Below are 72,089 nucleotides of genomic sequence, written 5' to 3'. Positions count from 1 at the left end.
TTGCGTCGGATTCGAAAATCTAGGCTCACAGGAGATCGACCATAAGGTGCTCGAGGCAGCAATAGACCCTTGGAGACAGGTCGGCCGGAGGACGATGTATTGAATCGCGACGCGATTTGTGTGTTCCATCGTCATTAACAGGCTCTGAACCTTACAATTAACTGTCAGTTTTACGTCGGATTCGAAAATCTAAACTCACAGGAGATCGACCATAAGGTGCCCGAGGCAGCAATAGACTCTTGGAGACAGGTCGGGCGCAGGACGATGTATTGAATCGCGACGCGATTTGTGTGTTCCATCGTCATTAACAGGCTCTGAACGTTACAATTAACTGTCAGTTTTGCGTCGGATTCGAAAATCTAGACTCACAGGAGATCGACCAAAAGGTACCCGAGGCAGCAATAGACCCTTGGAGACAGGTCGGCCGGAGGACGATGTATTGAATCGCGACGGGATTTGTGTGTTCCATCGTCATTAACAGGCTCTGAACGTTACAATTAACTGTCAGTTTTGCGTCGGATTCGAAAATCTAGACTCACAGGAGATCGACCATAAGGTGCCCGAGGCAGCAATAGACCCTTGGAGACAGGTCGGCCGGAGGACGATGTATTGAATCTCGACGCGATTTGTGTGTTCCATTGTCATTAATTGGCTCTGAATGTTACAATTAACTGTCAGTTTTGCGTCGGATTCGAAAATCTAGACTCACAGGAGAACGACCATAAGGTGTCCGAGGCAGCACTAGACCGTTGGAGACAAGTCGGCTGGAGGACGATGTATTGAATCGCGACGCAATTTGTGTGTTCCATCGTCATTAACAGGCTCTGAACGTTACAATTAACTGCGTCGGATTCGAAATTCTAGACTCACAGGAGATCGGCCATAAGGTGCCCGAGGCAGCAATAGACCCTTGGAGACAGGTCGGCCGGAGGACGATGTATTGAATTGCGACGCGATTTGTGTGTTCCATTGTCATTAAGAGGCTCTGAACCTTACGATTAACTGTCAGTTTTTCGTCGGATTCGAAAATCTAGACTCACAGGAGAACGACCATGCGGTGTCCGAGGCAGCACTAGACCCTTGGAGACAAGACGGCTGGAGGACGATGTATTGAATCGCGACGCAATTTGTGTGTTCCATCGTCATTAACAGGCTCTGATCGTTACAATTAACTGTCAGTTTTGCGTCGGATTCGAAAATCTAGACTCACAGGAGATCGACCATAAGGTGCCCGAGGCAGCAATAGACCCTTGGAGACAGGTCGGCCGGAGGACGATGTATTGAATCGCGACGCGATTTGTGTGTTCCATTGTCATTAAGAGGCTCTGAACGTTACAATTAACTGTCAGTTATGCGTCGGATTCGAAAATCTAGACTCACAGGAGATCGGCCATAAGGTGCCCGAGGCAGCAATAGACCCTTGGAGACAGGTCGGCCGGAGGACGATGTATTGAATCGCGACGCGATTTGTGTGTTCCATTGTCATTAAGAGGATCTGAACCTTACAATTAACTGTCAGTTTTGCGTCGGATTCGAAAATCTAGACTCACAGGAGAACGACCATACGGTGTCCGAGGCAGCACTAGACCCTTGGAGACAAGACGGCTGGAGGACGATGTATTGAATCGCGACGCAGTTTGTGTGTTCCATCGTCATTAACAGGCTCTGATCGTTACAATTAACTGTCAGTTTTGCGTCGGATTCGAAAATCTAGACTCACAGGAGATCGACCATAAGGTTCCCGAGGCAGCAATAGACCCTTGGAGACAGGTCGGCCGGAGGACGATGTATTGAATCACGACGGGATTTGTGTGTTCCATCGTCATTAACAGGCTCTGAACGTTACAATTAACTGTCAGTTTTGCGTCGGATTCGAAAATCTAGACTCACAGGAGAACGACCATAAGGTGCCCGAGGCAGCAATAGACCCTTGGAGACAGGTCGGCCGGAGGACGATGTATTGAATCGCGACGCGATTTGTGTGTTCCATTGTCATTAAGAGGCTCTGAACGTTACAATTAACTGTCAGTTTTGCGTCGGATTCGAAAATCTAGACTCACAGGAGAACGACCATAAGGTGTCCGAGGCAGCACTAGACCCTTGGAGACAAGTCGGCTGGAGGACGATGTATTGAATCGCGACGCAGTTTGTGTGTTCCATCGTCATTAACAGGCTCTGAACGTTACAATTAACTGCGTCGGATTCGAAATTCTAGACTCACAGGAGATCGACCATAAGGTGCCCGAGGCAGCAATAGACCCTTGGAGACAGGTCGGCCGGAGGACGATGTATTGAATCGCGACGCAATTTGTGTGTTCCATCGTCATTAAGAGGCTCTGAACGTTACAATTAACTGTCAGTTTTGCGTCGGATTCGAAAATGTAGACTCTCAAGAGAACGACCATAAGGTGCCCGAGGGAGCAATAGACCCTTGGAGACAGGTCGGCCGGAGGACGATGTATTGAATCGCGACGCAATTTGTGTGTTCCATCGTCATGAACAGGCTCTGAACCTTACTATTAACTGTCAGTTTTGCGTCGGATTCGAAAATCTAGAGTCACAGGAGATCGACCATAAGATGCCCGAGGCAGCAATAGACCCTTGGAGACAGGTCGGCCGGAGGACGATGTATTGAATCGCGACGCGATTTGTGTGTTCCATCGCATTAACAGGCTCTGAACGTTACAATTAACTGTCAGTTTAGCGTCGGATTCGAAAATCTAGACTCACAGGAGATCGACCATAAGGTGCCCGAGGCAGCAATAGACCCTTGGAGACAGGTCGGCTGGAGGACGATGTATTGAATCGCGACGCAATTTGTGTGTTCCATCGTCATTAACAGGCTCTGAACGTTACAATTAACTGCGTCGGATTCGAAATTCTAGACTCACAGGAGATCGACCATAAGGTGTCCGAGGCAGCACTAGACCCTTGGAGACAAGTCGGCTGGAGGACGATGTATTGAATCGCGACGCAATTTGTGTGTTCCATCGTCATTAACAGGCTCTGAACGTTACAATTAACTGTCAGTTTTGCGTCGGATTCGAAAATCTAGACTCACAGGAGATCGACCATAAGGTGCCCGAGGCAGCAATAGACCCTTGGAGACAGGTCGGCCGGAGGACGATGTATTGAATCGCGACGCGATTTGTTTGTTCCATTGTCATTAAGAGGCTCTGAACGTTACAATTAACTGTCAGTTTTGCGTCGGATTCGAAAATCTAGACTCACAGGAGAACGACCATAAGGTGTCCGAGGCAGCACTAGACCCTTGGAGACAAGTCGGCTGGAGGACGATGTATTGAATCGCGACGCAATTTGTGTGTTCCATCGTCATTAACAGGCTCTGAACGTTACAATTAACTGTCAGTTTTGCGTCGGATTCGAAAATCTAGACTCACAGGAGATCGACCATAAGGTGCCCGAGGCAGCAATAGACCCTTGGAGACAGGTCGGCCGGAGGACGATGTATTGAATCGCGACGCGATTTGTGTGTTCCATTGTCATTAAGAGGCTCTGAACATTACAATTAACTGTCAGTTTTGCGTCGGATTCGAAAATCTAGACTCACAGGAGAACGACCATAAGGTGCCCGAGGCAGCTCTAGACCCTTGGAGACAAATCGGCTGGAGGACGATGTATTGAATCGCGACGCGATTTGTGTGTTCCATCGTCATTAACAGGCTCTGAACCTTACAATTAACTGTCAGTTTTGCGTCGGATTCGAAAATCTAGACTCACAGGACATCGACCATAAGGTGCCCGAGGCAGCAATAGACCCTTGAAGACAGGTCGGCCGGAGGACGATGTATTGAATCGCGACACGATTTCTGTGTTCCATCGTCATTTTCAGGCTCTGAACGTTACAATTAACTGTCAGTTTTGCGTCGGATTCAAAAATCTAGACTCACAGGAGATCGACCATAAGGTGCCCGAGGCAGCAATAGACCCTTGGAGACAGGTCGGCTGGAGTACGATGTATTGAATCGCGACGCAGTTTGTGTGTTCCATCGTCATTAACAGGCTCTGAACGTTACAATTAACTGCGTCGGATTCGAAATTCTAGACTCACAGGAGATCGACCATAAGGTGCCCGAGGCAGCAATAGACCCTTGCAGACAGGTCGGCCGGAGGACAACGTATTGAATCGCGACGCGATTTGTGTGTTCCATTGTCATTTACAGGCTCTGAACGTTACAATTAACTGTCAGTTATGCGTCGGATTCGAAAATCTAGACTCACAGGAGAACGACCATAAGGTGCCCGGGGCAGCTCTAGACCCTTGGAGACAAATCGGCTGGAGGACGATGTATTGAATCGCGACGCGATTTGTGTGTTCCATCATCTTTAACAGGTTCTGAACCTTACAAACTGTCAGTTTTGCGTCGGATTCGAAAATCTAGACTCACAGGAGATCGGCCATAAGGTGCCCGAGGCAGCAATAGACCCTTGGAGACAGGTCGGCCGGAGGACGATGTATTGAATCGCGACGCGATTTATGTGTTCCATTGTCATTAAGAGAATCTGAACCTTACAATTAACTGTCAGTTTTGCGTCGGATACGAAAATCTAGACTCACAGGAAATCGACCAAAAGGTGCCCGAGGCAGCAATAGACCCTTGGAGACAGGTCGGCCGGAGGACGATGTATTGAATAGCGACGGGATTTGTGTGTTCCATCGTCATTAACAGGCTCTGAACGTTACAATTAACTGTCAGGTTTGCGTCGGATTCGAAAATCTAGACTCACAGGAGATCGACCATAAGGTGCCCGAGGCAGCAATAAACCCTTGGAGACAGGTCGGCCGGAGGACGATGTATTGAATCGCGACGCGATTTGTGTGTTCCATCGTCATTAACCGGCTCTGAACGTTACAATTAACTGTCAGTTTTGCGTCGGATTCGAAAATCTAGACTCACAGGAGATCGACCACAAGGTGCAAGAGGCAGAAATAGACCCTTGGAGAGAGGTCGGCTGGAGGACGATGTATTGAATCGCGACGCAATTTGTGTGTTCCATCGTCATTAACAGGCTCTGAACGTTACAATTAACTGCGTCGGATTCGAAATTCTAGTCTCACAGGAGATCGACCATAAGGTGCCCGAGGCAGCAATAGACCCTTGAAGACAGGTCGGCCGGAGGACGATGTATTGAATCGCGACGCGATTTGTGTGTTCCATAGTCATTTTCAGGCTCTGAACGTTACAATTAACTGTCAGTTTTGCGTCGGATTCGAAAATCTAGACTCACAGGAGAACGACCATAAGGTGTCCGAGGCAGCACTAGACCCTTGGAGACAAGTCGGCTGGAGGACGATGTATTGAATCGCGACGCAATTTGTGTGTTCGATCGTCATTAAAAGGCTCTGAACGTTACAATTAACTGTCAGTTTTGCGTCGGATTCGAAAATCTAGACTCACAGGAGATCGACCATAAGGTGCCCGAGGCAGCAATAAACCCTTGGAGACAGGTCGGCCGGAGGACGATGTATTGAATCGCGACGCGATTAGTGTGTTCCATTGTCATTAAGAGGCTCTGAACGTTACAATTAACTGTCAGTTTTGCGTCGGATTCGGAAATCTAGACTCACAGGAGAACGACCATAAGGTGCCCGAGGCAGCTCTAGACCCTTGGAGACAAATCGGCTGGAGGACGATGTATTGAATCGCGACGCGATTTGTGTGTTCCATCGTCATTAACAGGCTCTGAACCTTACAATTAACTGTCAGTTTTGCGTCGGATTCGAAAATCTAGACTCACAGGACATCGACCATAAGGTGCCCGAGGCAGCAATAGACCCTTGAAGACAGGTCGGCCGGAGGACGATGTATTGAATCGCGACACGATTTGTGTGTTCCATCGTCATTTTCAGGCTCTGAACGTTACAATTAACTGTCAGTTTTGCGTCGGATTCGAAAATCTAGACTCACAATAGATCGACCATAAGGTGCAAGAGGCAGCAATAGACCCTTGGAGACAAGTCGGCTGGAGTACGATGTATTGAATCGCGACGCAGTTTGTGTGTTCCATCGTCATTAACAGGCTCTGAACGTTACAATTAACTGCGTCGGATTCGAAATTCTAGACTCACAGGAGATCGACCATAAGGTGCCCGAGGCAGCAATAGACCCTTGGAGACAGGTCGGCCGGAGGACAACGTATTGAATCGCGACGCGATTTGTGTGTTCCATTGTCATTTACAGGCTCTGAACCTTACAATTAACTGTCAGGTTTGCGTCGGATTCGAAAATCTAGACTCACAGGAGAACGACCATACGGTGTCCGAGGCAGCACTAGACCCTTGGAGCCAATCGGCTGGAGGACGATGCATTGAATCGCGACGCGATTTGTGTGTTCCATCGTCATTAACAGGCTCTGAACCTTACAATTAACTGTCAGTTTTGCGTCGGATTCGAAAATCTAGACTCACAGGAGATCGACCATAAGGTGCCCGAGGCAGCAATAGACCCGTGGAGACAGGTCGGCCGGAGGACGATGTATTGAATCGCGACGCAATTTGTGTGTTCCATCGTCATTAACAGGCTCTGAACCTTACAATTAACTGTCAGTTTTGCGTCGGATTCGAAAATCTAGACTCACAAGAGAACGACCATAAGGTGCCCGAGGCAGCACTAGACCCTTGGAGACAAGTCGGCTGGAGGACGATGTATTGAATCGCGACGCGATTTGTGTGTTCCATCGTCATTAACATGCTCTGAACGTTACAATCAACTGTCAGTTTTGCGTCGGATTCGAAAATCTAGACTCACAGAAGAACGACCATAAGGTGCCCGAGGCAGCAATAGACCCTTGGAGACAGGTCGGCCGGAGGACGATGTATTGAATCGCGACGCAATTTGTGTGTTCCATCGTCATTAACAGGCTCTGAACGTTACAATTAACTGTCAGTTTTGCGTCGGATTCGAAAATCTAGACTCACAGGAGAACGACCATAAGGTGCCCGAGGGAGCAATAGACCCTTGGAGACAGGTCGGCCGGAGGACGATGTATTGAATCGCGACGCAATTTGTGTGTTCCATCGTCATGAACAGGCTCTGAACCTTACAATTAACTGTCAGTTTTGCGTCGGATTCGAAAATCTAAACTCACAGGAGATCGACCATAAGGTGCCCGAGGCAGCAATAGACCCTTGGAGACAGGTCGGCTGGTGGACGATGTATTGAATCGCGACGCAATTTGTGTGTTCCATCGTCATTAACAGGCTCTGAACGTTACAATTAACTGGGTCGGATTCGAAATTCTAGACTCACAGGAGATCGACCATAAGGTGCCCGAGGCAGCAATAGACCCTTGAAGACAGGTCGGCCGGAGGACGATGTATTGAATCGCGACGCGATTTGTGTGTTCCATAGTCATTTTCAGGCTCTTAACGTTACAATTAACTGTCAGTTATGCGTCGGATTCGAAAATCTAGACTCACAGGAGAACGACCATAAGGTGTCCGAGGCAGCACTAGACCCTTGGAGACAAGTCGGCTGGAGGACGATGTATTGAATCGCGACGCAATTTGTGTGTTCTATCGCCATTAAAAGGCTCTGAACGTTAAAATTAACTGTCAGTTTTGCGTCGGAATCGAAAATCTAGACTCACAGGAGATCGACCATAAGGTGCCCGAGGCAGCCAAAGACCCTTGGAGACAGGTCGGCCGGAGGACGATGTATTGAATCGCGACGCGATTTGTGTGTTCCATTGTCATTAAGAGGCTCTGAACGTTACAATTAACTGTCAGTTTTGCGTCGGATTCGAAAATCTAGACTCACAGGAGAACGACCATAAGGTGCCCGATGCAGCTCTAGACCCTTGGAGACAAATCGGCTGGAGGACGATGTATTGAATCGCGACGCGATTTGTGTGTTCCATCGTCATTAACAGGCTCTGAACCTTACAATTAACTGTCAGTTTTGCGTCGGATTCGAAAATCTAGACTCACAGGTCATCGACCATAAGGTGCCCGAGGCAGCAATAGACCCTTGAAGACAGGTCGGCCGGAGGACGATGTATTGAATCGCGACACGATTTGTGTGTTCCATCGTCATTTTCAGGCACTGAACGATACAATTAACTGTCAGTTTCGCGTCGGATTCGAAAATCTAGACTCACAGGAGATCGACCATAAGGTGCAAGAGGCAGCAATAGACCCTTGGAGACAGGTCGGCTGGAGGACGATGTATTGAATCGCGACGGGATTTGTGTGTTCCATCGTCATTAACAGGCTCTGAACCTTACAATTAACTGTCAGTTTTGCGTCGGATTCGAAAATCTAGACTCACAGGAGATCGACCATAAGGTGCCCGACTTAGCAATAGACCCTTGGAGACAGGTCGGCCGGAGGACGATGTATTGAATCGCGACGCGATTTGTGTATTCCATTGTCATTAAGAGGCTCTGAACCTTACAATTAACTGTCAGTTTTGCGTCGGATTCGAAAATCTAGACTCACAGGAGAACGACCATAAGGTGTCCGAGGCAGCACTAGACCCTTGGAGACAAGTCGGCTGGAGTACGATGTATTGAATCGCGACGCAGTTTGTGTGTTCCATCGTCATTAACAGGCTCTGAACGTTACAATTAACTGCGTCGGATTCGAAATTCTAGACTCACAGGAGATCGACCATAAGGTGCCCGAGGCAGCAATAGACCCTTGGAGACAGGTCGGCCGGAGGACAACGTATTGAATCGCGACGCGATTTGTGTGTTCCATTGTCATTTACATGCTCTGAACGTTACAATTAACTGTCAGGTTTGCGTCGGATTCGAAAATCTAGACTCACAGAAAAACGACCATACGGTGTCCGAGGCAGCACTAGACCCGTGGAGACAAGTCGGCTGGAGGACGATGTATTGAATCGCGACGCAATTTGTGTGTTCCATCGTCATTAACAGGCTCTGAACGTTACAATTAACTGCGTCGGATTCGAAATTCTAGACTCACAGGAGATCGGCCATAAGGTGCCCGAGGCAGCAATAGACCCTTGGAGACAGGTCGGCCGGAGGACGATGTATTGAATCGCGACGCGATTTGTGTGTTCCATTGTCATTAAGAGGCTCTGAACCTTACAATTAACTGTCAGTTTTTCGTCGGATTCGAAAATCTAGACTCACAGGAGAACGACCATACGGTGTCCGAGGCAGCACTAGACCCTTGGAGACAAGACGGCTGGAGGACGATGTATTGAATCGCGACGCAATTTGTGTGTTCCATCGTCATTAACAGGCTCTGATCGTTACAATTAACTGTCAGTTTTGCGTCGGATTCGAAAATCTAGACTCACAGGAGATCGACCATAAGGTGCCCGAGGCAGCAATAGACCCTTGGAGACAGGTCGGCCGGAGGACGATGTATTGAATCTTGACGCGATTTGTGTGTTCCATTGTCATTAAGAGGCTCTGAACGTTACAATTAACTGTCAGTTATGCGTCGGATTCGAAAATCTAGACTCACAGGAGAACGACCATAAGGTGCCCGAGGCAGCTCTAGACCCTTGGAGACAAATCGGCTGGAGGACGATGTATTGAATCGCGACGCGATTTGTGTGTTCCAACGTCATTAACAGGCTCTGAACCTTACAATTAACTGTCAGTTTTGCGTCGGATTCGAAAATCTAGACTCACAGGAGATCGGCCATAAGGTGCCCGGGGCAGCAATAGACCCTTGGAGACAGGTCGGTCGGAGGACGATGTATTGAATCGCGACGCGATTTGTGTGTTCCATTGTCATTAAGAGGCTCTGAACCTTACAATTAACTGTCAGTTTTGCGTCGGATTCGAAAATCTAGACTCACAGGAGAACGACCATACGGTGTCCGAGGCAGCACTAGACCCTTGGAGACAAGACGGCTGGAGGACGATGTATTGAATCGCGACGCAGTTTGTGTGTTCCATCGTCATTAACAGGCTCTGATCGTTACAATTAACTGTCAGTTTTGCGTCGGATTCGAAAATCTAGACTCACAGGAGATCGACCATAAGGTGCCCGAGGCAGCAATAGACCCTTGGAGACAGCTCGGCCGGAGGACGATGTATTGAATCACGACGGGATTTGTGTGTTCCATCGTCATTAACAGGCTCTGAACGTTACAATTAACTGCCAGTTTTGCGTCGGATTCGAAAATCTAGACTCACAGGAGAACGACCATAAGGTGCCCGAGGCAGCAATAGACCCTTGGAGACAGGTCGGCCGGAGGACGATGTATTGAATCGCGACGCGATTTGTGTGTTCCATTGTCATTAAGAGGCTCTGAACGTTACAATTAACTGTCAGTTTTGCGTCGGATTCGAAAATCTAGACTCACAGGAGAACGACCATAAGGTGTCCGAGGCAGCACTAGACCCTTGGAGACAAGTCGGCTGGAGGACGATGTATTGAATCGCGACGCAGTTTGTGTGTCCCATCGTCATTAACAGGCTCTGAACGTTACAATTAACTGCGTCGGATTCGAAATTCTAGACTCACAGGAGATCGACCATAAGGTGCCCGAGGCAGCAATAGACCCTTGGAGACAGGTCGGCCGGAGGACGATGTATTGAATCGCGACGCAATTTGTGTGTTCCATCGTCATTAAGAGGCTCTGAACGTTACAATTAACTGTCAGTTTTGCGTCGGATTCGAAAATCTAGACTCACAGGAGATCGACCATAAGGTGCCCGAGGCAGCAATAGACCCTTGGAGACAGGTCGGCCGGAGGACGATGTATTGAATCGCGACGCAATTTGTGTGTTCCATTGTCATTAAGAGGCTCTGAACGTTACAATTAACTGTCAGTTTTGCGTCGGATTCGAAAATCTAGACTCACAGGAGAACGACCATAAGGTGCCCGAGCCAGCAATAGACCCTTGGAGACAGGTCGGCCGGAGGACAACGTATTGAATCGCGACGCGATTTGTGTGTTCCATTGTCATTTACAGGCTCTGAACCTTACAATTAACTGTCAGGTTTGCGTCGGATTCGAAAATCTAGACTCACAGGAGAACGACCATACGGTGTCCGAGGCAGCTCTAGACCCTTGGAGCCAATCGGCTGGAGGACGATGTATTGAATCGCGACGCGATTTGTGTGTTCCATCGTCATTAACAGGCTCTGAACCTTACAATTAACTGTCAGTTTTGCGTCGGATTCGAAAATCTAGACTCACAGGAGATCGACCATAAGTTGCCCGAGGCAGCAATAGACCCGTGGAGACAGGTCGGCCGGAGGACGATGTATTGAATCGCGACGCAATTTGTGTGTTCCATCGTCATTAACAGGCTCTGAACCTTACAATTAACTGTCAGTTTTGCGTCGGATTCGAAAATCTAGACTCACAAGAGAACGACCATAAGGTGCCCGAGGCAGCACTAGACCCTTGGAGACAAGTCGGCTGGAGGACGATGTATTGAATCGCGACGCGATTTGTGTGTTCCATCGTCATTAACAGGCTCTGAACGTTACAATCAACTGTCAGTTTTGCGTCGGATTCGAAAATCTAGACTCACAGGAGAACGACCATAAGGTGCCCGAGGCAGCAATAGACCCTTGGAGACAGGTCGGCCGGAGGACGATGTATTGAATCGCGACGCAATTTGTGTGTTCCATCGTCATTAACAGGCTCTGAACGTTACAATTAACTGTCAGTTTTGCGTCGGATTCGAAAATCTAGACTCACAGGAGAACGACCATAAGGTGCCCGAGGGAGCAATAGACCCTTGGAGACAGGTCGGCCGGAGGACGATGTATTGAATCGCGACGCAATTTGTGTGTTCCATCGTCATGAACAGGCACTGAACCTTACAATTAACTGTCAGTTTTGCGTCGGATTCGAAAATCTAGACTCACAGGAGATCGACCATAAGGTGCCCGAAGCAGCAATAGACCCTTGGAGACAGGTCGGCTGGTGGACGATGTATTGAATCGCGACGCAATTTGTGTGTTCCATCGTCATTAACAGGCTCTGAACGTTACAATTAACTGGGTCGGATTCGAAAATCTAGACTCACAGGAGATCGACCATAAGGTGCCCGAGGCAGCAATAGACCCTTGAAGACAGGTCGGCCGGAGGACGATGTATTGAATCGCGACGCGATTTGTGTGTTCCATAGTCATTTTCAGGCTCTTAACGTTACAATTAACTGTCAGTTTTGCGTCGGATTCGAAAATCTAGACTCACAGGAGAACGACCATAAGGTGTCCGAGGCTGCACTAGACCCTTGGAGACAAGTCGGCTGGAGGACGATGTATTGAATCGCGACGCAATTTGTGTGTTCTATCGCCATTAAAAGGCTCTGAACGTTAAAATTAACTGTCAGTTTTGCGTCGGATTCGAAAATCTAGACTCACAGGAGATCGACCATAAGGTGCCCGAGGCAGCAATAGACCCTTGGAGACAGGTCGGCCGGAGGACGATGTATTGAATCGCGACGCGATTTGTGTGTTCCATTGTCATTAAGAGGCTCTGAACGTTACAATTAACTGTCAGTTTTGCGTCGGATTCGAAAATCTAGACTCACAGGAGAACGACCATAAGGTGCCCGAGGCAGCTCTAGACCCTTGGAGACAAATCGGCTGGAGGACGATGTATTGAATCGCGATGCGATTTGTGTGTTCCATCGTCATTAACAGGCTCTGAACCTTACAATTAACTGTCAGTTTTGCGTCGGATTCGAAAATCTAGACTCACAGGAGAACGACCATAAGGTGTCCGAGGCAGCACTAGACCCTTGGACACAAGTCGGCTGGAGGACGATGTATTGAATCGCGACGCAGTTTGTGTGTCCCATCGTCATTAACAGGCTCTGAACGTTACAATTAACTGCGTCGGATTCGAAATTCTAGACTCACAGGAGATCGACCATAAGGTGCCCGAGGCAGCAATAGACCCTTGGAAACAGGTCGGCCGGAGGACGATGTATTGAATCGCGACGCAATTTGTGTGTTCCATCGTCATTAAGAGGCTCTGAACGTTACAATTAACTGTCAGTTTTGCGTCGGATTCGAAAATCTAGACTCACAGGAGATCGACCATAAGGTGCCCGAGGCAGCAATAGACCCTTGGAGACAGGTCGGCCGGAGGACGATGTATTGAATCGCGACGCGATTTGTGTGTTCCATTGTCATTAAGAGGCTCTGAACGTTACAATTAACTGTCAGTTTTGCGTCGGATTCGAAAATCTAGACTCACAGGAGAACGACCATAAGGTGCCCGAGGCAGCTCTAGACCCTTGGAGACAAATCGGCTGGAGGACGATGTATTGAATCGCGACGCGATTTGTGTGTTCCATCGTCATTAACAGGCTCTGAACCTTACAATTAACTGTCAGTTTTGCGTCGGATTCGAAAATCTAGACTCACAGGACATCGACCATAAGGTGCCCGAGGCAGCAATAGACCCTTGAAGACAGGTCGGCCGGAGGACGATGTATTGAATCGCGACACGATTTCTGTGTTCCATCGTCATTTTCAGGCTCTGAACGTTACAATTAACTGTCAGTTTTGCGTCGGATTCGAAAATCTAGACTCACAATAGATCGACCATAAAGTGCAAGAGGCAGCAATAGACCCTTGGAGACAAGTCGGCTGGAGTACGATGTATTGAATCGCGACGCAGTTTGTGTGTTCCATCGTCATTAACAGGCTCTGAACGTTACAATTAACTGCGTCGGATTCGAAATTCTAGACTCACAGGCGATCGACCATAAGGTGCCCGAGCCAGCAATAGACCCTTGGAGACAGGTCGGCCGGAGGACAACGTATTGAATCGCGACGCGATTTGTGTGTTCCATTGTCATTTACAGGCTCTGAACCTTACAATTAACTGTCAGGTTTGCGTCGGATTCGAAAATCTAGACTCACAGGAGAACGACCATACGGTGTCCGAGGCAGCTCTAGACCCTTGGAGCCAATCGGCTGGAGGACGATGTATTGAATCGCGACGCGATTTGTGTGTTCCATCGTCATTAACAGGCTCTGAACCTTACAATTAACTGTCAGTTTTGCGTCGGATTCGAAAATCTAGACTCACAGGAGATCGACCATAAGGTGCCCGAGGCAGCAATAGACCCGTGGAGACAGGTCGGCCGGAGGACGATGTATTGAATCGCGACGCAATTTGTGTGTTCCATCGTCATTAACAGGCTCTGAACCTTACAATTAACTGTCAGTTTTGCGTCGGATTCGAAAATCTAGACTCACAAGAGAACGACCATAAGGTGCCCGAGGCAGCACTAGACCCTTGGAGACAAGTCGGCTGGAGGACGATGTATTGAATCGCGACGCGATTTGTGTGTTCCATCGTCATTAACAGGCTCTGAACGTTACAATCAACTGTCAGTTTTGCGTCGGATTCGAAAATCTAGACTCACAGGAGAACGACCATAAGGTGCCCGAGGCAGCAATAGACCCTTGGAGACAGGTCGGCCGGAGGACGATGTATTGAATCGCGACGCAATTTGTGTGTTCCATCGTCATTAACAGGCTCTGAACGTTACAATTAACTGTCAGTTTTGCGTCGGATTCGATTAATCTAGACTCACAGGAGAACGACCATAAGGTGCCCGAGGGAGCAATAGACCCTTGGAGACAGGTCGGCCGGAGGACGATGTATTGAATCGCGACGCAATTTGTGTGTTCCATCGTCATGAACAGGCACTGAACCTTACAATTAACTGTCAGTTTTGCGTCGGATTCGAAAATCTAGACTCACAGGAGATCGACCATAAGGTGCCCGAGGCAGCAATAGACCCTTGGAGACAGGTCGGCTGGTGGACGATGTATTGAATCGCGACGCAATTTGTGTGTTCCATCGTCATTAACAGGCTCTGAACGTTACAATTAACTGGGTCGGATTCGAAAATCTAGACTCACAGGAGATCGACCATAAGGTGCCCGAGGCAGCAATAGACCCTTGAAGACAGGTCGGCCGGAGGACGATGTATTGAATCGCGACGCGATTTGTGTGTTCCATAGTCATTTTCAGGCTCTTAACGTTACAATTAACTGTCAGTTTTGCGTCGGATTCGAAAATAAAGACTCACAGGAGAACGACCATAAGGTGTCCGAGGCTGCACTAGACCCTTGGAGACAAGTCGGCTGGAGGACGATGTATTGAATCGCGACGCAATTTGTGTGTTCTATCGCCATTAAAAGGCTCTGAACGTTAAAATTAACTGTCAGTTTTGCGTCGGATTCGAAAATCTAGACTCACAGGAGATCGACCATAAGGTGCCCGAGGCAGCAATAGACCCTTGGAGACAGGTCGGCCGGAGGACGATGTATTGAATCGCGACGCGATTTGTGTGTTCCATTGTCATTAAGAGGCTCTGAACGTTACAATTAACTGTCAGTTTTGCGTCGGATTCGAAAATGTAGACTCACAGGAGAACGACCATAAGGTGCCCGAGGCAGCTCTAGACCCTTGGAGACAAATCGGCTGGAGGACGATGTATTGAATCGCGATGCGATTTGTGTGTTCCATCGTCATTAACAGGCTCTGAACCTTACAATTAACTGTCAGTTTTGCGTCGGATTCGAAAATCTAGACTCACAGGTCATCGACCATAAGGTGCCCGAGGCAGCAATAGACCCTTGAAGACAGGTCGGCCGGAGGACGATGTATTGAATCGCGACACGATTTGTGTGTTCCATCGTCATTTTCAGGCACTGAACGATACAATTAACTGTCAGTTTTGCGTCGGATTCGAAAATCTAGACTCACAGGAGATCGCCCATAAGGTGCAAGAGGCAGCAATAGACCCTTGGAGACAGGTCGGCCGGAGGACGATGTATTGAATCGCGACGGGATTTGTGTGTTCCATCGTCATTAACAGGCTCTGAACCTTACAATTAACTGTCAGTTTTGCGTCGGATTCGAAAATCTAGACTCACAGGAGATCGACCATAAGGTGCCCGAGGCAGCAATAGACCCTTGGAGACAGGTCGGCCGGAGGACGATGTATTGAATCGCGACGCGATTTGTGTATTCCATTGTCATTAAGAGGCTCTGAACCTTACAATTAACTGTCAGTTTTGCGTCGGATTCGAATATCTAGACTCACAGGAGAACGACCATAAGGTGTCCGAGGCAGCACTAGACCCTTGGAGACAAGTCGGCTGGAGTACGATGTATTGAATCGCGACGCAGTTTGTGTGTTCCATCGTCATTAACAGGCTCTGAACGTTACAATTAACTGCGTCGGATTCGAAATTCTAGACTCACAGGAGATCGACCATAAGGTGCCCGAGGCAGCAATAGACCCTTGGAGACAGGTCGGCCGGAGGACAACGTATTGAATCGCGACGCGATTTGTGTGTTCCATTGTCATTTACATGCTCTGAACGTTACAATTAACTGTCAGGTTTGCGTCGGATTCGAAAATCTAGACTCACAGGAAAACGACCATACGGTGTCCGAGGCAGCACTAGACCCGTGGAGACAAGTCGGCTGGAGGACGATGTATTGAATCGCGACGCAATTTGTGTGTTCCATCGTCATTAACAGGCTCTGAACGTTACAATTAACTGCGTTGGATTCGAAATTCTAGACTCACAGGAGATCGGCCATAAGGTGCCCGAGGCAGCAATAGACCCTTGGAGACAGGTCGGCCGGAGGACGATGTATTGAATCGCGACGCGATTTTTGTGTTCCATTGTCATTAAGAGGCTCTGAACGTTACAATTAACTGTCAGTTTTTCGTCGGATTCGAAAATCTAGACTCACAGGAGAACGACCATACGGTGTCCGAGGCAGCACTAGACCCTTGGAGACAAGACGGCTGGAGGACGATGTATTGAATCGCGACGCAATTTGTGTGTTCCATCGTCATTAACAGGCTCTGATCGTTACAATTAACTGTCAGTTTTGCGTCGGATAAGAAAATCTAGACTCGCAGGAGATCGACCATAAGGTGCCCGAGGCAGCAATAGACCCTTGGAGACAGGTCGGCCGGAGGACGATGTATTGAATCGCGACGCGATTTGTGTGTTCCATTGTCATTAAGAGGCTCTGAACGTTACAATTAACTGTCAGTTATGCGTCGGATTCGAAAATCTAGACTCACAAGAGAACGAACATAAGGTGCCCGAGGCAGCTCTAGACCCTTGGAGACAAATCGGCTGGAGGACGATGTATTGAATCTCGACGCGATTTGTGTGTTCCAACGTCATTAACAGGCTCTGAACCTTACAATTAACTGTCAGTTTTGCGTCGGATTCGAAAATCTAGACTCACAGGAGATCGGCCATAAGGTGCCCGGGGCAGCAATAGACCCTTGGAGACAGGTCGGTCGGAGGACGATGTATTGAATCGCGACGCGATTTGTGTGTTCCATTGTCATTAAGAGGCTCTGAACCTTACAATTAACTGTCAGTTTTGCGTCGGATTCGAAAATCTAGACTCACAGGAGAACGACCATACGGTGTCCGAGGCAGCACTAGACCCTTGGAGACAAGACGGCTGGAGGACGATGTATTGAATCGCGACGCAGTTTGTGTGTTCCATCGTCATTAACAGGCTCTGAACGTTACAATTAACTGCCAGTTTTGCGTCGGATTCGAAAATCTAGACTCACAGGAGAACGACCATAAGGTGCCCGAGGCAGCAATAGACCCTTGGAGACAGGTCGGCCGGAGGACGATGTATTGAATCGCGACGCGATTTGTGTGTTCCATTGTCATTAAGAGGCTCTGAACGTTACAATTAACTGTCAGTTTTGCGTCGGATTCGAAAATCTAGACTCACAGGAGAACGACCATAAGGTGTCCGAGGCAGCACTAGACCCTTGGAGACAAGTCGGCTGGAGGACGATGTATTGAATCGCGACGCAGTTTGTGTGTCCCATCGTCATTAACAGGCTCTGAACGTTACAATTAACTGCGTCGGATTCGAAATTCTAGACTCACAGGAGATCGACCATAAGGTGCCCGAGGCAGCAATAGACCCTTGGAGACAGGTCGGCCGGAGGACGATGTATTGAATCGCGACGCAATTTGTGTGTTCCATCGTCATTAAGAGGCTCTGAACGTTACAATTAACTGTCAGTTTTGCGTCGGATTCGAAAATCTAGACTCACAGGAGATCGACCATAAGGTGCCCGAGGCAGCAATAGACCCTTGGAGACAGGTCGGCCGGAGGACGATGTATTGAATCGCGACGCAATTTGTGTGTTCCATTGTCATTAAGAGGCTCTGAACGTTACAATTAACTGTCAGTTTTGCGTCGGATTCGAAAATCTAGACTCACAGGAGAACGACCATAAGGTGCCCGAGCCAGCAATAGACCCTTGGAGACAGGTCGGCCGGAGGACAACGTATTGAATCGCGACGCGATTTGTGTGTTCCATTGTCATTTACAGGCTCTGAACCTTACAATTAACTGTCAGGTTTGCGTCGGATTCGAAAATCTAGACTCACAGGAGAACGACCATACGGTGTCCGAGGCAGCTCTAGACCCTTGGAGCCAATCGGCTGGAGGACGATGTATTGAATCGCGACGCGATTTGTGTGTTCCATCGTCATTAACAGGCTCTGAACCTTACAATTAACTGTCAGTTTTGCGTCGGATTCGAAAATCTAGACTCACAGGAGATCGACCATAAGTTGCCCGAGGCAGCAATAGACCCGTGGAGACAGGTCGGCCGGAGGACGATGTATTGAATCGCGACGCAATTTGTGTGTTCCATCGTCATTAACAGGCTCTGAACCTTACAATTAACTGTCAGTTTTGCGTCGGATTCGAAAATCTAGACTCACAAGAGAACGACCATATGGTGCCCGAGGCAGCACTAGACCCTTGGAGACAAGTCGGCTGGAGGACGATGTATTGAATCGCGACGCGATTTGTGTGTTCCATCGTCATTAACAGGCTCTGAACGTTACAATCAACTGTCAGTTTTGCGTCGGATTCGAAAATCTAGACTCACAGGAGAACGACCATAAGGTGCCCGAGGCAGCAATAGACCCTTGGAGACAGGTCGGCCGGAGGACGATGTATTGAATCGCGACGCAATTTGTGTGTTCCATCGTCATTAACAGGCTCTGAACGTTACAATTAACTGTCAGTTTTGCGTCGGATTCGAAAATCTAGACTCACAGGAGAACGACCATAAGGTGCCCGAGGGAGCAATAGACCCTTGGAGACAGGTCGGCCGGAGGACGATGTATTGAATCGCGACGCAATTTGTGTGTTCCATCGTCATGAACAGGCACTGAACCTTACAATTAACTGTCAGTTTTGCGTCGGATTCGAAAATCTAGACTCACAGGAGATCGACCATAAGGTGCCCGAGGCAGCAATAGACCCTTGGAGACAGGTCGGCTGGTGGACGATGTATTGAATCGCGACGCAATTTGTGTGTTCCATCGTCATTAACAGGCTCTGAACGTTACAATTAACTGGGTCGGATTCGAAAATCTAGACTCACAGGAGATCGACCATAAGGTGCCCGAGGCAGCAATAGACCCTTGAAGACAGGTCGGCCGGAGGACGATGTATTGAATCGCGACGCGATTTGTGTGTTCCATAGTCATTTTCAGGCTCTTAACGTTACAATTAACTGTCAGTTTTGCGTCGGATTCGAAAATCTAGACTCACAGGAGAACGACCATAAGGTGTCCGAGGCTGCACTAGACCCTTGGAGACAAGTCGGCTGGAGGACGATGTATTGAATCGCGACGCAATTTGTGTGTTCTATCGCCATTAAAAGGCTCTGAACGTTAAAATTAACTGTCAGTTTTGCGTCGGATTCGAAAATCTAGACTCACAGGAGATCGACCATAAGGTGCCCGAGGCAGCAATAGACCCTTGGAGACAGGTCGGCCGGAGGACGATGTATTGAATCGCGACGCGATTTGTGTGTTCCATTGTCATTAAGAGGCTCTGAACGTTACAATTAACTGTCAGTTTTGCGTCGGATTCGAAAATCTAGACTCACAGGAGAACGACCATAAGGTGCCTGGAGGACGATGTATTGAATCGCGATGCGATTTGTGTGTTCCATCGTCATTAACAGGCTCTGAACCTTACAATTAACTGTCAGTTTTGCGTCGGATTCGAAAATCTAGACTCACAGGAGAACGACCATAAGGTGTCCGAGGCAGCACTAGACCCTTGGAGACAAGTCGGCTGGAGGACGATGTATTGAATCGCGACGCAGTTTGTGTGTCCCATCGTCATTAACAGGCTCTGAACGTTACAATTAACTGCGTCGGATTCGAAATTCTAGACTCACAGGAGATCGACCATAAGGTGCCCGAGGCAGCAATAGACCCTTGGAAACAGGTCGGCCGGAGGACGATGTATTGAATCGCGACGCAATTTGTGTGTTCCATCGTCATTAAGAGGCTCTGAACGTTACAATTAACTGTCAGTTTTGCGTCGGATTCGAAAATCTAGACTCACAGGAGATCGACCATAAGGTGCCCGAGGCAGCAATAGACCCTTGGAGACAGGTCGGCCGGAGGACGATGTATTGAATCGCGACGCGATTTGTGTGTTCCATTGTCATTAAGAGGCTCTGAACGTTACAATTAACTGTCAGTTTTGCGTCGGATTCGAAAATCTAGACTCACAGGAGAACGACCATAAGGTGCCCGAGGCAGCTCTAGACCCTTGGAGACAAATCGGCTGGAGGACGATGTATTGAATCGCGACGCGATTTGTGTGTTCCATCGTCATTAACAGGCTCTGAACCTTACAATTAACTGTCAGTTTTGCGTCGGATTCGAAAATCTAGACTCACAGGACATCGACCATAAGGTGCCCGAGGCAGCAATAGACCCTTGAAGACAGGTCGGCCGGAGGACGATGTATTGAATCGCGACACGATTTCTGTGTTCCATCGTCATTTTCAGGCTCTGAACGTTACAATTAACTGTCAGTTTTGCGTCGGATTCGAAAATCTAGACTCACAATAGATCGACCATAAAGTGCAAGAGGCAGCAATAGACCCTTGGAGACAAGTCGGCTGGAGTACGATGTATTGAATCGCGACGCAGTTTGTGTGTTCCATCGTCATTAACAGGCTCTGAACGTTACAATTAACTGCGTCGGATTCGAAATTCTAGACTCACAGGCGATCGACCATAAGGTGCCCGAGCCAGCAATAGACCCTTGGAGACAGGTCGGCCGGAGGACAACGTATTGAATCGCGACGCGATTTGTGTGTTCCATTGTCATTTACAGGCTCTGAACCTTACAATTAACTGTCAGGTTTGCGTCGGATTCGAAAATCTAGACTCACAGGAGAACGACCATACGGTGTCCGAGGCAGCTCTAGACCCTTGGAGCCAATCGGCTGGAGGACGATGTATTGAATCGCGACGCGATTTGTGTGTTCCATCGTCATTAACAGGCTCTGAACCTTACAATTAACTGTCAGTTTTGCGTCGGATTCGAAAATCTAGACTCACAGGAGATCGACCATAAGGTGCCCGAGGCAGCAATAGACCCGTGGAGACAGGTCGGCCGGAGGACGATGTATTGAATCGCGACGCAATTTGTGTGTTCCATCGTCATTAACAGGCTCTGAACCTTACAATTAACTGTCAGTTTTGCGTCGGATTCGAAAATCTAGACTCACAAGAGAACGACCATAAGGTGCCCGAGGCAGCACTAGACCCTTGGAGACAAGTCGGCTGGAGGACGATGTATTGAATCGCGACGCGATTTGTGTGTTCCATCGTCATTAACAGGCTCTGAACGTTACAATCAACTGTCAGTTTTGCGTCGGATTCGAAAATCTAGACTCACAGGAGAACGACCATAAGGTGCCCGAGGCAGCAATAGACCCTTGGAGACAGGTCGGCCGGAGGACGATGTATTGAATCGCGACGCAATTTGTGTGTTCCATCGTCATTAGCAGGCTCTGAACGTTACAATTAACTTTCAGTTTTGCGTCGGATTCGATTAATCTAGACTCACAGGAGAACGACCATAAGGTGCCCGAGGGAGCAATAGACCCTTGGAGACAGGTCGGCCGGAGGACGATGTATTGAATCGCGACGCAATTTGTGTGTTCCATCGTCATGAACAGGCACTGAACCTTACAATTAACTGTCAGTTTTGCGTCGGATTCGAAAATCTAGACTCACAGGAGATCGACCATAAGGTGCCCGAGGCAGCAATAGACCCTTGGAGACAGGTCGGCTGGTGGACGATGTATTGAATCGCGACGCAATTTGTGTGTTCCATCGTCATTAACAGGCTCTGAACGTTACAATTAACTGGGTCGGATTCGAAAATCTAGACTCACAGGAGATCGACCATAAGGTGCCCGAGGCAGCAATAGACCCTTGAAGACAGGTCGGCCGGAGGACGATGTATTGAATCGCGACGCGATTTGTGTGTTCCATAGTCATTTTCAGGCTCTTAACGTTACAATTAACTGTCAGTTTTGCGTCGGATTCGAAAATAAAGACTCACAGGAGAACGACCATAAGGTGTCCGAGGCTGCACTAGACCCTTGGAGACAAGTCGGCTGGAGGACGATGTATTGAATCGCGACGCAATTTGTGTGTTCTATCGCCATTAAAAGGCTCTGAACGTTAAAATTAACTGTCAGTTTTGCGTCGGATTCGAAAATCTAGACTCACAGGAGATCGACCATAAGGTGCCCGAGGCAGCAATAGACCCTTGGAGACAGGTCGGCCGGAGGACGATGTATTGAATCGCGACGCGATTTGTGTGTTCCATTGTCATTAAGAGGCTCTGAACGTTACAATTAACTGTCAGTTTTGCGTCGGATTCGAAAATGTAGACTCACAGGAGAACGACCATAAGGTGCCCGAGGCAGCTCTAGACCCTTGGAGACAAATCGGCTGGAGGACGATGTATTGAATCGCGATGCGATTTGTGTGTTCCATCGTCATTAACAGGCTCTGAACCTTACAATTAACTGTCAGTTTTGCGTCGGATTCGAAAATCTAGACTCACAGGTCATCGACCATAAGGTGCCCGAGGCAGCAATAGACCCTTGAAGACAGGTCGGCCGGAGGACGATGTATTGAATCGCGACACGATTTGTGTGTTCCATCGTCATTTTCAGGCACTGAACGATACAATTAACTGTCAGTTTTGCGTCGGATTCGAAAATCTAGACTCACAGGAGATCGCCCATAAGGTGCAAGAGGCAGCAATAGACCCTTGGAGACAGGTCGGCCGGAGGACGATGTATTGAATCGCGACGGGATTTGTGTGTTCCATCGTCATTAACAGGCTCTGAACCTTACAATTAACTGTCAGTTTTGCGTCGGATTCGAAAATCTAGACTCACAGGAGATCGACCATAAGGTGCCCGAGGCAGCAATAGACCCTTGGAGACAGGTCGGCCGGAGGACGATGTATTGAATCGCGACGCGATTTGTGTATTCCATTGTCATTAAGAGGCTCTGAACCTTACAATTAACTGTCAGTTTTGCGTCGGATTCGAATATCTAGACTCACAGGAGAACGACCATAAGGTGTCCGAGGCAGCACTAGACCCTTGGAGACAAGTCGGCTGGAGTACGATGTATTGAATGGCGACGCAGTTTGTGTGTTCCATCGTCATTAACAGGCTCTGAACGTTACAATTAACTGCGTCGGATTCGAAATTCTAGACTCACAGGAGATCGACCATAAGGTGCCCGAGGCAGCAATAGACCCTTGGAGACAGGTCGGCCGGAGGACAACGTATTGAATCGCGACGCGATTTGTGTGTTCCATTGTCATTTACATGCTCTGAACGTTACAATTAACTGTCAGGTTTGCGTCGGATTCGAAAATCTAGACTCACAGGAAAACGACCATACGGTGTCCGAGGCAGCACTAGACCCGTGGAGACAAGTCGGCTGGAGGACGATGTATTGAATCGCGACGCAATTTGTGTGTTCCATCGTCATTAACAGGCTCTGAACGTTACAATTAACTGCGTTGGATTCGAAATTCTAGACTCACAGGAGATCGGCCATAAGGTGCCCGAGGCAGCAATAGACCCTTGGAGACAGGTCGGCCGGAGGACGATGTATTGAATCGCGACGCGATTTTTGTGTTCCATTGTCATTAAGAGGCTCTGAACCTTACAATTAACTGTCAGTTTTTCGTCGGATTCGAAAATCTAGACTCACAGGAGAACGACCATACGGTGTCCGAGGCAGCACTAGACCCTTGGAGACAAGACGGCTGGAGGACGATGTATTGAATCGCGACGCAATTTGTGTGTTCCATCGTCATTAACAGGCTCTGATCGTTACAATTAACTGTCAGTTTTGCGTCGGATAAGAAAATCTAGACTCACAGGAGATCGACCATAAGGTGCCCGAGGCAGCAATAGACCCTTGGAGACAGGTCGGCCGGAGGACGATGTATTGAATCGCGACGCGATTTGTGTGTTCCATTGTCATTAAGAGGCTCTGAACGTTACAATTAACTGTCAGTTATGCGTCGGATTCGAAAATCTAGACTCACAAGAGAACGAACATAAGGTGCCCGAGGCAGCTCTAGACCCTTGGAGACAAATCGGCTGGAGGACGATGTATTGAATCTCGACGCGATTTGTGTGTTCCAACGTCATTAACAGGCTCTGAACCTTACAATTAACTGTCAGTTTTGCGTCGGATTCGAAAATCTAGACTCACAGGAGATCGGCCATAAGGTGCCCGAGGCAGCAATAGACCCTTGGAGACAGGTCGGCCGGAGGACGATGTATTGAATCGCGACGCGATTTGTGTGTTCCATTGTCATTAAGAGGCTCTGAACCATACAATTAACTGTCAGTTTTGCGTCGGATTCGAAAATCTAGACTCACAGGAGAACGACCATACGGTGTCCGAGGCAGCACTAGACCCTTGGAGACAAGACGGCTGGAGGACGATGTATTGAATCGCGACGCAGTTTGTGTGTTCCATCGCCATTAACAGGCTCTGATCGTTACAATTAACTGTCAGTTTTGCGTCGGATTCGAAAATCTAGACTCACAGGAGATCGACCATAAGGTGCCCGAGGCAGCAATAGACCCTTGGAGACAGCTCGGCCGGAGGACGATGTATTGAATCACGACGGGATTTGTGTGTTCCATCGTCATTAACAGGCTCTGAACGTTACAATTAACTGTCAGTTTTGCGTCGGATTCGAAAATCTAGACTCACAGGAGAACGACCATAAGGTGCCCGAGGCAGCAATAGACCCTTGGAGAGAGGTCGGCCGGAGGACGATGTATTGAATCGCGACGCGATTTGTGTGTTCCATTGTCATTAAGAGGCTCTGAACGTTACAATTAACTGTCAGTTTTGCGTCGGATTCGAAAATCTAGACTCACAGGAGAACGACCATAAGGTGTCCGAGGCAGCACTAGACCCTTGGAGACAAGTCGGCTGGAGGACGATGTATTGAATCGCGACGCAGTTTGTGTGTCCCATCGTCATTAACAGGCTCTGAACGTTACAATTAACTGCGTCGGATTCGAAATTCTAGACTCACAGGAGATCGACCATAAGGTGCCCGAGGCAGCAATAAACCCTTGGAGACAGGTCGGCCGGAGGACGATGTATTGAATCGCGACGCAATTTGTGTGTTCCATCGTCATTAAGAGGCTCTGAACGTTACAATTAACTGTCAGTTTTGCGTCGGATTCGAAAATGTAGACTCACAAGAGAACGACCATAAGGTGCCCGAGGGAGCAATAGACCCTTGGAGACAGGTCGGCCGGAGGACGATGTATTGAATCGCGACGCAATTTGTGTGTTCCATCGTCATGAACAGGCGCTGAACGTTACAATTAGCTGTCAGTTTTGCGTCGGATTCGAAAATCTAGAGTCACAGGAGATCGACCATAAGGTGCCCGAGGCAGCAATAGACCCTTGGAGTCAGGTCGGCCGGAGGACGATGTATTGAATCGCGACGCGATTTGTGTGTTCCATCGCATTAACAGGCTCTGAACGTTACAATTAACTGTCAGTTTAGCGTCGGATTCGAAAATCTAGACTCACAGGAGATCGACCATAAAGTTCCCGAGGCAGCAATAGACCCTTGGAGACAGGTCGGCTGGAGGACGATGTATTGAATCGCGACGCAATTTGTGTGTTCCATCGTCATTAACAGGCTCTGAACGTTACAATTATCTGCGTCGGATTCGAAATTCTGGACTCACAGGAGATCGACCATAAGGTGCCCGAGGCAGCAATAGACCCTTGGAGACAGGTCGGCCGGAGGACGATTTATTGAATCGCGACGCGATTTGTGTGTTCCATTGTCATTAAGAGGCTCTGAACGTTACAATTAACTGTCAGTTTTGCGTCGGATTCGAAAATCTAGACTCACAGGAGATCGACCATAAGGTGCCCGAGGCAGCAATAGACCCTTGGAGACAGGTCGGCCGGAGGACGATGTATTGAATCGCGACGCGATTTGTGTGTTCCATTGTCATTAAGAGGCTCTGAACATTACAATTAACTGTCAGTTTTGCGTCGGATTCGAAAATCTAGACTCACAGGAGAACGACCATAAGGTGCCCGAGGCAGCTCTAGACCCTTGGAGACAAATCGGCTGGAGGACGATGTATTGAATCGCGACGCGATTTGTGTGTTCCATCGTCATTAACAGGCTCTGAACCTTACAATTAACTGTCAGTTTTGCGTCGGATTCGAAAATCTAGACTCACAGGACATCGACCATAAGGTGCCCGAGGCAGCAATAGACCCTTGAAGACAGGTCGGCCGGAGGACGATGTATTGAATCGCGACACGATTTCTGTGTTCCATCGTCATTTTCAGGCTCTGAACGTTACAATTAACTGTCAGTTTTGCGTCGGATTCAAAAATCTAGACTCACAGGAGATCACCCATAAGGTGCCCGAGGCAGCAATAGACCCTTGGAGACAGGTCGGCCGGAGGACGATGTATTGAATCGCGACGGGATTTGTGTGTTCCATCGTCATTAACAGGCTCTGAACGTTACAATTAACTGTCAGTTTTGCGTCGGATACGAAAATCTAGACTCACAGGAGATCGACCATAAGGTGCCCGAGGCAGCAATAGACCCTTGGAGACAGGTCGGCCGGAGGACGATGTATTGAATCGCGACGCGATTTGTGTGTTCCATTGTCATTAAGAGGCTCTGAACCTTACAATTAACTGTCAGTTTTGCGTCGGATTCGAAAATCTAGACTCACAGGAGAACGACCATTAGGTGTCCGAGGCAGCACTAGACCCTTGGAGACAAGTCGGCTGGAGTACGATGTATTGAATCGCGACGCAGTTTGTGTGTTCCATCGTCATTAACAAGCTCTGAACGTTACAATTAACTGCGTCGGATTCGAAATTCTAGACTCACAGGAGATCGACCATAAGGTGCCCGAGGCAGCAATAGACCCTTGGAGACAGGTCGGCCGGAGGACAACGTATTGAATCGCGACGCGATTTGTGTGTTCCATTGTCATTTACAGGCTCTGAACGTTACAATTAACTGTCAGTTATGCGTCGGATTCGAAAATCTAGACTCACAGGAGAACGACCATAAGGTGCCCGGGGCAGCTCTAGACCCTTGGAGACAAATCGGCTGGAGGACGATGCATTGAATCGCGACGCGATTTGTGTGTTCCATCGTCATTAACAGGCTCTGAACCTTACAAACTGTCAGTTTTGCGTCGGATTCGAAAATCTAGACTCACAGGAGATCGGCCATAAGGTGCCCGAGGCAGCAATAGACCCTTGGAGACAGGTCGGCCGGAGGACGATGTATTGAATAGCGACGGGATTTGTGTGTTCCATCGTCATTAACAGGCTCTGAACGTTACAATTAACTGTCAGGTTTGCGTCGGATTCGGAAATCTAGACTCACAGGAGATCCACCATAAGGTGCCCGAGGCAGCACTAGACCCTTGGAGACAAGTCGGCTGGAGGACGATGTATTGAATCGCGACGCAATTTGTGTGTTCCATCGTCATTAACAGGCTCTGAACGTTACAATTAACTGTCAGTTTTGCGTCGGATTCGAAAATCTAGACTCACAGGAGAACGACCATAAGGTGTCCGAGGCAGCACTAGACCCTTGGAGACAAGTCGGCTGGAGGACGATGTATTGAATCGCGACGCAATTTGTGTGTTCCATCGTCATTAACAGGCTCTGAACGTTACAATTAACTGTCAGTTTTGCGTCGGATTCGAAAATCTAGACTCACAGGAGAACGACCATAAGGTGCCCGAGGCAGCAATAGACCGTTGGAGACAGTGTCGGCTGGAGGACGATGTATTGAATCGCGACGCAATTTGTGTGTTCCATTGTCATTAAGAGGCTCTGAACCTTACGATTAACTGTCAGTTTTGCGTCGCATTCGAAAATCTAGATTCACAGGAGAACGACAATAAGGTGCCCGAGGCAGCACTAGACCCTTGGAGACAAGTCGGCTGGAGGACGATGTATTGAATCGCGACGCGATTTGTGTGTTCCATTGTCATTAAGAGGCGCTGAACGTTACAATTAACTGCCAGTTTTGCGTCGGATTCGAAAATCTAAACTCACAGGAGAACGACCATAAGGTGTCCGAGGCAGCACTAGACCCTTGGAGACAAGTCGGCTGGAGGACGAAGTATTGAATCGCGACGCAATTTGTGTGTTCCATCGTCATTAACAGGCTCTGAACGTTACAATTAACTGTCAGTTTTGCGTCGGATTCGAAAATCTAGACTCACAGGAGAACGACCATAAGGTGCCCGAGGCAGCAATAGACCGTTGGAGACAGTGTCGGCTGGAGGACGATGTATTGAATCGCGACGCAATTTGTGTGTTCCATTGTCATTAAGAGGCTCTGAACCTTACGATTAACTGTCAGTTTTGCGTCGCATTAGAAAATCTAGATTCACAGGAGAACGACAATAAGGTACCCGAGGCAGCACTAGACCCTTGGAGACAAGTCGGCTGGAGGACGATGTATTGAATCGCGACGCGATTTGTGTGTTCCATCGTCATTAACAGGCTCTGAACGTTACAATTAACTGTCAGGTTTGCGTCGGATTCGAAAATCAAGACTCACAGGAGATCGACCATAAGGTGCCCGAGGCAGCAATAGACCCTTGGAGACAGGTCGGCCGGAGGACGATGTATTGAATCGCGACGCAATTTGTGTGTTCCATAGTCATTAAGAGGCTCTGAACCTTACAATTAACTGTCAGTTTTGCGTCGGATTCTAAAATCTAGACTCACAGGAGATCGACCATAAGGTGCCCGAGGCAGCAATAGACCCTTGGAGACAAGTCGGCTGGAGGACGATGTATTGAATCGCGACGCAGTTTGTGTGTTCCATCGTCATTAACAGGCTCTGAACGTTACATTTAACTGCGTCGGATTCGAAATTCTAGAGTCACAGGAGATCGACCATAAGGAGCCCGAGGCAGCAATAGACCCTTGGAGACAGGTCGGCCGGAGGACGATGTATTGAATCGCGACGCGATTTGTGTGTTCCATTGTCATTAAGAGGCTCTGAACCTTACAATTAACTGTCAGTTTTGCGTCGGATTCGAAAATCTAGACTCACAGGAGAACGACCATACGGTGTCCGAGGCAGCACCAAACCCTTGGAGACAAGTAGGCTGGAGGACGATGTATTGAATCGCGACGCAATTTGTGTGTTCCATCGTCATTAACAGGCTCTGAACGTTACAATTAACTGTCAGTTTTGCATCGGATTCGAAAATGTAGACTCACAGGAGATCGACCATAAGGTGCCCGAGGCAGCAATAGACCCTTGGAGACAGGTCGGCCGGAGGACGATGTATTGAATCGCGATGCGATTTGTGTGTTCCATTGACATTAAGAGGCTCTGAACGTTACAATTAACTGTCAGTTTTGCGTCGGATTCGAAAATCTAGACTCACAGGAGAACGACCATAAGGTGCCCGAGGCAGCTCTAGACCCTTGGAGACAAATCGGCTGGAGGACGATGTATTGAATCGCGACGCGATTTGTGTGTTCCATCGTCATTAACAGGCTCTGAACCTTACAATTAACTGTCAGTTTTGCGTCGGATTCGAAAATCTAGAGTCACAGGAGATCGACCATAAGGTGCCCGAGGCAGCAATAGACCCTTGGAGACAGGTCGGCCGGAGGACGATGTATTGAATCGCGACGCGATTTGTGTGTTCCATCGTCATTAACAGGCTCTGAACTTTACAATTAACTGTCAGTTTTGCGTCGGATTCGAAAATCTAGACTCACAGGAGATCGACCATAAGGTGCCCGAGGCAGCAATAGACCCTTGGAGACAGGTCGGCCGGAGGACGATGTATTGAATCGCGACGGGATTTGTGTGTTCCATCGTCATTAACAGGCTCTGAACGTTACAATTAACTGTCAGTTATGCGTCGGATTCGAAAATCTAGACTCACAGGAGATCGACCATAAGGTGCCCGAGGCAGCAATAGACCCTTGGAGACAGATCGGCCGGAGGACGATGTATTGAATCGCGACGCGATTTGTGTGTTCCATTGTCATTAAGAGGCTCTGAACCTTACAATTAACTGTCAGTTTTGCGTCGGATTCGAAAATCTAGACTCACAGGAGAACGACCATACGGTGTCCGAGGCAGCACTAGACCCTTGGAGACAAGTCGGCTGGAGGATGATGTATTGAATCGCGACGCAATTTGTGTGTTCCATCGTCATTAACTGGCTCTGAACGTTACAATTAACTGTCAGTTTTGCGTCGGATTCGAAAATCTAGACTCACAGGAGATCGACCATAAGGTGCCCGAGGCAGCAATAGACCCTTGGAGACAGGTCGGCCGGAGGACGATGTATTGAATCGCGACGCGATTTGTGTGTTCCATCGTCATTAACAGGCTCTGAACGTTACAATTAACTGTCAGTTTTGCGTCGGATTCGAAAATCTAGACTCACAGGAGATCGACCATAAGGTGCCCGAGGCAGCAATAGACCCTTGGAGACAGGTCGGCCGGAGGACGATGTATTGAATCGCGACGCGATTTGTGTGTTCCATCGTCATTAACAGGCTCTGAACGTTACAATTAACTGTCAGTTTTGCGTCGGATTCGAAAATCTAGACTCACAGCAGATCGACCATAAGGTGCGGGAGGCAGGAATAGACCCTTGGAGGCAGGTCGGCCGGAGGACGATGTATTGAATCGCGACGCGATTTGTGTGTTCCATTGTCATTAAGTGGCTCTGAACCTTACAATTAACTGTCAGTTTTGCGTCGGATTCGAATATCTAGACTGACAGGATAACGACCATAAGGTGTCCGAGGCAGCACTAGACCCTTGGAGACAAGTCGGCTGGAGGACGATGTATTGAATCGCGACGCAGTTTGTATGTTCCATCGTCATTAACAGGCTCTGAACGTTACATTTAACTGCGTCGGATTCGAAATTCTAGACTCACAGGAGATCGACCATAAGGTGCCCGAGGCAGCAATAGACCCTTGGAGACAGGTCGGCCGGAGGACGATGTATTGAATCGCGACGCGATTTGTGTGTTCCATTGTCATTAAGAGGCTCTGAACCTTACAATTAACTGTCAGTTTTGCGTCGGATTCGAAAATCTAGACTCACAGGAGAACGACCATACGGTGTCCGAGGCAGCACTAGACCCTTGGAGACAAGTCGGCTGAAGGACGATGTATTGAATCGCGACGCAATTTGTGTGTTCCATCGTCATTAACAGGCTCTGAACCTTACAATTAACTGTCAGTTTTGCGTCGGATTCGAAAATCTAGACTCACAGGAGATCGACCATAAGGTGCCCGAGGCAGCAATAGACCCTTGAAGACAGGTAGGCCGGAGGACGATGTATTGAATCGCGACGCGATTTGTGTGTTCCATCGTCATTTTCAGGCTCTGAACGTTACAATTAATTGTTAGTTTTGCGTCGGATTCGAAAATCTAGACTCACAGGAGATCGACCATAAGGTGCCCGAGGCAGCAATAGACCCTTGCAGACTGGTCGGCCGGAGGACGATGTATTGAATCGCGACGGGATTTGTGTGTTCCATCGTCATTAACAGGCTCTGAACGTTACAATTAACTGTCAGTTTTGCGTCGGATTCGAAAATCTAGACTCACAGGAGATCGACCATAAGGTGCCCGAGGCAGCAATAGACTCTTGGAGACAGGTCGGCCGGAGGACGATGTATTGAATCGCGACGCAATTTGTGTGTTCCATCGTCATTAACAGTCTCTGAACGTTACAATTAACTGTCAGTTTTGCGTCGGATTCGAAAATCTAGACTCACAAGAGAACGACCATAAGGTGCCAGAGGCAGCACTAGACCCTTGGAGACAAGTCGGCTGGAGGACGATGTATTGAATCGCGACGCGATTTGTGTGTTCCATCGTCATTAACAGGCACTGAACGTTACAATCAACTGTCAGTTTTGCGTCGGATTCGAAAATCTAGACTCACAGGAGAACGACCATAAGGTGCCCGAGGCAGCAATAGACCCTTGGAGACAGGTCGGCCGGAGGACGATGTATTGAATCGCGACGCAATTTGTGTGTTCCATCGTCATTAACAGGCTCTGAACGTTACAATTAACTGTCAGTTTTGCGTCGGATTCGAAAATCTTGACTCACAGGAGGACGACCATAAGATGCCCGAGGGAGACAGGTCGGCCGGAGGACGATGTATTGAATCGCGACGCAATTTGTGTGTTCCATCGTCATTAACAGTCTCTGAACGTTACAATTAACTGTCAGTTTTGCGTCGGATTCGAAAATCTAGAGTCACAGGAGATCGACCATAAGGTGCCCGAGGCAGCAATAGACCCTTGGAGACAGGTCATTAACAGGCTCTGAACGTTACAATTAACTGTCAGTTTTGCGTCGGATTCGAAAATCTAGACTCACAGGAGATCGACCATAAGGTGCCCGAGGCAGCAATAGACCCTTGGAGACAGGTCGGCCGGAGGACGATGTATTGAATCGCGACGCGATTTGTGTGTTCCATTGTCATTAAGAGGCTCTGAACGTTACAATTAAATGTCAGTTTTGCGTCGGATTCGAAAATCTAGACTCACAGGAGAACGACCATAAGGTGCCCGAGGCAGCTCTAGACCCTTGGAGACAAATCGGCTGGAGAACGATGTATTGAAGCGCGACGCGATTTGTGTGTTCCATCGTCATTAACAGGCTCTGAACCTTACAATTAACTGTCAGTTTTGCGTCGGATTCGAAACTCTAGACTCACAGGAGATCAACCATAAGGTGCCCGAGGCAGCAATAGACCCTTGAAGACAGGTCGGCCGGAGGACGATGTATTGAATCGCGACGCGATTTGTGTGTTCCATCGTCATTTTCAGGCTCTGAACGTTACAATTAACTGTCAGTTTTGCGTCGGATTCGAAAATCTAGACTCACAGGAGATCGACAATAAGGTGCCCGAGGCAGCAATAGACCCTTGGAGACAGGTCGGCCGGAGGACGATGTATTGAATCGCGACGGAATTTGTGTGTTCCATCGTCATTAACAGGCTCTGAACGTTACAATTAACTGTCAGTTTTGCGTCGGATTCGAAAATCTAGACTCACAGGAGATTGACCATAAGGTGCCCGAGGCAGCAATAGACCTTTGGAGACAGGTCGGCCGGAGGACGATGTATTGAATCGCGACGCGATTTGTGTGTTCCATCGTCATTAACATTTTCTGAACGTTACAATTAACTGTCAGTTTTGCGTCGGATTCGAAACTCTAGACTCACAGGAGATCAACCATAAGGTGCCCGAGGCAGCAATAGACCCTTGAAGACAGGTCGGCCGGAGGACGATGTATTGAATCGCGACGCGATTTGTGTGTTCCATCGTCATTTTCAGGCTCTGAAAGTTACAATTAACTGTCAGTTTTGCGTCGGATTCGAAAATCTAGACTCACAGGAGATCGACCATAAGGTGCCCGAGGCAGCAATAGACCCTTGGAGACAGGTCGGCCGGAGGACGATGTATTGAATCGCGACGCGATTTGTGTGTTCCATTGTCATTAAGTGGCTCTGAACCTTACAATTAACTGTCAGTTTTCGTCGGATTCGAATATCTAGACTGACAGGAGAACGACCATAAGGTGTCCGAGGCAGCACTAGACCCTTGGAGACAAGTCGGCTGGAGGACGATGTATTGAATCGCGACGCAGTTTGTGTGTTCCATCGTCATTAACAGGCTCTGAACGTTACTTTTAACTGCGTCGGATTCGTAATTCTAGACTCACAGGAGATCGACCATAAGGTGCCCGAGGCAGCAATAGACCCTTGGAGACAGGTCGGCCGGAGGACGATGTATTGAATCGCGACGCAATTTGTGTGTTCCATCGTCATTAACAGGCTCTGAACGTTACAATTAACTGTCAGTTTTGCGTCGGATTCGAAAATCTAGACTCACAGGAGATCGACCATAAGGTGCCCGAGGCAGCAATTAACCCTTGGAGACAGGTCGGCCGGAGGACGATGTATTGAATCGCGACGCGATTTGTGTGTTCCAGTGTCATTAAGAGGCTCTGAACGTTACAATTAACTGTCAGTTTTGCGTCGGATTCGAAAATCTAGACTCACAGGAGAACGAACATAAGGTGCCCGAGGCAGCTCTAGACCCTTGGAGACAAATCGGCTGGAGGACGATGTATTGAATCGCGACGCGATTTGTGTGTTCCATCGTCATTAACAGGCTCTGAACCTTTCAATTAACTGTCAGTTTTGCGTCGGATTCGAAAATCTAGACTCACAGGAGATCGACCATAAGGTGCCCGAGGCAGCAATAGACCCTTGAAGACAGGTAGGCCGGAGGACGATGTATTGAATCGCGCCGCGATTTGTGTGTTCCATCGTCATTTTCAGGCTCTGAACGTTACAATTAACTGTCAGTTTTGCGTCGGATTCGAAAATCTAGACTCACAGGAGATCGACCATAAGGTGCCCGAGGCAGCAATAGACCCTTGCAGACTGGTCGGCCGGAGGACGATGTATTGAATCGCGACGGGATTTGTGTGTTCCATCGTCATTAACAGGCTCAGAACGTTACAATTAACTGTCAGTTTTGCGTCGGATTCGAAATTCTAGACTCACAGGAGATCGACCATAAGGTGCCCGAGGCAGCAATAGACTCTTGGAGACAAGTCGGCCGGAGGACGATGTATTGAATCGCGACGCAATTTGTGTGTTCCATCGTCTTTAACAGGCTCTGAACCTTACAATTAACTGTCAGTTTTGCGTCGGATTCGAAAATCTAGACTCACAAGAGAACGACCATAAGGTGCCCGAGGCAGCACTAGACCCTTGGAGACAAGTCGGCTGGAGGACGATGTATTGAATCGCGACGCGATTTGTGTGTTCCATCGTCATTAACAGGTTCTGAACGTTACAATCAACTGTCAGTTTTGCGTCGGATTCGAAAATCTAGACTCACAGGAGAACGACCATAAGGTGCCCGAGGCAGCAATAGACCCTTGGAGACAGGTCGGCCGGAGGACGATGTATTGAATCGCGACGCAATTTGTGTGTTCCATCGTCATTAACAGGCTCTGAACGTTACAATTAACTGTCAGTTTTGCGTCGGATTCGAAAATCTAGACTCACAGGAGAACGACCATAAGGTGCCCGAGGCAGCTCTAGACCCTTGGAGACAAATCGGCTGGAGAACGATGTATTGAATCGCGACGCGATTTGTGTGTTCCATCGTCATTAAGTGGCTCTGAACCTTACAATTAACTGTCAGTTTTGCGTCGGATTCGAAACTCTAGACTCACAGGAGATCAACCATAAGGTGCCCGAGGCAGCAATAGACCCTTGAAGACAGGTCGGCCGGAGGACGATGTATTGAATCGCGACGCGATTTGTGTGTTCCATCGTCATTTTCAGGCTCTGAACGTTACAATTAACTGTCAGTTTTGCGTCGGATTCGTAATTCTAGACTCACAGGAGATCGACCATAAGGTGCCCGAGGCAGCAATAGACCCTTGGAGACAGGTCGGCCGGAGGACGATGTATTGAATCGCGACGCGATTTGTGTGTTCCATTGTCATTAAGAGGCTCTGAACGTTACAATTAACTGTTAGTTTTGCGTCGGATTCGAAAATCTAGACTCACAGGAGAACGAACATAAGGTGCCCGAGGCAGCTCTAGACCCATGGAGACAAATCGGCTGGAGGACGATGTATTGATTCGCGACGCGATTTGTGTGTTCCATCGTCATTAACAGGCTCTGAACCTTACAATTAACTGTCAGTTTTGCGTCGGATTCGAAAATCTAGACTCACAGGAGATCGACCATAAGGTGCCCGAGGCAGCAATAGACCCTTGAAGACAAGTAGGCCGGAGGACGATGTATTGAATCGCGACGCGATTTGTGTGTTCCATCGTCATTTTCAGGCTCTGAACGTTACAATTAACTGTCAGTTTTGCGTCGGATTCGAAAATCTAGACTCACAGGAGATCGACCATAAGGTACCCGAGGCAGCAATAGACCCTTGGAGACTGGTCGGCCGGAGGACGATGTATTGAATCTCGACGGGATTTGTGTGTTCCATCGTCAGTAACAGGCTCTGAACGTTACAATTAACTGTCAGTTTTGCGTCGGATTCGAAAATATAGACTCACAGGAGATCGACCATAAGGTGCCCGAGGCAGCAATAGACTCTTGGAGACAGGTCGGCCGGAGGACGATGTATTGAATCGCGACGCAATTTGTGTGTTCCATCGTCATTAACAGGCTCTGAACCTTACAATTAACTGTCAGTTTTGCGTCGGATTCGAAAATCTAAACTCACAAGAGAACGACCATAAGGTGCCCGAGGCAGCACTAGACCCTTGGAGACAAGTCGGCTGGAGGACGATGTATTGAATCGCGACGCGATTTGTGTGTTCCATCGTCATTAACATTTTCTGAACGTTACAATTAACTGTCAGTTTTGCGTCGGATTCGAAAATCTAGACTCACAGGAGAACGACCATAAGGTGCCCGAGGCAGCAATAGACCCTTGGAGACAGGTCGGCCGGAGGACGATGTATTGAATCGCGACGCAATTTGTGTGTTCCATCGTCATTAACAGGCTCTGAACGTTACAATTAACTGTCAGTTTTGCTTCGGATTCGAAAATCTACACTCACAGGAGGACGACCATAAGATGCCCGAGGGAGCAATAGACCCTTGGAGACAGGTCGGCCGGAGGACGATGTATTGAATCGCGACGCAATTTGTGTGTTCCATCGTCATGAACAGGCTCTGAACCTTACTATTAACTGTCAGTTTTGCGTCGGATTCAAAAATCTAGAGTCACAGGAGATCGACCATAAGGTGCCCGAGGCAGCAATAGACCCTTGGAGACAGGTCGGCCGGAGGACGATGTATTGAATCGCGACGCGATTTGTGTGTTCCATTGTCATTAAGAGGCTCTGAACCTTACAATTAACTGTCAGTTTAGCGTCGGATTCGAAAATCTAGACACACAGGAGAACGACCATTCGGTGTCCGAGGCAGCACTAGACCCTTGGAGACAAGTCGGCTGGAGGACGATGTATTGAATCGCGACGCAATTTGTGTGTTCCATCGTCATTAACAGGCTCTGAACGTTACAATTAACTGTCAGTTTTGCGTCGGATTCGAAAATCTAGACTCCAGGAGATCGACCATAAGGTGCCCGAGGCAGCAATAGACCCTTGGAGGCCGGTCGGCCGGAGGACGATTTATTGAATCGCGACGCGATGTGTGTGTTCCATTGTCATTAAGAGGCTCTGAACGTTACAATTAACTGTCAGTTTTGCGTCGGATTCGAAAATCTAGACTCACAGGAGAACGAACATAAGGTGCCCGAGGCAGCTCTAGACCCTTGGAGACAAATCGGCTGGAGGACGATGTATTGAATCGCGACGCGATTTGTGTTCCATCGTCATTAACAGGCTCTGAACGTTACAATTAACTGTCAGTTTTGCGTCGGATTCGAAAATCTAGACTCACAGGAGATCGACCATAAGGTGCCCGAGGCAGCAATAGACCCTTGAAGACAGGTCGGCCGGAGGACGATGTATTGAATCGCGACGCGATTTGTGTGTTCCATCGTCATTTTCAGGCTCTGAATTAGCTGTCAGTTTTGCGTCGGATTCGAAAATCTAGACTCACAGGAGATCGACCATAAGGTGCCCGAGGCAGCAATAGACCCTTGGAGACAGGTCGGCCGGAGGACGATGTATTGAATCGCGACGGGATTTGTGTGTTCCATCGTCATTAACAGGCTCTGAACGTTACAATTAACTGTCAGTTTTGCGTCGGATTCGAAAATCTAGACTCACAGGAGATCGACCATAAGGTGCCCGAGGCAGCAATAGACTCTTGGAGACAGGTCGGCCGGAGGACGATGTATTGAATCGCGACGCAATTTGTGTGTTCCATCGTCATTAACAGGCTCTGAACCTTACAATTAACTGTCAGTTTTGCGTCGGGTTCGAAAATCTAGACTCACAGGAGATCGACCATAAGGTGCCCGAGGCAGCAATAGACCCTTGGAGACAGGTCGGCCGGAGGACGATGTATTGAATCGGGACGGTATTTGTGTGTTCCATCGTCTATAACAGGCTCTGAACGTTACAATTAACTGTCAGTTTTGCGTCGGATTCGAAAATCTAGACTCACAGGAGATCGACCATAAGGTGCCCGAGGCAGCAATAGACCCTTGGAGACAGGTCGGCCGGAGGACGATGTATTGAATCGCGACGCAATTTGTGTGTTCCATCGTCATTAACAGGCTCTGAACGTTACAATTAACTGTCAGTTTTGGGTCGGATTCGAAAATCTAGACTCACAGGAGAACGACCATAAGGTGCCCGAGGCAGCAATAGACCCTTTGAGACAGGTGGGCCGGAGGACGATGTATTGAATCGCGACGCAATTTGTGTGTTCCATTGTCATTTACAGGCTATGAACGTTACAATTAACTGTTAGGTTTGCGTCGGATTCGAAAATCTAGACTCACAGGAGATCGACCATAAGGTGCCCGAGGCAGCAATAGACCCTTGGAGACAGGTCGGCCGGAGGACGATGTATTGAATCGCGACGCAATTTGTGTGTTCCATCGTCATTAACAGGCTCTGAACGTTACAATTAACTGTCAGTTTTGCGTCGGATTCGAAAATCTAGACTCACAGGAGATCGACCATAAGGTGCCCGAGGCAGCAATTAACCCTTGGAGACAGGTCGGCCGGAGGACGATGTATTGAATCGCGACGCGATTTGTGTGTTCCAGTGTCATTAAGAGGCTCTGAACGTTACAATTAACTGTCAGTTTTGCGTCGGATTCGAAAATCTAGACTCACAGGAGAACGAACATAAGGTGCCCGAGGCAGCTCTAGACCCTTGGAGACAAATCGGCTGGAGGACGATGTATTGAATCGCGACGCGATTTGTGTGTTCCATCGTCATTAACAGGCTCTGAACCTTTCAATTAACTGTCAGTTTTGCGTCGGATTCGAAAATCTAGACTCACAGGAGATCGACCATAAGGTGCCCGAGGCAGCAATAGACCCTTGAAGACAGGTAGGCCGGAGGACGATGTATTGAATCGCGACGCGATTTGTGTGTTCCATCGTCATTTTCAGGCTCTGAACGTTACAATTAACTGTCAGTTTTGCGTCGGATTCGAAAATCTAGACTCACAGGAGATCGACCATAAGGTGCCCGAGGCAGCAATAGACCCTTGGAGACTGGTCGGCCGGAGGACGATGTATTGAATCGCGACGCGATTTGTGTGTTCCATCGTCATTAACAGGCTCTGAACGTTACAATTAACTGTCAGTTTTGCGTCGGATTCGAAATTCTAGACTCACAGGAGATCGACCATAAGGTGCCCGAGGCAGCAATAGACTCTTGGAGACAAGTCGGCCGGAGGACGATGTATTGAATCGCGACGCAATTTGTGTGTTCCATCGTCTTTAACAGGCTCTGAACCTTACAATTAACTGTCAGTTTTGCGTCGGATTCGAAAATCTAGACTCACAAGAGAACGACCATAAGGTGCCCGAGGCAGCACTAGACCCTTGGAGACAAGTCGGCTGGAGGACGATGTATTGAATCGCGACGCGATTTGTGTGTTCCATCGTCATTAACAGGTTCTGAACGTTACAATCAACTGTCAGTTTTGCGTCGGATTCGAAAATCTAGACTCACAGGAGAACGACCATAAGGTGCCCGAGGCAGCAATAGACCCTTGGAGACAGGTCGGCCGGAGGACGATGTATTGAATCGCGACGCAATTTGTGTGTTCCATCGTCATTAACAGGCTCTGAACGTTACAATTAACTGTCAGTTTTGCGTCGGATTCGAAAATCTAGACTCACAGGAGAACGACCATAAGGTGCCCGAGGCAGCTCTAGACCCTTGGAGACAAATCGGCTGGAGAACGATGTATTGAATCGCGACGCGATTTGTGTGTTCCATCGTCATTAAGAGGCTCTGAACCTTACAATTAACTGTCAGTTTTGCGTCGGATTCGAAACTCTAGACTCACAGGAGATCAACCATAAGGTGCCCGAGGCAGCAATAGACCCTTGAAGACAGGTCGGCCGGAGGACGATGTATTGAATCGCGACGCGATTTGTGTGTTCCATCGTCATTTTCAGGCTCTGAACGTTACAATTAACTGTCAGTTTTGCGTCGGATTCGTAATTCTAGACTCACAGGAGATCGACCATAAGGTGCCCGAGGCAGCAATAGACCCTTGGAGACAGGTCGGCCGGAGGACGATGTATTGAATCGCGACGCGATTTGTGTGTTCCATTGTCATTAAGAGGCTCTGAACGTTACAATTAACTGTTAGTTTTGAGTCGGATTCGAAAATCTAGACTCACAGGAGAACGAACATAAGGTGCCCGAGGCAGCTCTAGACCCTTGGAGACAAATCGGCTGGAGGACGATGTATTGAATCGCGACGCGATTTGTGTGTTCCATCGTCATTAACAGGCTCTGAACCTTACAATTAACTGTCAGTTTTGCGTCGGATTCGAAAATCTAGACTCACAGGAGATCGACCATAAGGTGCCCGAGGCAGCAATAGACCCTTGAAGACAAGTAGGCCGGAGGACGATGTATTGAATCGCGACGCGATTTGTGTGTTCCATCGTCATTTTCAGGCTCTGAACGTTACAATTAACTGTCAGTTTTGCGTCGGATTCGAAAATCTAGACTCACAGGAGATCGACCATAAGGTACCCGAGGCAGCAATAGACCCTTGGAGACTGGTCGGCCGGAGGACGATGTATTGAATCTCGACGGGATTTGTGTGTTCCATCGTCAGTAACAGGCTCTGAACGTTACAATTAACTGTCAGTTTTGCGTCGGATTCGAAAATACAGACTCACAGGAGATCGACCATAAGGTGCCCGAGGCAGCAATAGACTCTTGGAGACAGGTCGGCCGGAGGACGATGTATTGAATCGCGACGCAATTTGTGTGTTCCATCGTCATTAACAGGCTCTGAACCTTACAATTAACTGTCAGTTTTGCGTCGGATTCGAAAATCTAAACTCACAAGAGAACGACCATAAGGTGCCCGAGGCAGCACTAGACCCTTGGAGACAAGTCGGCTGGAGGACGATGTATTGAATCGCGACGCGATTTGTGTGTTCCATCGTCATTAACATTTTCTGAACGTTACAATTAACTGTCAGTTTTGCGTCGGATTCGAAAATCTAGACTCACAGGAGAACGACCATAAGGTGCCCGAGGCAGCAATAGACCCTTGGAGACAGGTCGGCCGGAGGACGATGTATTGAATCGCGACGCAATTTGTGTGTTCCATCGTCATTAACAGGCTCTGAACGTTACAATTAACTGTCAGTTTTGCTTCGGATTCGAAAATCTACACTCACAGGAGGACGACCATAAGATGCCCGAGGGAGCAATAGACCCTTGGAGACAGGTCGGCCGGAGGACGATGTATTGAATCGCGACGCAATTTGTATGTTCCATCGTCATGAACAGGCTCTGAACCTTACTATTAACTGTCAGTTTTGCGTCGGATTCAAAAATCTAGAGTCACAGGAGATCGACCATTAGGTGCCCGAGGCAGCAATAGACCCTTGGAGACAGGTCGGCCGGAGGACGATGTATTGAATCGCGACGCGATTTGTGTGTTCCATTGTCATTAAGAGGCTCTGAACCTTACAATTAACTGTCAGTTTTGCGTCGGATTCGAAAATCTAGACACACAGGAGAACGACCATTCGGTGTCCGAGGCAGCACTAGACCCTTGGAGACAAGTCGGCTGGAGGACGATGTATTGAATCGCGACGCAATTTGTGTGTTCCATCGTCATTAACAGGCTCTGAACGTTACAATTAACTGTCAGTTTTGCGTCGGATTCGAAAATCTAGACTCCAGGAGATCGACCATAAGGTGCCCGAGGCAGCAATAGACCCTTGGAGGCCGGTCGGCCGGAGGACGATGTATTGAATCGCGACGCGATGTGTGTGTTCCATTGTCATTAAGAGGCTCTGAACGTTACAATTAACTGTCAGTTTTGCGTCGGATTCGAAAATCTAGACTCACAGGAGAACGAACATAAGGTGCCCGAGGCAGCTCTAGACCCTTGGAGACAAATCGGCTGGAGGACGATGTATTGAATCGCGACGCGATTTGTGTTCCATCGTCATTAACAGGCTCTGAACGTTACAATTAACTGTCAGTTTTGCGTCGGATTCGAAAATCTAGACTCACAGGAGATCGACCATAAGGTGCCCGAGGCAGCAATAGACCCTTGAAGACAGGTCGGCCGGAGGACGATGTATTGAATCGCGACGCGATTTGTGTGTTCCATCGTCATTTTCAGGCTCTGAATTAGCTGTCAGTTTTGCGTCGGATTCGAAAATCTAGACTCACAGGAGATCGACCATAAGGTGCCCGAGGCAGCAATAGACCCTTGGAGACAGGTCGGCCGGAGGACGATGTATTGAATCGCGACGGGATTTGTGTGTTCCATCGTCATTAACAGGCTCTGAACGTTACAATTAACTGTCAGTTTTGCGTCGGATTCGAAAATCTAGACTCACAGGAGATCGACCATAAGGTGCCCGAGGCAGCAATAGACTCTTGGAGACAGGTCGGCCGGAGGACGATGTATTGAATCGCGACGCAATTTGTGTGTTCCATCGTCATTAACAGGCTCTGAACCTTACAATTAACTGTCAGTTTTGCGTCGGGTTCGAAAATCTAGACTCACAGGAGATCGACCATAAGGTGCCCGAGGCAGCAATAGACCCTTGGAGACAGGTCGGCCGGAGGACGATGTATTGAATCGGGACGGTATTTGTGTGTTCCATCGTCATTAACAGGCTCTGAACGTTACAATTAACTGTCAGTTTTGCGTCGGATTCGAAAATCTAGACTCACAGGAGATCGACCATAAGGTGCCCGAGGCAGCAATAGACCCTTGGAGACAGGTCGGCCGGAGGACGATGTATTGAATCGCGACGCAATTTGTGTGTTCCATCGTCATTAACAGGCTCTGAACGTTACAATTAACTGTCAGTTTTGGGTCGGATTCGAAAATCTAGACTCACAGGAGAACGACCATAAGGTGCCCGAGGCAGCAATAGACCCTTTGAGACAGGTGGGCCGGAGGACGATGTATTGAATCGCGACGCAATTTGTGTGTTCCATCGTCATTAACAGGCTCTGAACGTTACAATTAACTGTCAGTTTTGCGTCGGATTCGAAAATCTAGACTCACAGGAGATCGACCATAAGGTGCCCGAGGCAGCAATAGACTCTTGGAGACAGGTCGGCCGGAGGACGATGTATTGAATCGCGACGCAATTTGTGTGTTCCATCGTCATGAACAGGCTCTGAACCTTACAAATAACTGTCAGTTTTGCGTCGGATTCGAAAATCTAGAGTCACTGGAGATCGACAATAAGGTTCCCGAGGCAGCAATAGACCCTTGGAGACAGGTCGGCCGGAGGACGATGTATTGAATCGCGACGCGATTGGTGTATTCCATCGTCATTAACAGGCTCTGAACGTTACAATTAGCTGTCAGTTTTGCGTGGGGTTCGAAAATCTAGACTCACAGGAGATCGATCATAAGGTGCCCGAGGCAGCAATAGACCCTTGGAGACAGGTCGGCCGGAGGACGATGTATTGAATCGCGACGGGATTTGTGTGTTCCATCGTCATTAACAGGCTCTGAACGTTACAATTAACTGTCAGTTTTGCGTCGGATTCGAAAATCTAGACTCACAGGAGATCGACCATAAGGTACCCGAGGCAGCAATAGACCCTTGGAGACTGGTCGGCCGGAGGACGATGTATTGAATCTCGACGGGATTTGTGTGTTCCATCGTCAGTAACAGGCTCTGAACGTTACAATTAACTGTCAGTTTTGCGTCGGATTCGAAAATATAGACTCACAGGAGATCGACCATAAGGTGCCCGAGGCAGCAATAGACTCTTGGAGACAGGTCGGCCGGAGGACGATGTATTGAATCGCGACGCAATTTGTGTGTTCCATCGTCATTAACAGGCTCTGAACCTTACAATTAACTGTCAGTATTGCGTCGGATTCGAAAATCTAAACTCACAGGAGATCGACCATAAGGTGCCCGAGGCAGCAATAGACCCTTGGAGACAGGTCGGCCGGAGGACGATGTATTGAATCGCGACGGGATTTGTGTGTTCCATCGTCATTAACAGGCTCTGAACGTTACAATTAACTGTCAGTTTTGCGTCGGATTCGAAAATCTAGACTCACAGGAGATCGACCATAAGGTGCCCGAGGCAGCAATAGACCCTTGGAGACAGGTCGCCCGGAGGACGATGTATTGAATAGCGACGCAATTTGTGTGTTCCATCGTCATTAACAGGCTCTGAACGTTACAATTAACTGTCAGTTTTGCGTCGGATTCGAAAATCTAGACTCACAGGAGAACGACCATAAGGTGCCCGAGGCAGCAATAGACCCTTGGAGACAGGTGGGCCGGAGGACGATGTATTGAATCGTGACGCAATTTGTGTGTTCCATTGTCATTAAGAGGCTCTGAACCTTACGATTAACTGTCAGTTTTGCGTCGCATTCGAAAATCTAGACTCACAGGTGAACGACAATAAGGTGCCCGAGGCAGCACTAGACCCTTGGGGACAAGTCGGCTGGAGGACGATGTATTGAATCGCGACGCGATTTGTGTGTTCCATTGTCATTTACAGGCTATGAACGTTACAATTAACTGTCAGGTTTGCGTCGGATTCGAAAATCTAGACTCACAGGAGATCGACCATAAGGTGCCCGAGGCAGCAATAGACCCTTGGAGACAGGTCGGCCGGAGGACGATATATTGAATCGCGACGCAATTTGTGTGTTCCATTGTCATTAAGAGGCTCTGAACCTTACAATTAACTGTCAGTTTTGCGTCGGGTTCGAAAATCTAGACTCACAGACGAACGACCATCGGGTGCCCGAGGCAGCACTAGACCCTTGGAGACAAATCGGCTGGAGGACGATGTATTGAATCGCGACGCGATTTACGTGTTCCATCGTCATTAACAGGTTCTGAACGTTACAATTAACTGTCAGTTTTGCGTCGGATTCGAAAATCTAGACTCACAGGAGAACGACCATAAGGTACCCGAGGCATCAATAGACCCTTGGAGACAGGTCGGCCGGAGGACGATGTATTGAATCGCGACGCAATTTGTGTGTTCCATCGTCATTAACAGGCTCTGAACCTTACAATTAACTGTCAGTTTTGCGTCGGATTCGAAAATCTAGACTCACAGGAGATCGACCATAAGGTGCCCGAGGCAGCAATAGACCCTTGGAGGCAGGTCGGCCGGAGGACGATGTATTGAATCGCGACGCGATTTGTGTGTTCCATTGTCTTTAAGAGGCTCTGAACCTTACAATTAACTGTCAGTTTTGCGTCGGATTCGAAAATCTAGACTCACAGGAGATCAACCATAAGGTGCCCGAGGCAGCAATAGACCCTTGGAGACACGTCGGCCGGAGGACGATGTATTGAATCGCGACGGGATTTGTGTGTTCCATCGTCATTAACAGGCTCTGAACGTTACAATTAACTGTCAGTTTTGCGTCGGATTCGAAAAGCTAGACTCACAGGAGATCGACCATAAGGTGCCCGAGGCAGCAATAGACCCTTGGAGGCAGGTCGGCCGGAGGACGATGTATTGAATCGCGACACGATTTGTGTGTTCCATTGTCATTAAGAGGCTCTGAACCTTACAATTAACTGTCAGTTTTGCGTCGGATTCGAAAATCTAGACTCACAGGAGAACGACCATAAGGTGTCCGAGGCAGCAATAGACCCTTGGAGACAAGTCGGCTGGAGGACGATGTATTGAATCGCGACGCAGTTTGTGTGTTCCATCGTCATTAACAGGCTCTGAACGTTACAATTAACTGCGTCGGATTCGAAATTCTAGACTCACAGGAGATCGACCATAAGATGCCCGAGGCAGCAATAGACCCAAGCAGACAGGTCGGCCGGAGGACGATGTATTGAATCGCGACGCGATTTGTGTGTTCCATCGTCATTAACAGGCTCTGAACGTTACAATTAACTGTCAATTTTGCGTCGGATTCGAAAATCTAGACTCACAGGAGATCGACCATAAGGTGCCCGAGGCAGCAATAGACCCTTGAAGACAGGTCGGCCGGAGGATGATGTATTGAATCGCGACGCGATTTGTGTGTTCCATCGTCATTTTCAGGCTCTGAACGTTACAATCAACTGTCAGTTTTGCGTCGGATTCGAAAATCTAGACTCACAGGAGAACGACCATAAGGTGTCCGAGGCAGCAATAGACCCTTGGAGACAAGTCGGCTGGAGGACGATGTATTGAATCGCGACGCAGTTTGTGTGTTCCATCGTCATTAACAGGCTCTGAACGTTACAATTAACTGCGTCGGATTCGAAATTCTAGACTCACAGGAGATCGACCATAAGATGCCCGAGGCAGCAATAGACCCTTGCAGACAGGTCGGCCGGAGGACGATGTATTGAATCGCGACGGGATTTGTGTGTTCCATCGTCATTAACAGGCTCTGAACGTTACAATTAACTGTCAGTTTTGCGTCGGATTCGAAAATCTAGACTCACAGGAGAACGAACATAAGGTGCCTGAGGCAGCTCTAGGCCCTTGGAGACAAATCGGCTGGAGGACGATGTATTCAATCGCGACGCGATTTGTGTGTTCCATCGTCATTAACAGGCTCTGAACGTTACAATTAACTGTCAGTTTTGCGTCGGATTCGAAAATCTAGACTCACAGGAGATCGACCATAAGGTGCCCGAGGCAGCAATAGACCCTTGGAGACAGGTCGGCCGGAGGACGATGTTTGAATCGCGACGGGATTTGTGTGTTCCATCGTCATTAACAGGCTCTGAACGTTACAATTAACTGTCAGTTTTGCGTCGGATTCGAAAATCTAGACTCACAGGAGATCGACCATAAGGTGCCCGAGGCAGCAATAGACCCTTGGAGACAAATCGGCTGGAGGACGATGTATTGAATCGCGACGCGATTTGTGTGTTCCATCGTCATTAACAGGCTCTGAACGTTACAATTAACTGTCAGTTTTGCGTCGGATTCGAAAATCTAGACTCACAGGAGAACGACCATAAGGTGCCCGAGGCAGCAATAGACCCTTGGAGACAGGTGGGCCGGAGGACGATGTATTGAATCGCGACGCGATTTGTGTGTTCCATCGTCATTAACAGGCTCTGAACGTTACAATTAACTGTCAATTTTGCGTCGGATTCAAAAATCTAGACTCACAGGAGATCGACCATAAGGTGCCCGAGGCAGCAATAGACCCTTGAAGACAGGTCGGCCGGAGGATGATGTATTGAATCGCGACGCGATTTGTGTGTTCCATCGTCATTTTCAGGCTCTGAACGTTACAACTGTCAGTTTTGCGTCGGATTCGAAAATCTAGACTCGCAGGAGATCGACCATAAGGTGCCCGAGGCAGCAATAGACCCTTGGAGACAGGTCGGCCGGAGGACGATGTATTGAATCGCGACGGGATTTGTGTGTTCCATCGTCATTAACAGGCTCTGAACGTTACAATTAACTGTCAGTTTTGCGTCGGATTCGAAAATCTTGACTCACAGGAGATCGACCATAAGGTGCCCGAGGCAGCAATAGACTCTTGGAGACAGGTCGGCCGGAGGATGATGTATTGAATCGCGACGCAATTTGTGTGTTCCATCGTCATTAACAGGCTCTGAACCTTACAATTAACTGTCAGTTTTGCGTCGGATTCGAAAATCTAGACTCACAGGAGAACGACCATAAGGTGCCCGAGGCAGCACTAGACCCTTGGAGACAAGTCGGCTGGAGGACGATGTATTGAATCGCGACGCGATTTGTGTGTTCCATCGTCGTTAACAGGCTCTGAACGTTACAATCAACTGTCAGTTTTGCGTCGGATTCGAATATCTAGACTCACAGGAGAACGACCATAAGGTGCCCGAGGCAGCAATAGACCCTTGGAGACAGGTCGGCCGGAGGACGCTGTATTGAATCGCGACGCAATTTGTGTGTTCCATCGTCATTAACAGGCTCTGAACGTTACAATTAAATGCGTCGGATTCGAAATTCTAGACTCACAGGAGATCGACCATAAGATGCCCGAGGCAGCAATAGACCCATGCAGACAGGTCGGCCGGAGGACGATGTATTGAATCGCGACGCGATTTGTGTGTTCCATCGTCATTAACAGGCTCTGAACGTTACAATTAACTGTCAATTTTGCGTCGGATTCGAAAATCTAGACTCACAGGAGATCGACCATAAGGTGCCCGAGGCAGCAATAGACCCTTGAAGACAGGTCGGCCGGAGGATGATGTATTGAATCGCGACGCGATTTGTGTGTTCCATCGTCATTAACAGGCTCTGAACGTTACAATTAACTGTCAATTTTGCGTCGGATTCGAAAATCTAGACTCACAGGAGATCGACCATAAGGTGCCCGAGGCAGCAATAGACCCTTGAAGACAGGTCGGCCGGAGGATGATGTATTGAATCGCGACGCGATTTGTGTGTTCCATCGTCATTTTCAGGCTCTGAACGTTACAACTGTCAGTTTTGCGTCGGATTCGAAAACCTAGACTCACAGGAGAACGACCATAAGGTGTCCGAGGCAGCAATAGACCCTTGGAGACAAGTCGGCTGGAGGACGATGTATTGAATCGCGACGCAGTTTGTGTGTTCCATCGTCAGTAACAGGCTCTGAACGTTACAATTAACTGCGTCGGATTCGAAATTCTAGACTCACAGGAGATCGACCATAAGATGCCCGAGGCAGCAATAGACCCAAGCAGACAGGTCGGCCGGAGGACGATGTATTGAATCGCGACGCGATTTGTGTGTTCCATCGTCATTAACAGGCTCTGAACGTTACAATTAACTGTCAATTTTGCGTCGGATTCGAAAATCTAGACTCACAGGAGATCGACCATAAGGTGCCCGAGGCAGCAATAGACCCTTGAAGACAGGTCGGCCGGAGGATGATGTATTGAATCGCGACGCGATTTGTGTGTTCCATCGTCATTTTCAGGCTCTGAACGTTACAATCAACTGTCAGTTTTGCGTCGGATTCGAAAATCTAGACTCACAGGAGAACGACCATAAGGTGTCCGAGGCAGCAATAGACCCTTGGAGACAAGTCGGCTGGAGGACGATGTATTGAATCGCGACGCAGTTTGTGTGTTCCATCGTCATTAACAGGCTCTGAACGTTACAATTAACTGCGTCGGATTCGAAATTCTAGACTCACAGGAGATCGACCATAAGATGCCCGAGGCAGCAATAGACCCTTGCAGACAGGTCGGCCGGAGGACGATGTATTGAATCGCGACGGGATTTGTGTGTTCCATCGTCATTAACAGGCTCTGAACGTTACAATTAACTGTCAGTTTTGCGTCGGATTCGAAAATCTAGACTCACAGGAGAACGAACATAAGGTGCCTGAGGCAGCTCTAGGCCCTTGGAGACAAATCGGCTGGAGGACGATGTATTCAATCGCGACGCGATTTGTGTGTTCCATCGTCATTAACAGGCTCTGAACGTTACAATTAACTGTCAGTTTTGCGTCGGATTCGAAAATCTAGACTCACAGGAGATCGACCATAAGGTGCCCGAGGCAGCAATAGACCCTTGGAGACAGGTCGGCCGGAGGACGATGTTTGAATCGCGACGGGATTTGTGTGTTCCATCGTCATTAACAGGCTCTGAACGTTACAATTAACTGTCAGTTTTGCGTCGGATTCGAAAATCTAGACTCACAGGAGATCGACCATAAGGTGCCCGAGGCAGCAATAGACCCTTGGAGACAAATCGGCTGGAGGACGATGTATTGAATCGCGACGCGATTTGTGTGTTCCATCGTCATTAACAGGCTCTGAACGTTACAATTAACTGTCAGTTTTGCGTCGGATTCGAAAATCTAGACTCACAGGAGAACGACCATAAGGTGCCCGAGGCAGCAATAGACCCTTGGAGACAGGTGGGCCGGAGGACGATGTATTGAATCGCGACGCGATTTGTGTGTTCCATCGTCATTAACAGGCTCTGAACGTTACAATTAACTGTCAATTTTGCGTCGGATTCAAAAATCTAGACTCACAGGAGATCGACCATAAGGTGCCCGAGGCAGCAATAGACCCTTGAAGACAGGTCGGCCGGAGGATGATGTATTGAATCGCGACGCGATTTGTGTGTTCCATCGTCATTTTCAGGCTCTGAACGTTACAACTGTCAGTTTTGCGTCGGATTCGAAAATCTAGACTCGCAGGAGATCGACCATAAGGTGCCCGAGGCAGCAATAGACCCTTGGAGACAGGTCGGCCGGAGGACGATGTATTGAATCGCGACGGGATTTGTGTGTTCCATCGTCATTAACAGGCTCTGAACGTTACAATTAACTGTCAGTTTTGCGTCGGATTCGAAAATCTTGACTCACAGGAGATCGACCATAAGGTGCCCGAGGCAGCAATAGACTCTTGGAGACAGGTCGGCCGGAGGATGATGTATTGAATCGCGACGCAATTTGTGTGTTCCATCGTCATTAACAGGCTCTGAACCTTACAATTAACTGTCAGTTTTGCGTCGGATTCGAAAATCTAGACTCACAGGAGAACGACCATAAGGTGCCCGAGGCAGCACTAGACCCTTGGAGACAAGTCGGCTGGAGGACGATGTATTGAATCGCGACGCGATTTGTGTGTTCCATCGTCGTTAACAGGCTCTGAACGTTACAATCAACTGTCAGTTTTGCGTCGGATTCGAATATCTAGACTCACAGGAGAACGACCATAAGGTGCCCGAGGCAGCAATAGACCCTTGGAGACAGGTCGGCCGGAGGACGCTGTATTGAATCGCGACGCAATTTGTGTGTTCCATCGTCATTAACAGGCTCTGAACGTTACAATTAAATGCGTCGGATTCGAAATTCTAGACTCACAGGAGATCGACCATAAGATGCCCGAGGCAGCAATAGACCCATGCAGACAGGTCGGCCGGAGGACGATGTATTGAATCGCGACGCGATTTGTGTGTTCCATCGTCATTAACAGGCTCTGAACGTTACAATTAACTGTCAATTTTGCGTCGGATTCGAAAATCTAGACTCACAGGAGATCGACCATAAGGTGCCCGAGGCAGCAATAGACCCTTGAAGACAGGTCGGCCGGAGGATGATGTATTGAATCGCGACGCGATTTGTGTGTTCCATCGTCATTAACAGGCTCTGAACGTTACAATTAACTGTCAATTTTGCGTCGGATTCGAAAATCTAGACTCACAGGAGATCGACCATAAGGTGCCCGAGGCAGCAATAGACCCTTGAAGACAGGTCGGCCGGAGGATGATGTATTGAATCGCGACGCGATTTGTGTGTTCCATCGTCATTTTCAGGCTCTGAACGTTACAACTGTCAGTTTTGCGTCGGATTCGAAAATCTAGACTCACAGGAGAACGACCATAAGGTGTCCGAGGCAGCAATAGACCCTTGGAGACAAGTCGGCTGGAGGACGATGTATTGAATCGCGACGCAGTTTGTGTGTTCCATCGTCAGTAACAGGCTCTGAACGTTACAATTAACTGTCAGTTTTGCGTCGGATTCGAAAATCTACTCACAGGAGAACGAACATAAGGTGCCCGAGGCAGCTCTAGGCCCTTGGAGACAAATCGGCTGGAGGACGGTGTATTGAATCGCGACGCGATTTGTGTGTTCCATCGTCATTAACAGGCTCTGAACGTTACAATTAACTGTCAGTTTTGCTTCGGATTCGAAAATCTAGACTCACAGGAGATCGACCATAAGGTGCCCGAGGCAGCAATAGACCCTTGGAGACAGGTCGGCCGGAGGATGATGTTTGAATCGCGACGGGATTTGTGTGTTCCATCGTCATTAACAGGCTCTGAACGTTACAATTAACTGTCAGTTTTGCGTCGGATTCGAAAATCTAGACTCACAGGAGATCGACCATAAGGTGCCCGAGGCAGCAATAGACCCTTGGAGACAAATCGGCTGGAGGACGATGTATTGAATCGCGACGCGATTTGTGTGTTCCATCGTCATTAACAGGCTCTGAACGTTACAATTAACTGTCAGTTTTGCGTCGGATTCGAAAATCTAGACTCACAGGAGAACGACCATAAGGTGCCCGAGGCAGCAATAGACCCTTGGAGACAGGTGGGCCGGAGGACGATGTATTGAATCGCGACGCGATTTGTGTGTTCTATCGTCATTAACAGGCTCTGAACGTTACAATTAACTGTCAATTTTGCGTCGGATTCGAAAATCTAGACTCACAGGAGATCGACCATAAGGTGCCCGAGGCAGCAATAGACCCTTGAAGACAGGTCGGCCGGAGGATGATGTATTGAATCGCGACGCGATTTGTGTGTTCCATCGTCATTTTCAGGCTCTGAACGTTACAACTGTCAGTTTTGCGTCGGATTCGAAAATCTAGACTCGTAGGAGATCGACCATAAGGTGCCCGAGGCAGCAATAGACCCTTGAAGACAGGTCGGCCGGAGGACGATGTATTGAATCGCGACGCGATTTGTGTGTTCCATCGTCATTTTCAGGCTCTGAATTAGCTGTCAGTTTTGCGTCGGATTCGAAAATCTAGACTCCAGGAGATCGACCATAAGGTGCCCGAGGCAGCAATAGACCCTTGGAGGCCGGTCGGCCGGAGGACGATGTATTGAATCGCGACGCGATGTGTGTGTTCCATTGTCATTAAGAGGCTCTGAACGTTACAATTAACTGTCAGTTTTGCGTCGGATTCGAAAATCTAGACTCACAGGAGAACGAACATAAGGTGCCCGAGGCAGCTCTAGACCCTTGGAGACAAATCGGCTGGAGGACGATGTATTGAATCGCGACGCGATTTGTGTTCCATCGTCATTAACAGGCTCTGAACGTTACAATTAACTGTCAGTTTTGCGTCGGATTCGAAAATCTAGACTCACAGGAGATCGACCATAAGGTGCCCGAGGCAGCAATAGACCCTTGAAGACAGGTCGGCCGGAGGACGATGTATTGAATCGCGACGCGATTTGTGTGTTCCATCGTCATTTTCAGGCTCTGAATTAGCTGTCAGTTTTGCGTCGGATTCGAAAATCTAGACTCACAGGAGATCGACCATAAGGTGCCCGAGGCAGCAATAGACCCTTGGAGACAGGTCGGCCGGAGGACGATGTATTGAATCGCGACGGGATTTGTGTGTTCCATCGTCATTAACAGGCTCTGAACGTTACAATTAACTGTCAGTTTTGCGTCGGATTCGAAAATCTAGACTCACAGGAGATCGACCATAAGGTGCCCGAGGCAGCAATAGACTCTTGGAGACAGGTCGGCCGGAGGACGATGTATTGAATCGCGACGCAATTTGTGTGTTCCATCGTCATTAACAGGCTCTGAACCTTACAATTAACTGTCAGTTTTGCGTCGGGTTCGAAAATGGAACACACAAATTGCGTCGCGATTCAATACATCGTCCTCCAGCCTACTTGTCTCCAAGGGTTTAGTGCTGCCTCGGACACCGTATGGTCGTTCTCCTGTGAGTCTAGATTTTCGAATCCGACGCAAAACTGACAGTTAATTGTAAGGTTCAGAGCCTCTTAATGACAATGGAACACACAAATCGCGTCGCGATTCAATACATCGTCCTCCGGCCGACCTGTCTCCAAGGGTCTATTGCTGCCTCGGGCACCTTATGGTCGATCTCCTGTGAGTCTAGATTTTCGAATCCGACGCAAACCTGACAGTTAATTGTAACGTTCATAGCCTGTAAATGACAATGGAACACACAAATCGCGTCGCGATTCAATACATCGTCCTCCAGCCGACTTGTCCCCAAGGGTCTAGTGCTGCCTCGGGCACCTTATTGTCGTTCTCCTGTGAGTCTAGATTTTCGAATGCGACGCAAAACTGACAGTTAATCGTAAGGTTCAGAGCCTCTTAATGACAATGGAACACACAAATTGCGTCACGATTCAATACATCGTCCTCCGGCCCACCTGTCTCCAAGGGTCTATTGCTGCCTCGGGCACCTTATGGTCGTTCTCCTGTGAGTCTAGATTTTCGAATCCGACGCAAAACTGACAGTTAATTGTAACGTTCAGAGCCTGTTAATGACGATGGAACACACAAATTGCGTCGCGATTCAATACATCGTCCTCCGGGCGACCTGTCTCCAAGGGTCTATTGCTGCCTCGGGCACCTTATGGTCGATCTCCTGTGAGTCTAGATTTTCGAATCCGACGCAAAACTGACAGTTAATTGTAACGTTCAGAGCCTGTTAATGACGATGGAACACACAAATCCCGTCGCGATTCAATACATCGTCCTCCGGCCGACCTGTCTCCAAGGGTCTATTGCTGCCTCGGGCACCTTATGGTCGATCTCCTGTGAGTCTAGATTTTCGAACCCGACGTAAAACTGACAGCTAATTGTAACGTTCAGAGCCTGTTAATGACGATGGAATACACCAATCGCGTCGCGATTCAATACATCGTCCTCCGGCCGACCTGTCTCCAAGGGTCTATTGCTGCCTCGGGAACCTTATTGTCGATCTCCTGTGACTCTAGATTTTCGAATCCGACGCAAAACTGACAGTTATTTGTAAGGTTCAGAGCCTGTTCATGACGATGGAACACACAAATTTCGTCGCGATTCAATACATCGTCCTCCGGCCGACCTGTCTCCAAGAGTCTATTGCTGCCTCGGGCACCTTATGGTCGATCTCCTGTGAGTCTAGATTTTCGAATCCGACGCAAAACTGACAGTTAATTGTAACGTTCAGAGCCTGTTAATGACGATGGAACACACAAATCCCGTCGCGATTCAATACATCGTCCTCCGGCCGACCTGTCTCCAAGAGTCTATTGCTGCCTCGGGCACCTTATGGTCGATCTCCTGTGAGTTTAGATTTTCGAATCCGACGCAAAACTGACGGTTAATTGTAACGTGCAGAGCCTGTTAATGACGATGGAACACAAATCGCGTCGCGATTCAATACATCGTCCTCCAGCCGATTTGTCTCCAAGGGTCTAGAGCTGCCTCGGGCACCTTATGTTCGTTCTCCTGTGAGTCTAGATTTTCGAATCCGACGCAAAACTGACAGTTAATTGTAAGGTTCAGAGCCTCTTAATGACAATGGAACACACAAATTGCGTCGCGATTCAATACATCGTCCTCCGGCCGACCTGTATCCAAGGGTCTATTGCTGCCTCGGGCACCTTATGGTCGATCTCCTGTGAGTCTAGATTTTCGAATCCGACGCAAACCTAACAGTTAATTGTAACGTTCATAGCCTGTAAATGACAATGGAACACACAAATTGCGTCGCGATTCAATACATCGTCCTCCGGCCCACCTGTCTCAAAGGGTCTATTGCTGCCTCGGGCACCTTATGGTCGTTCTCCTGTGAGTCTAGATTTTCGAATCCGACCCAAAACTGACAGTTAATTGTAACGTTCAGAGCCTGTTAATGACGATGGAACACACAAATTGCGTCGCGATTCAATACATCGTCCTCCGGCCGACCTGTCTCCAAGAGTCTATTGCTGCCTCGGGCACCTTATGGTCGATCTCCTGTGAGTCTAGATTTTCGAATCCGACGCAAAACTGACAGTTAATTGTAACGTTCAGAGCCTGTTAATGACGATGGAACACACAAATCCCGTCGCGATTCAATACATCGTCCTCCGGCCGACCTGTCTCCAAGGGTCTATTGCTGCCTCGGGCACCTTATGGTCGATCTCCTGTGAGTCTAGATTTTCGAATCCGACGCAAAACTGACAGCTAATTCAGAGCCTGAAAATGACGATGGAACAGACAAATCGCGTCGCGATTCAATACATCGTCCTCCGGCCGACCTGTCTTCAAGGGTCTATTGCTGCCTCGGGCACCTTATGGTCGATCTCCTGTGAGTCTAGATTTTCGAATCCGACGCAAAACTGACAGTTAATTGTAACGTTCAGAGCCTGTTAATGACGATGGAACACAAATCGCGTCGCGATTCAATACATCGTCCTCCAGCCGATTTGTCTCCAAGGGTCTAGAGCTGCCTCGGGCACCTTATGTTCGTTCTCCTGTGAGTCTAGATTTTCATATCCGACGCAAAACTGACAGTTAATTGTAACGTTCAGAGCCTCTTAATGACAATGGAACACACACATCGCGTCGCGATTCAATACATCGTCCTCCGGCCGACCGGCCTCCAAGGGTCTATTGCTGCCTCGGGCACCTTATGGTCGATCTCCTGGAGTCTAGATTTTCGAATCCGACGCAAAACTGACAGTTAATTGTAACGTTCAGAGCCTGTTAATGACGATGGAACACACAAATTGCGTCGCGATTCAATACATCGTCCTCCAGCCGACTTGTCTCCAAGGGTCTAGTGCTGCCTCGGACACCGAATGGTCGTTCTCCTGTGTGTCTAGATTTTCGAATCCGACGCAAAACTGACAGTTAATTGTAAGGTTCAGAGCCTCTTAATGACAATGGAACACACAAATCGCGTCGCGATTCAATACATCGTCCTCCGGCCGACCTGTCTCCAAGGGTCTATTGCTGCCTCGGGCACCTTATGGTCGATCTCCTGTGACTCTAGATTTTTGAATCCGACGCAAAACTGACAGTTATTAGTAAGGTTCAGAGCCTGTTCATGACGATGGAACACACAAATTGCGTCGCGATTCAATACATCGTCCTCCGGCCGACCTGTCTCCAAGGGTCTATTGCTCCCTCGGGCATCTTATGGTCGTCCTCCTGTGAGTGTAGATTTTCGAATCCGAAGCAAAACTGACAGTTAATTGTAACGTTCAGAGCCTGTTAATGACGATGGAACACACAAATTGCGTCGCGATTCAATACATCGTCCTCCGGCCGACCTGTCTCCAAGGGTCTATTGCTGCCTCGGGCACCTTATGGTCGTTCTCCTGTGAGTCTAGATTTTCGAATCCGACGCAAAACTGACAGTTAATTGTAACGTTTAGAAAATGTTAATGACGATGGAACACACAAATCGCGTCGCGATTCAATACATCGTCCTCCAGCCGACTTGTCTCCAAGGGTCTAGTGCTGCCTCGGGCACCTTATGGTCGTTCTCTTGTGAGTTTAGATTTTCGAATCCGACGCAAAACTGACAGTTAATTGTAAGGTTCAGAGCCTGTTAATGACGATGGAACACACAAATTGCATCGCGATTCAATACATCGTCCTCCGGCCGACCTGTCTCCAAGAGTCTATTGCTGCCTCGGGCACCTTATGGTCGATCTCCTGTGAGTCTATATTTTCGAATCCGACGCAAAACTGACAGTTAATTGTAACGTTCAGAGCCTGTTACTGACGATGGAACACACAAATCCCGTCGAGATTCAATACATCGTCCTCCGGCCGACCAGTCTCCAAGGGTCTATTGCTGCCTAGGGTACCTTATGGTCGATCTCCTGTGAGTCTAGATTTTCGAATCCGACGCAAAACTGACAGTTAATTGTAACGTTCAGAGCCTGAAAATGACGATGGAACACACAAATCGCGTCGCGATTCAATACATCGTCCTCCGGCCTACTTGTCTTCAAGGGTCTATTGCTGCCTCGGGCACCTTATGGTCGATCTCCTGTGAGTCTAGATTTTCGAATCCGACGCAAAACTGACAGTTAATTGTAAGGTTCAGAGCCTGTTAATGACGATGGAACACACAAATCGCGTCGCGATTCAATACATCGTCCTCCAGCCGATTTGTCTCCAAGGGTCTAGAGCTGCCTCGGGCACCTTATGTTCGTTCTCCTGTGAGTCTAGATTTTCGAATCCGACGCAAAACTAACAGTTAATTGTAACGTTCAGAGCCTCTTAATGACAATGGAACACACAAATCGCGTCGCGATTCAATACATCGTCCTCCGGCCGACCTGTCTCCAAGGGTCTATTGCTGCCTCGGGCACCTTATGGTCGATCTCCTGTGAGTCTAGAATTACGAATCCGACGCAAAACTGACAGTTAATTGTAACGTTCAGAGCCTGAAAATGACGATGGAACACACAAATCGCGTCGCGATTCAATACATCGTCCTCCGGCCGACCTGTCTTCAAGGGTCTATTGCTGCCTCGGGCACCTTATGGTTGATCTCCTGTGAGTCTAGAGTTTCGAATCCGACGCAAAACTGACAGTTAATTGTAAGGTTCAGAGCCTCTTAATGACGATGGAACACACAAATCGCGTCGCGATTCAATACATCGTTCTCCAGCCGATTTGTCTCCAAGGGTCTAGAGCTGCCTCGGGCACCTTATGGTCGTTCTCCTGTGAGTCTAGATTTTCGAATCCGACGCAAAACTGACAGTTAATTGTAAGGTTCAGAGCCTGTTAATGACGATGGAACACACAAATTGCGTCGCGATTCAATACATCGTCCTCCGGCCGACCTGTCTCCAAGGGTCTATTGCTGCCTCGGGCACCTTATGGTCGATCTCCTGTGAGTCTAGAATTTCGAATCCGACGCAAAACTGACAGTTAATTGTAACGTTCAGAGCCTGTTAATGACGATGGAACACACAAATCCCGTCGCGATTCAATACATCGTCCTCCGGCCGACCAGTCTCCAAGGGTCTATTGCTGCCTCGGGCACCTTATGGTCGATCTCCTGTGAGTCTAGATTTTCGAATCCGACGCAAAACTGACAGTTAATTGTAACGTTCAGAGCCTGAAAATGACGATGGAACACACAAATCGCGTCGCGATTCAATACATCGTCCTCCGGCCTACCTGTCTTCAAGGGTCTATTGCTGCCTCGGGCACCTTATGGTCGATCTCCTGTGAGTCTAGATTTTCGAATCCGACGCAAAACTGACAGTTAATTGAAAGGTTCAGAGCCTGTTAATGACGATGGAACACACAAATCGCGTCGCGATTCAATACATCGTCCTCCAGCCGATTTGTCTCCAAGGGTCTAGAGCTGCCTCGGGCACCTTATGTTCGTTCTCCTGTGAGTCTAGATTTTCGAATCCGACGCAAAACTGACAGTTAATTGTAACGTTCAGAGCCTCTTAATGACACTGGAACACACAAATCGCGTCGCGATTCAATACATCGTCCTCCGGCCGACCTGCCTCGGGCACCTTATGGTCGATCTCCTGTGAGTCTAGATTTTCGAATCCGACGCAAAACTGACAGTTAATTGTAACGTTCAGAGCCTGTTAATGACGATGGAACACACAAATTGCGTCGCGATTCAATACATCGTCCTCCGGCCGACCTGTCTCCAAGGGTCTATTGCTGCCTCGGGCACCTTATGGTCGATCTCCTGTGAGTCTAGAATTACGAATCCGACGCAGTTAAAAGTAACGTTCAGAGCCTGTTAATGACGATGGAACACACAAACTGCGTCGCGATTCAATACATCGTCCTCCAGCCGACTTGTCTCCAAGGGTCTAGTGCTGCCTCGGACACCTTATGGTCGTTCTCCTGTCAGTCTAGATATTCGAATCCGACGAAAACTGACAGTTAATTGTAAGGTTCAGAGCCACTTAATGACAATGGAACACACAAATCGCGTCGCGATTCAATACATCGTCCTCCGGCCGACCTGTCTCCAAGGGTCTATTGCTGCCTCGGGCACCTTATGGTCGATCTCCTGTGAGTCTAGATTTTCGAATCCGACGCAAAACTGACAGTTAATTGTAACTTTCAGAGCCGGAAAATGACGATGGAACACACAAATCGCGTCGCGATTCAATACATCGTCCTCCGGCCGACCTGTCTTCAAGGGTCTATTGCTGCCTCGGGCACCTTATGGTTGATCTCCTGTGAGTCTAGAGTTTCGAATCCGACGCAAAACTGACAGTTAATTGTAACGTTCAGAAAATGTTAATGACGATGGAACACACAAATCGCGTCGCGATTCAATACATCGTTCTCCAGCCGATTTGTCTCCAAGGGTCTAGAGCTGCCTCGGGCACCTTATGGTCGTTCTCCTGTGAGTCTAGATTTTCGAATCCGACGCAAAACTGACAGTTAATTGTAACGTTCAGAGCCTGTTAATGACGATGGAACACACAAATTGCGTCGCGATTCAATACATCGTCCTCCAGCCGACCTGCCTCCAAGGGTCTATTGCTGCCTCCCGCACCTTATGGTCGATCTGCTGTGAGTCTAGATTTTCGAATCCGACGCAAAACTGACAGTTAATTGTAACGTTCAGAGCCTGTTAATGACGATGGAACACACAAATCGCGTCGCGATTCAATACATCGTCCTCCGGCCGACCTGTCTCCAAAGGTCTATTGCTGCCTCGGGCACCTTATGGTCAATCTCCTGTGAGTCTAGATTTTCGAATCCGACGCAAAACTGACAGTTAATTGTAACGTTCAGAGCCTGTTAATGACGATGGAACACACAAATTCCGTCGCGATTCAATACATCGTCCTCCGGCCGACCTGTCTCCAAGGGTCTATTGCTGCCTCGGGCACCTTATTGTCGATCTCCTGTGAGTCTAGATTTTCGAATCCGACGCAAAACTGACAGTTAATTGTAACGTTCATGGCCTGAAAATGACGATGGAACACACAAATCGCGTCGCGATTCAATACATCGTCCTCCGGCCGACCTGTCTTCAAGGGTCTATTGCTGCCTCGTTCACCTTATGGTTGATCTCCTGTGAGTCTAGAGTTTCGAATCCGACGCAAAACTGACAGTTAATTGTAAGGTTCAGAGCCTGTTAATGACGATGGAACACACAAATCGCGTCGCGCTTCAATACATCGTTCTCCAGCCGATTTGTCTCCAAGGGTCTAGAGCTGCCTCGGGCACCTTATGGTCGTTCTCCTGTGAGTCTAGATTTTCGAATCCGACGCAAAACTGACATTTAATTGTAACGTTCAGAGCCTCTTAATGACAATGGAACACACAAATCGCGTCGCGATTCAATACATCGTCCTCCGGCCGACCTGTCTCCAAGGGTCTATTGCTGCCTCGGGCACCTTATGGTCGATCTCCTGTGAGTCTAGATTTTCGAATCCGACGCAAAACTGACAGTTAATTGTAACGTTCAGAGCCTGTTAATGACGATGGAACACACAAATTGCGTCGCGATTCAATACATCGTCCTCCAGCCGACCTGTCTCCAAGGGTCTATTGCTGCCTCGGGCATCTTATTGTCGATCTCCTGTGAGTCTAGATTTTCGAATCCGACGCAAAACTGACAGTTAATTGTAACGTTCAGAGCCTGAAAATGACGATGGAACACACAAATCGCGTCGCGATTCAATACATCGTCCTCCGGCCGACCTGTCTCCAAGGGTCTATTGCTGCCTCGGGCACCTTATGGTCGATCTCCTGTGACTCTAGATTTTCGAATCCGACGCAAAACTGACAGTTAATTGTAAGGTTCAGAGCCTGTTAATGACGATGGAACACACAAATCGCGTCGCGATTCAATACATCGTCCTCCAGCCGATTTGTCTCCAAGGGTGTAGAGCTGCCTCGGGCGGTCGTTCTCCTGTGAGTCTAGATTTTCAAATCCGACGCAAAACTGACAGTTAATTGTAACGTTCAGAGCCTCTTAATGACAATGGAACACACAAATCGCGTCGCGATTCAATACATCGTCCTCCGGCCGACCTGTCTCCAAGGGTCTATTGCTGCCTCGGGCACCTTATGGTCGATCTCCTGTGAGTCTAGATTTTCGAATCCGACGCAAAACTGACAGTTAATTGTAAGGTTCAGAGCCTCTTAATGACAATGGAACACACAAATTGCGTCGCGATTCAATACATCGTCCTCCGGCCGACCTGTCTCCAAGGGTCTATTGCTGCCTCGAGCACCTTATGGTCGATGTCCTGTGAGTCTAGATTTTCGAATCCGACGCAAAACTGACAGTTAATTGTAACGTTCAGAGCCTGTTAATGACAAGGAACACACAAATCCCGTCGCGATTCAATACATCGTCCTCCGGCCGACCTGTCTCCAAGGGTCTGTTGCTGCCTCGGGCACCTTATGGTCGATCTCCTGTGAGTCTAGATTTCCGAATCCGACGCCAAACTGACAGTTAATTGTAACGTTCAGAGCTGGTTAATGACGATGGAACACACAAATTGCGTCGCGATTCAATACATCGTCCTCCAGCCGACATGTCTCCAAGGGTCTAGTGCTGCCTCGGGCACCTTATGGTCGTTCTTCTGTGAGTCTAGATTTTGGAATCCGAAGCAAAACTGACAGTTAATTGTAAGGTTCAGAGCCTCTTAATAACAATGGAACACACAAATTGCGTCGCGATTCAATACATCGTCCTCCGGCCGACCTGTCTCCAAGGGTCTATTGCTGCCTCGGGCACCTTATGGTCGATCTCCTGTGAGTCTAGATTTTCGAATCCGACGCAAACCTGACAGTTAATTGTAACGTTCATAGCCTGTAAATGACAATGGAACACACAAATCGCGTCGCGATTCAATACATCGTCCTCCAGCCGACTTGTCTCCAAGGGTCTAGTGCTGCCTCGGGCACCTTATTGTCGTTCTCCTGTGAGTCTAGATTTTCGAATGCGACGCAAAACTGACAGTTAATCATAAGGTTCAGAACCTCTTAATGACAATGGAACACACAAATTGCGTCGCGATTCAATACATCGTGCTCCGGCCGACCTGTCTCCAAGGGTCTATTGCTGCCTCGGGCACCTTATGGTCGTTCTCCTGTGAGTCTAGATTTTCGAATCCGACGCAAAACTGACAGTTAATTGTAACGTTCAGAGCCTGTTAATGACGATGGAACACACAAATTGCGTCGCGATTCCATACATCGTCCTGCGGCCGACCTGTCTCCAAGGGTCTATTGCTGCCTCGGGCACCTTATGGTCGATCTCCTCTGAGTCTAGATTTTCGAATCCGACGCAAAACTGACAGTTAATTGTACCGTTCAGAGCCTGTTAATGACGATGGAACACACAAATTGCGTCGCGATTCCATACATCGTCCTGCGGCCGACCTGTCTCCAAGGGTCTATTGCTGCCTCGGGCACCTTATGGTCGATCTCCTGTGAGTCTAGATTTTCGAATCCGACGCAAAACTGACAGTTAATTGTAACTTTCAGAGCCGGAAAATGACGATGGAACACACAAATCGCGTCGCGATTCAATACATCGTCCTCCGGCCGACCTGTCTTCAAGGGTCTATTGCTGCCTCGGGCACCTTATGGTTGATCTCCTGTGAGTCTAGAGTTTCGAATCCGACGCAAAACTGACAGTTAATTGTAACGTTCAGAAAATGTTAATGACGATGGAACACACAAATCGCGTCGCGATTCAATACATCGTTCTCCAGCCGATTTGTCTCCAAGGGTCTAGAGCTGCCTCGGGCACCTTATGGTCGTTCTCCTGTGAGTCTAGATTTTCGAATCCGACGCAAAACTGACAGTTAATTGTAACGTTCAGAGCCTGTTAATGACTATGGAACACACAAATTGCGTCGCGATTCAATACATCGTCCTCCAGCCGACCTGCCTCCAAGGGTCTATTGCTGCCTCCCGCACCTTATGGTCGATCTGCTGTGAGTCTAGATTTTCGAATCCGACGCAAAACTGACAGTTAATTGTAACGTTCAGAGCCTGTTAATGACGATGGAACACACAAATCGCGTCGCGATTCAATACATCGTCCTCCGGCCGACCTGTCTCCAAAGGTCTATTGCTGCCTCGGGCACCTTATGGTCAATCTCCTGTGAGTCTAGATTTTCGAATCCGACGCAAAACTGACAGTTAATTGTAACGTTCAGAGCCTGTTAATGACGATGGAACACACAACTTCCGTCGCGATTCAATACATCGTCCTCCGGCCGACCTGTCTCCAAGGGTCTATTGCTGCCTCGGGCACCTTATTGTCGATCTCCTGTGAGTCTAGATTTTCGAATCCGACGCAAAACTGACAGTTAATTGTAACGTTCATGGCCTGAAAATGACGATGGAACACACAAATCGCGTCGCGATTCAATACATCGTCCTCCGGCCGACCTGTCTTCAAGGGTCTATTGCTGCCTCGTTCACCTTATGGTTGATCTCCTGTGAGTCTAGAGTTTCGAATCCGACGCAAAACTGACAGTTAATTGTAAGGTTCAGAGCCTGTTAATGACGATGGAACACACAAATCGCGTCGCGCTTCAATACATCGTTCTCCAGCCGATTTGTCTCCAAGGGTCTAGAGCTGCCTCGGGCACCTTATGGTCGTTCTCCTGTGAGTCTAGATTTTCGAATCCGACGCAAAACTGACATTTAATTGTAACGTTCAGAGCCTCTTAATGACAATGGAACACACAAATCGCGTCGCGATTCAATACATCGTCCTCCGGCCGACCTGTCTCCAAGGGTCTATTGCTGCCTCGGGCACCTTATGGTCGATCTCCTGTGAGTCTAGATTTTCGAATCCGACGCAAAACTGACAGTTAATTGTAACGTTCAGAGCCTGTTAATGACGATGGAACACACAAATTGCGTCGCGATTCAATACATCGTCCTCCAGCCGACCTGTCTCCAAGGGTCTATTGCTGCCTCGGGCATCTTATTGTCGATCTCCTGTGAGTCTAGATTTTCGAATCCGACGCAAAACTGACAGTTAATTGTAACGTTCAGAGCCTGAAAATGACGATGGAACACACAAATCGCGTCGCGATTCAATACATCGTCCTCCGGCCGACCTGTCTCCAAGGGTCTATTGCTGCCTCGGGCACCTTATGGTCGATCTCCTGTGACTCTAGATTTTCGAATCCGACGCAAAACTGACAGTTAATTGTAAGGTTCAGAGCCTGTTAATGACGATGGAACACACAAATCGCGTCGCGATTCAATACATCGTCCTCCAGCCGATTTGTCTCCAAGGGTGTAGAGCTGCCTCGGGCGGTCGTTCTCCTGTGAGTCTAGATTTTCAAATCCGACGCAAAACTGACAGTTAATTGTAACGTTCAGAGCCTCTTAATGACAATGGAACACACAAATCGCGTCGCGATTCAATACATCGTCCTCCGGCCGACCTGTCTCCAAGGGTCTATTGCTGCCTCGGGCACCTTATGGTCGATCTCCTGTGAGTCTAGATTTTCGAATCCGACGCAAAACTGACAGTTAATTGTAAGGTTCAGAGCCTCTTAATGACAATGGAACACACAAATTGCGTCGCGATTCAATACATCGTCCTCCGGCCGACCTGTCTCCAAGGGTCTATTGCTGCCTCGAGCACCTTATGGTCGATGTCCTGTGAGTCTAGATTTTCGAATCCGACGCAAAACTGACAGTTAATTGTAACGTTCAGAGCCTGTTAATGACAAGGAACACACAAATCCCGTCGCGATTCAATACATCGTCCTCCGGCCGACCTGTCTCCAAGGGTCTGTTGCTGCCTCGGGCACCTTATGGTCGATCTCCTGTGAGTCTAGATTTCCGAATCCGACGCCAAACTGACAGTTAATTGTAACGTTCAGAGCTGGTTAATGACGATGGAACACACAAATTGCGTCGCGGTTCAATACATCGTCCTCCAGCCGACATGTCTCCAAGGGTCTAGTGCTGCCTCGGGCACCTTATGGTCGTTCTTCTGTGAGTCTAGATTTTGGAATCCGAAGCAAAACTGACAGTTAATTGTAAGGTTCAGAGCCTCTTAATAACAATGGAACACACAAATTGCGTCGCGATTCAATACATCGTCCTCCGGCCGACCTGTCTCCAAGGGTCTATTGCTGCCTCGGGCACCTTATGGTCGATCTCCTGTGAGTCTAGATTTTCGAATCCGACGCAAACCTGACAGTTAATTGTAACGTTCATAGCCTGTAAATGACAATGGAACACACAAATCGCGTCGCGATTCAATACATCGTCCTCCAGCCGACTTGTCTCCAAGGGTCTAGTGCTGCCTCGGGCACCTTATTGTCGTTCTCCTGTGAGTCTAGATTTTCGAATGCGACGCAAAACTGACAGTTAATCATAAGGTTCAGAACCTCTTAATGACAATGGAACACACAAATTGCGTCGCGATTCAATACATCGTGCTCCGGCCGACCTGTCTCCAAGGGTCTATTGCTGCCTCGGGCACCTTATGGTCGTTCTCCTGTGAGTCTAGATTTTCGAATCCGACGCAAAACTGACAGTTAATTGTAACGTTCAGAGCCTGTTAATGACGATGGAACACACAAATTGCGTCGCGATTCCATACATCGTCCTGCGGCCGACCTGTCTCCAAGGGTCTATTGCTGCCTCGGGCACCTTATGGTCGATCTCCTCTGAGTCTAGATTTTCGAATCCGACGCAAAACTGACAGTTAATTGTACCGTTCAGAGCCTGTTAATGACGATGGAACACACAAATTGCGTCGCGATTCCATACATCGTCCTGCGGCCGACCTGTCTCCAAGGGTCTATTGCTGCCTCGGGCACCTTATGGTCGAACTCCTCTGAGTCTAGATTTTCGAATCCGACGCAAAACTGACAGTTAATTGTACCGTTCAGAGCCTGTTAATGACGATGGAACACACAAATCCCGTCGCGATTCAATACATCGTCCTCCGGCCGACCTGTCTCCAAGGGTTTATTGCTGCCTCGGGCACCTTATGGTCGATCTCCTGTGAGTCTAGATTTTCGAATCCGACGCAAAACTGACAGTTAATTGTAACGTTCAGAGCCTGTTAATGACGATGGAACACACAAATCGCGTCGCGATTCAATACATCGTCCTCCGGCCGACCTGTCTCCAAGGGTCTATTGCTGCCTCGGGCACCTTATGGTCGATCTCCTGTGACTCTAGATTTTCGAATCCGACGCAAAACTGACAGTTAATTGTAAGGTTCAGAGCCACTTAATGACAATGGAACACACAAATCGCGTCGCGATTCAATACATCGTCCTCCGGCCGACCTGCCTCCAAGGGTCTATTGCTACCTCCGGCACCTTATGGTCGATCTGCTGTGAGTCTAGATTTTCGAATCCGACGCAAAACTGACAGTTAATTGTAACGTTCAGAGCTTCTTAATGACAATGGAACACACAAATCGCGTCGCGATTCAATACATCGTCCTCCAGCCGACTTGTCTCCAAGGGTCTAGTGCTGCCTCGGGCACCTTATTGTCGTTCTCCTGTGCGTCTAGATTTTCGAATGCGACGCAGTTAATTGTAACGTTCAGAGCCTGTTAATGACGATGGAACACACAAACTGCGTCGCGATTCAATACATCGTCCTCCAACCGACTTGTCTCCAAGGGTCTATTGCTGCCTCGGACACCTTTTGGTCGATCTCCTGTGAGTCTAGATTTTCGAACCCGACGCAAAACTGACAGTTAATTGTAAGGTTCAGAGCCTCTTAATGACAATGGAACACACAAATTGCGTCGCGATTCAATACATCGTCCTCCGGCCGACCTGTCTCCAAGGGTCTATTGCTGCCTCGGGCACCTTATGGTCGATCTCCTGTGAGTCTAGATTTTCGAATCCGACGCAAACCTGACAGTTAATTGTAGCGTTCATAGCCTGTAAATGACAATGGAACACACAAATCGCGTCGCGATTCAATACATCGTCCTCCAGCCGACTTGTCTCCAAGGGTCTAGTGCTGCCTCGGGCACCTTATTGTCGTTCTCCTGTGCGTCTAGATTTTCGAATGCGACGCAAAACTGACAGTTAATCGTAAGGTTCAGAGCCTCTTAATGACAATGGAAGACACAAATTGCGTCGCGATTCAGTACATCGTCCTCTGGCCGACCTGTCTCCAAGGGTCTATTGCTGCCTCGGGCACCTTATGGTCGATCTCCTGTGAGTCTAGATTTTCGAATCCGACGCAAAACTGACAGTTAATTGTAACGTTCAGAGCCTGTTAATGACGATGGAACACACAAATCCCGTCGCGATTCAATACATCGTCCTCCGGCCGACCTGTCTCCAAGGGTCTATTGCTGCCTCGGGCACCTTATGGTCGATCTCCTGTGAGTCTAGATTTTCGGACCCGACGCAAAACTGACAGCTAATTGTAACGTTCAGAGCCTGTTAATGACGATGGAATACACATATCGCGTCGCGATTCAATACATCGTCCTCCGGCCAACCTGTCTCCAAGGGTCTATTGCTGCCTCGGGAACCTTATGGTCGATATCCTGTGACTCTAGATTTTCGAATCCGACGCAAAACTGACAGTTAATTGTAAGGTTCAGAGCCTGTTCATGACGATAGAACACACAAATTGCGTCGCGATTCAATACATCGTCCTCCGGCCGACCTGTCTCCAAGAGTCTATTGCTGCCTCGGGCACCTTATGGTCGATCTGTTGTGAGTCTAGATTTTCGAATCCGACGCAAAACTGACAGTTAATTGTAACGTTCAGAGCCTCTTAATGACAATGGAACACACAAATCGCGTCGCGATTCAATACATCGTCCTCCGGCCGACCTGTCTACAAGGGTCTAATGCTGCCTCGGGCACCTTATGGTCGATCTCCTGGAGTCTAGATTTTCGAATCCGACGCAAAACTGACAGTTAATTGTAACGTTCAGAGCCTGTTAATGACGATGGATCACACAAATTGCGTCGCGATTCAATACATCGTCCTCCAGCCGACTTGTCTCCAAGGGTCTAGTGCTGCCTCGGACACCGTATGGTCGTTCTCCTGTGTGTCTAGATTTTCGAATCCGACGCAAAACTGACAGTTAATTGTAAGGTTCAGAGCCTCTTAATGACAATGGAACACACAAATCGCGTCGCGATTCAATACATCGTCCTCCAGCCGACCTGTCTCCAAGGGTCTATTGCTGCCTCGGGCACCTTATGGTCGATCTCCTGTGACTCTAGATTTTCGAATCCGACGCAAAACTGACAGTTAATTGTAAGGTTCAGAGCCTGTTCATGACGATGGAACACACAAATTGCGTCGCGATTCAATACATCGTCCTCCGGCCGACCTGTCTCCAAGGGTCTATTGCTCCCTCGGGCATCTTATGGTCGTCCTCCTGTGAGTCAAGATTTTCGAATCCGACGCAAAACTGACAGTTAATTGTAACGTTCAGAGCCTGTTAATGACGATGGAACACACAAATTGCGTCGCGATTCAATACATCGTCCTCCGGCCGACCTGTCTCCAAGGGTCTATTGCTGCCTCGGGCACCTTATGGTCGTTCTCCTGTGAGTCTAGATTTTCGAATCCGACGCAAAACTGACAGTTGATTGTAACGTTCAGTGCCTGTTAATGACGATGGAACACACAAATCGCGTCGCGATTCAATACATCGTCCTCCAGCCGACTTGTCTCCAAGGGTCTAGTGCTGCCTCTGGCACCTTATGGTCGTTCTCTTGTGAGTCTAGATTTTCGAATCCGACGCAAAACTGACAGTTAATTGTAACGTTCAGAGACTGTTAATGACGATGGAACACACAAATTGCGTCGCGATTCAATACATCGTCCTCCGGCCGACCTGTCCTCCTGGAGGACGATGTATTGAACCGCGACGCAATTTGTGTGTTCCATCGTCATTAACAGGCTCTGAACGTTACAATTAACTGTCAGTTTTGCTTCGGATTCGAAAATCTAGACTCAGAGGAGAACGACCATAAGGTGCCCGAGGCAGCAATACACCCTTGGAGACAGGTCGGCCGGATGACGATGAATTGAATCGCGACGCAATTTGTGTGTTCCATTGTCATTAAGAGGCTCTGAACCTTACGATTAACTGTCAGTTTTGCGTCGCATTCGAAAATCTAGACTCACAGGAGAACGACAATAAGGTGTCCGAGGAAGCACTAGACCCTTGGAGACAAGTCGGCCGTAGGACGATGTATTGAATCGCGACGCGATTTGTGAGTTCCATTGTCATTTACAGGCTCTGAACGTTACAATTAACTGTCAGGTTTGCGTCGGATTCGAAAATCTAGACTCACAGGAGATCGACCATAAGGTGCCCGAGGCAGCACTAGACCCTTGGAGACAAATCGGCTGGAGGACGATGTATTGAATCGCGACGCGATTTGTGTGTTCCATCGTCATTAACAGGCTCTGAACGTTACAATTAACTGTCAGTTTTGCGTCGGAATCGAAAATCTAGACTCACAAGAGATCGACCATAAGGTGCCCGAGGGAGCAATAGACCCTTGGAGACAGGTCGGCCGGAGGACGATGTATTGAATCGCGACGCGATTTGTGTGTTCCATCATCATTAACAGGCTCTGAACCTTACAATTAACTGTCAGTTTTGCGTCGGATTCGAAAATCTAGACTCACAGCAGATCGACCATAAGGTGCCCGAGGCAGCAATAGACCCTTGAATACAGGTCGGCCGGAGGACGATGTATTGAATCGCGACGCGATTTGTGTTTTCCATCGTCATTTTCAGGCTCTGAACGTTACAATTAACTGTCAGTTTTGCGTCGAATTCGAAAATCTAGACTCACAAGAGAACGACCATAAGGTGCCCGAGGCAGCACTAGACCCTTGGAGACAAGTCGGCTGGAGGACGATGTATTGAATCGCGACGCGATTTGTGTGTTCCATCGTCATTAACAGGCTCTGAGCGTTACAATTAACTGTCAGTTTTGCGTCGGATTCGAAAATCTAGACTCAGAGGAGATCGACCATAAGGTGCCCGAGGCAGCAAGAGACCCTTGGAGACAGGTCGGCCGGAGGACGATGTATTGAATCGCGACGCAATTTGTGTGTTCCATCGTCATTAACAGGCTCTGAACGTTACAATTAACTGTCAGTTTTGCGTCGGATTCGAAAATCTAGACTCACAGTAGAACGACCATAAGGTGCCCGAGGCAGCAATAGACCCTTGGAGACAGGTCGGCCGGAGGACGATGTATTGAATCGCGACGCAATTTGTGTGTTCCATTGTCATTAAGAGGCTCTGAACCTTACAATTAACTGTCAGTTTTGCGTCGGATTCGAAAATCTAGACTCACAGGAGATCGACCATAAGGTGCCCGAGGCAGCAATAGACCCTTGGAGACAGGTCGGCCGGATGACGATGAATTGAATCGCGACGCAATTTGTGTGTTCCATTGTCATTAAGAGGCTCTGAACCTTACGATTAGCTGTCAGTTTTGCGTCGCATTCGAAAATCTAGACTCACAGGAGAACGACAATAAGGTGTCCGAGGAAGCACTAGACCCTTGGAGACAAGTCGGCCGGAGGACGATGTATTGAATCGCGACGCGATTTGTGAGTAGCATTGTCATTTACAGGCTCTGAACGTTACAATTAACTGTCAGGTTTGCGTCGGATTCGAAAATCTAGACTCACAGGAGATCGACCATAAGGTGCTGAGGCAGCACTAGACCCTTGGAGACAAATCGGCTGGAGGACGATGTATTGAATCGCGACGCGATTTGTGTGTTCCATCGTCATTAACAGGCTCTGAACGTTACAATTAACTGTCAGTTTTGCGTCGGAATCGAAAATCTAGACTCACAAGAGATCGACCATAAGGTGCCCGAGGCAGCAATAGACCCTTGGAGACAGGTCGGCCGGAGGACGATGTATTGAATCGCGACGCGATTTGTGTGTTCCATCGTCATTAACAGGCTCTGAACCTTACAATTAACTGTCAGTTTTGCGTCGGATTCGAAAATCTAGACTCACAGGAGAACGACCATAAGGTGCCCGAGGCAGCAATAGACCCT

This window comes from Schistocerca nitens, chromosome 9, assembly GCF_023898315.1.
Source record: "Schistocerca nitens isolate TAMUIC-IGC-003100 chromosome 9, iqSchNite1.1, whole genome shotgun sequence".
NCBI lineage: Eukaryota > Metazoa > Arthropoda > Insecta > Orthoptera > Acrididae > Schistocerca > Schistocerca nitens.
This window is presented reverse-complemented; position numbering follows the sequence as displayed.